Below are 60948 nucleotides of genomic sequence, written 5' to 3'. Positions count from 1 at the left end.
TTAAAATCAAAAAATGAATTATACAGTAATAAATATTGTTAAAAAAAATATTCAATAAACCATAAAATATTAAATAATTTTAATTCTTGAACTACATCTTAAGGTATTGACCTAAACTTAAAGCAAATGACACTGTGGCTATCTTATACAGTCATATATTAAAAATGAAAACTTTAATTACATCAACTTGCATTCTGGCTGAATGACTTTATAATGTTTGATGTTCAACTAAATTCTTTAGCAGTGTAACTGGTATTGTATTACAGCGTTACTGTTCTTGAAAATAGTTTCAAATTGTTTGTTCTAACTTAAGAAGTTTTTTATTATAAATTGTTTTCATATTTATGTAATTTGAATTGAAAATGTGGTAGAATCTAGTAGAAAAGTATAAACGCTACTACAAATAGCATAAAGCATCTGATTTAATCTAAATTCAACTTAAAAATTAAAACAAGCGTGTGTTTTTAAACATCCCGAACAAATTCCAAAACAGGCACGATTTGATGTTTAGATTTATTTATGGAACTCGGGTAGCCCTGCTGTTAAGTACTTTAGTTTAAAACTCTAAAAAAGTTATAACTACTGCTTTAAATTTATCTGATATATAACAAAAAAAATAAAAGTTTTTGTGTTTTTTAAGTTCTAATAAACAAAACAAGTGATCAAGTTTTTTTTTATAAGATCATATTTCAAATAGATAAGCCATTTTTGAATATCGAGCATCAACAATTCGCCGTTCGGGTTTCTATAAACTAACAAAAACAAGTTGCGAAAAAGGGGTTTTTCCAGACAAACATGCTTAAACTTGTAGTATAACTTAGCATCATCTTAAGATTTGTTACTAATAGTAATAAAAGCTTAAAAAGTACTTGAAAAAGTACTTATGAATTTATTTGTTGAAGAACACTTTCAGTTTCAAGATTGAAATATGTGTTTCTATAGTTTTTTTGAGAAAGCTGTTTCTTTATAGCTTTTCATTTAAGATTGTTTTTAATACAGTACAAATCAATTCTCTAATAAATATATATAAATATATAACATATAGTAAATTCATAGTTTTAAATACTTGTATTTATTTTAACTTTCTAATTGTTTTAATGATAAAAGCAAGTTATTTAAATAAAAGATAGTTCTCCTTATGACATACAGTAAGCACAGTACTTTAATTTTAGTTTAGATTAGTTTTATATTATACATATATTTTTTTGTACATGTTTCAACCATGGGCTTTAATCTTGCAAAGTCCAACTCAGAAAGTTTTCAAAGCCCATTAGGTCTCCTATGCCATCAGGCCTTTAAAACTTTACAATATAAACTATCGTGATCATAGAGTTGTATCATATTTATAACACTTTAACGTTCATAATATTGTTCAGTAATTAAATATTAAAAATATATTTACATGAAAATGAATCAAGTTATATTTGCATGGTCCCTACTTCTACAATTTATTAAAAAGTAGTTCGAAATTAAAAAACTAGATAACTTGTTAAATTCAGAATTAACTCTAAAAAAAGATCTGTCAGTTTTTATTTAGCAGTTATAAATTCTACCGGCAAATATGAAATGTTTAGTTTTGTAAAAAAATTACGACCACTTATATAAATAATTTTTATCAATTATCTTACAAAACAAAAAAAAAAATTATAAAATATTGAATTTTAGTAACTTTTTACAAATAAAGATAATGTTTTTTTGAAGTAGAATAAAAATTAATACTGAAAGCATAAAAATGTTTAAAAGTTTATTAAGCTGTAAATTATCACTATAACATTTAACTTTTATTTATATGACACAGTTAAATTAAAAACACATTATGGCTGAATCAATAAAGGAAATAGCAGAAGCTAAAAGTTTCACTTCACTGCAGGAAAAAGTTGAAAAATTGCAGGAAGAATTCACTGTAAGTTTCACTTACAAATTACTGTTGTGTTGTTTTAATCTGGATAAGCTTTTTTTTGTTCACACTAATGTCTATGTCATTTATTAATATTAGGAACAGAAACTATATTTTAACAACTTGTACAGTTGTTAGAAACAGCTCTAAAATACCTAAACTTAAAAATAGGTAGAGAATAGTTGATAGGTAGCAATAAACAAATTGTAAACTTTACTTTATGAAACTGTAGATTTAACTCTTTAACAATAGTTGTCTTGTTTATAAAATATATATCAATATTAACACCATTTTAAAGTTTGAAGCCATTATTGAAAATATGCTATCATTTTTAATAATTAAAATTAATTGCATATATAGAAAAAAATATCTTCAAAGACTAAAAAAAAAACAATAAATATTTGAAAACTGAATACATAACCAAATTGAATGTTAAAAAAATCCATATGTGGAAACTATAATTTTTTAAAGCTACAATTTTTTCCAAGTTGTCAGATTAAATAAAAAATATATGTAAAATCTATAAACTTAAAAAAAAAACTGCCCTAAACTTTTAAAGATTGATACTCTACAGTAAAGTTATAGTGATCATAATTTTATATACTATATAATATTATATACTCAATACTTCCTATTAATGAACAAAACATAACCAATTTAAAAAAAACTCAATGGTGATAAATATGCAAAAAAAAAAAGTTTAAGAAAGACTGGAAGTTTAAGAAAATTGGTAATTTTAAAATGTGAAAATTTTTCTTTAAATATAATAAAAATCAGATCTATTTTAAAATATTTTTTTTCCCATACTAAAAAAACCTAAATTCATAACAAGATGTTTTATTTACATAATTATATAAAAAAGTGCTGGGAAAAATATATTAACAGCCAACAAAGCAAATTTAAACATGCTGTTTAAAAATAAGTTTAAGCTGTAAATTTAAGGCCATAACAAAAAGGTTCACAGATTAGTTTTTAAGTAAATAGATAAAAAATTGAAGTTAAAAAACCGATTAAAGAAATTAATAAAAAAATATATATAAATACAAAAAGATGATCAAGGGGTATTCAGAACTTTAACTATTTACAAAGTTATTTATTTATCTGTCATTAGTAGAAAAAAAAACATAATATTAGTGAAGAAAAAGCACAAGTTTTCATTCTAAAAAGTTTAAGATATATATGTCTTACATAAGTTTTTGTTAACAGACAAAACATGAAAAAAAAAGTATTTCTTATCAGTAATTTCTCTTCTTAGAAACTCATCTTCATATAATAAATAATATTTATTCACCTGTTTACAACCAATCACATGTGAGACAAACTGAAAAAATAAATATAACCAAGGAGTAAAATTGAATTGTAAAAAGTTAAAAAAACATCAAAGTAAATCAGAAGCAAAATTGTTATAAAACAAATGATGGTAAATTTATCAATAAAAGTAAAATAATATAATTTAACAAAAATAGATATTTGGTATAACTTTATAAATTTTTTTGAAATGTTGGAAATGGGGAGAAAAAAATTAAGTAAAAAGTTTATTAATAAATTACATTAGTTAAAAGAAGGCAAGTTATAAAGTTTATAAAACAGTAGTGTTTATTAAAAAATACATAAATTTAAGAAAAGCACAAGTAAACCTAATAAAGATAAGGTTTTTGACATTAAGGACTACATGTAAAAAAAAAGTATAATAAAATACATCATAAGAAAACTATTTAGAAAAGTTTAACTTATTACACAAATGGCAAATAAAAAAAATATTTTACAGACCAGCACATGTGAGGCCAACATGGGTAAACTGATGGAACTCATTGAAATCTCAGCCAAGGTGCAAGGCCAACTGTTCAACTGCTTGAAGGTAAGTGATGAAGTTGATATATATTATTTTGTATTATGTTTATAGTATAAACAAAAAACAACATGTAAATTTATAAGATTAGTGGCATGTGTTTATATCATAAATACTTCACCAAGAAAGTATAGACCATTACAAACCATATAAAACAAAAACAACAAAATATAAAATTACAAAAATATGTATACACGTGTGATATAAAACTGTTTAAAGGTGGCCAATATGGTGGTACTGATACTTTAAGTATATGTAATAAAAAAATAGTAATATAGATAATTTTAAATGAATAAGGTATTATGTTGAAGGTCACTTCAGTAGAGGGAGGTCAGTATGGTGGTATCGACACACTGAAGTCCAGGTTGCTGCCATGGCTGGGCAACAATTTTCTCACAACTGCTGGCAGTGTTACTGAAGACACCAGTCTGTCATTGATGAAGGTTGTTTGTTACAGATATAAAATAGTTATATAAATATTGAAATTTTTTGTTTTTGTTTGAACATTTGGTTTAAGCTTTGTACACTTGATTACAAATATTTGATTAAGATATGGGTTAGGTTAAACTTTGTTTTGTCAACCTGAGTTTTAAAAGGTTTTTCCAAAAACTTCACGACTAAAAGCTAAAATTTTTGTTTTTTTTTTCTCAGGACATATTAAAAAAAAACTCTAATGAAAGAAATCTAAAAAAATTGGGAAAAAGTATAAATTTGGTAGTGTATATATAGATGGACTTAAAAACTATTACTTATAATTGTTAAATTTAAAAGCATTAGTTAATATTTTTTAAACTTTTACATTCTTAGTTTTGTTGTTTTAAGTTGCTATATCTATATCTACGATGTAAACACTTGTAAACAGTTAGTATGTGAAGAAAAACTATTAAGAAATTATATTAAACATAAGTTTATAAATTTAATAGTATTTCAATCAGTTTTATTTAAATACCATTTGATTTTTGTTTTAAGTAGCTATTAGGTAAAAAGTTATAAAAAAAATGTCTGCACTTGGAAATTTTAGCACATTACCAACTAAATGTTCCTTAATAAAACAATCTTGTAGAAAACTTAACGTTAAGAGGAATCCCTGGACAAATACAAGCATACCAATACTCATATAGGTATACGTAAGGAGTATTCCTTAAGCACAAAAGGTCTCGACAAAACTAATTTCGGAGACAAAGCTAATATTAAATTTATTTATTTACACAAAGGCAACGACGTTTCACTCCAAAGGGATCTTCAGACCTGCAAAATAAAAAAAAAACGGTGGATAACTGAATATAATAGTGCAAAAAAATTAATATAATAAAATTCATAAATATAAAAAGTCATTATGTCAATATAACATTATTATAAAACTGAATATTATAAAATTAATATTCAGTTATCCAAAATTCAGTTATTCAGTTAAATAAAAGTTTTTATTTTTGTTAATTTAATTATCTTTCGTTCACTTTTATAATAATAATATGTTGACATAATGATTTCTTAAATGTATAAATTTTACTGTGTTAATTTTTTTGCACTATTTTATTGAGTTATCCATCGATTTATTTTTATTTTGCAGGCCTGAAGATCCCTTTGGGGTGAAACGTCGTTGCCTTTGTTTAAATCAGGGTTTCCCAAACTTTTTTGCAAATGGCCCCCTTTAAAGAGTTTGAAAAAGCAATGGCCCCCTTCAACATATAGGTTACTCATAAGCTACGATAAACTACACATAAGACCTTTTTTTTTGCTCTACATCTACAACTCAAGAATATCTAGTATAAGTTTCTAAACTACCATAAAATACACATATAACCTATTTTATTTTGCTCTTCATCTGCAACTCAAGCATATGTATTGTAAGTTTCAAGTTATGGCCTCATGGCCCCCCTTCTTCCCCCTTTGCTGCTCATGGCCCCCTAGGGGGCCTCTTGGCCCACTTTGGGAAACCCTGGTTTAAATCAATAAATTTAATATTAGCTAATACTCAAGTATACTAATTTAATTTAATAGTTTATTAAACTTACTTGTAATTGGTTGCTTCCTTTAAAGAGACTTAAAAACATATGTCAGTAAATGCTATAATTTTTTTATTAAAAAAAAATATATAAAAAAAGGAATCATTGGACAAAGACAAAGCGATAGAGGAAATGAAACTTAAACATGAAGAAGACGTTTCAAAATTAGAAGTTGAGTTGAACGCAACAACTGGTGAATTGAAAGAAACTCAGGATAAGTATGTGTTATTGTTTATAATGTTATGTGTAGTAATTTTCTACATTAGTTATTCTTTACATTATTTCAAAACTTGAATTTGAATTGAACGCTACAACTGGAGAGTTGAAAGGAACACAAGACAAGTTTGTAAATCATATAAATAGTTGTTTACATTAACAAATACTCAGTATAAGTTTTTGAAAACTATTTAGTTGTTTTATATTAATTTCTGTAAATTAAAATTCTGGAACTTGAACAAAATGCTAACATTGAAGAACTAAAGGAACCGCAGAACAATTTTGTATCATTTATATGTTTAATAGTAATAAAAAATTCAGTATCAGATAGTAAAAGCTAATAGTTTTTATTGTATATAACCAACAAACTAAGAAATTATAGAGTTTTTAATATTTTTTAAAAATCATTTAAAGTTTGTAAACATGTGTAATAAGTTATTATTGTTAAGTTTAAAAAAAAAAGTTGAGTTTATAAACAAAACGTATTCAACTAAAATAAATTTAAAACCAAATGGTGTTAACTAAAGTTTTAACTGTTTAATTATTTAAACTTCTATTGTTTGTTTAAAAAAGGCTTAAATTTTTTAAAACCACTAAAATTGTAATTTGCATTAAAAATTTACTTCAGTTGCAAGCTACTTTCGTATGCAGTAAAAAGCATTTTTTGATAAAACATAAAAATATAAACAAAGTTCTTGAACACATATAAGTAAAAAAGTATCATCAAAAATTTAACCATTAACATTCTTGTATCTTCTTATACCGAAAAGTAGTGTTTAATTATTAATTTTATCTAAATGACTAGTATTTAAAAGTTGAAGTAACATAAACTGTCGTAAAAGTACAGTATGTTCAGTGAGAAGTTTTTTATGCATATGCCTTAAATTCTAAAAATTAAAAAGTCATCATTTCTATTAGATATAAACTCTAAAAACAAATCTTTAAACGTTAGAAAATGTTTGTTCTAAAACAGGTACGTTAAAGCTATTAAGTATAACGTATTATAGTTAAATGAATTTTATTAAACATTTGTTAATTGGAATAGATGATCAAATAAATACTTTATAAGAAAAATTTTCAAAAGTCTACTTTAAGTAGAAAATTTGAACATGTATTTAGAAACATTTTCCTTAAAAACTTGATGAATAGCAAAAAGATTGAAAAAATGTTCATCTTGTTAAATTTCTATGGAATTACGCCATAGGAAATGGTTGTTTGTTTACAGAAGAAAAGACGCATTTATTCCCTTGTTGTCATTAAAAATAAAAGCATTTGAAATTCCAAACATAAAAGAACCACAGGAGAAATAAAAATAATGATAACAACCTTAACCTTCCGGTATGAATCAAAAAATATTAAAACAACAAAAAGTCACAAAAATAAAGTTTCGTGCGTTCTTAATACACTCCCTCTTGTTTAGCATCGCTTTGTGACGTCATTATTGTCGCAATTTCGGCGTTGTTAGCCCAATAATGACGTCACAAAAGCGCCTCAATTGAGCCTCTCTTCATCGTCAATTGTGAGCAAACAATACAAACGCGGTAAAACGAGCCAATAAGGATCGAGTATTTTGTGATAACAGCCAATGAAACGAAAGTGTTGTTTTCACCTTTTAGTGATTTTTACTTTTTATTTGTTTGATTTTTCGCTTTTTTTGATAGGTTTAATTCGGTGTTCATTTCGATTTTATTTCAGATTGAACATCAGTCAGGCAGAGTAGGTCATTTTTTAATTTAATTAAATTCATTTTTTCCTGGGTTTTATCAGGTTTTTAATATTTCTAATTATAGATTGAATACAAGTCAGAAAGAGTTAGATATTGTATTTTTATTTGATTTTTATTAATTGTTGAATAAATTCTAATATCAGATTAAATAAAACTCAAGCAGAACTATATCTTGTTAATTAATTTTGTTATTTTATAATCATGATAACATTTTAATTTCAGATTAAATACAAGTCAAGCAGAATTGGATCTTGTTAAGTCAGATAAAAAAATGGATGACGAAATTATCATATTAAGAGCCGAGTTAGTTTTATTTAATTTTAATTATAATTTTTCTAAATGTAGTATTTTTTTATGTTTTTATGTTATTTATAATGCAATATGAATTAAAATAATATTTATTATTTCTCCTTAATTATTTTAGTAACAAAATATAATATTATAGTTTTAAAGATGAAAGCTGAGTTAGTTTATAATTTTTACAATATTAAAATAACGACTTTAATTTATACCGTTGTAATTTATTAGGCACTAAATTGTATTAATTTTTAGTAGCATAAAATTTAAATCAATATTTTTGTTGTTACGTAATTGCTTTATAAATAAACTATGGTATTATATACATTAAGAAGAATTTATTATATAGAACTGAGTTAGTTTTTTTATGCATAGATTAATAAAACTTAATATTTTAAGTTACAGAAATATTTGCTTCAGTATGGTGAAATAACTACTTTGTTAATATAATTATATTCTATAGATAAGATAAAAGTCAAAATAGAGTTACTATAAAATGAGTTATAACTACAATTCTGTATAGCTGTTTTAAAGCTTTTTTACAGCATAACTTGTTTAAATTTGTTAATTAGGTAATTTTCTTATAGCTGTAAGCTTGGCCAAAACTAGCTGAAATAATTGTGAAGTGTAAAAAACCTGTTTCATTTGATTTATTCAAGTTATTGAGGGATTAATTAATATAAATTATTTTTAATTTCGAACAAAAGCACGCCAAGGATCACTTGAGTTACGACAACATTTTAAGGTCAAGAAATCCAACCATTTTCTAGAAGTAGTCTTAACATTTTAAAACAAACACTGAAAAGTTTTTACTCGAGCAATATAAACTATTTATAAGTCTTACAAATAGAAAAACTAGCTAGTTTTCAGTTACAAGTGGATTTTACTTCACTAAAGTGCTACTTAACAAGTACTTTAAACTTTTGTTTAAAATATTTTGGTTTTGCTATTGACAAAATTTTAAAAGTACTTTTACATACACCCAAAGTATAATCTAGAAAAGTAACATATTATTGATAGTTTTGATAATTTATGATAAGATTTTTATTAATTTACTAATGTTTTTAAGAGTTTTGATAAAAATAATCTCTTGTTTACTAATTTTAACTAATAAAAGTTAAATATTTTTGTTTTATTAGTATACACTTACGTGCAAATATGTTTATGTAAATATTTAAAATAAATATTTATTGAGACTTGTTACAGCTTGTCTTTTTTAGTACTTATTATTGACAGATTTATCTTACGATTTTCTTCCTGTAAATAAATATTGAAAAGTGTTTGTTTTATTTGAACTAGTAATAAATTTTAATGTAAAAACTTTGAAAAAAAAAGTTTATCTTTTGTTTTACATTAACTATATTTTCTTATAATTAACTTGTAAATAATTCCAAATAAAAAAATACAGTTAAACATATGCTTTATTCAATTAGTATTATTTTGTCAATGCTGTAATACTAATAATTTTTGTTATACTTATTTTATGTTTTACCTTCAAAATATTCTTTTAATTTCTTCGTTTCAAGTATTTTACAATAAAAGTGAGTATAATTAACAAAGTTATAAAAAAAAAAATTAGTTAAAAAGTAGTATATTTATTACGTCATATTATAACACCTAATCGCCAACAGAAAGTTTAATTGACCAAAAAATTCTCCACGTTATTTTAAGTGTTTATTAATAAATTTAATACATCTGAATTTAACAACTAAATAAAAAATTCTATATTAAAACGGATAAACTACTAATTATGACGTCACTTTAGTTTTAGGATAGCCAGAGACGACGCGGCAAGATACAAGAGACAGTTGACACTCTTCTAATATTATTATTATTTGCTTATTAACTAATTGTTCATGAAACGATAATAACTGTTTATGACATCATAATAAATAATCATTACGTCTCAACAGTCTGAGAATAGCCAGAGACGAAGCAGCAAGGTACAAGAGGCAATTGACACTCATCGGTGATTATGAGAGGGAAATAGAAAGATTGAGGACTGAAGTTGACATCCTTACTACTGAGAAAGTTATCGAACAAGACAGGTATTTATTGAAAATTAATCTGTATATATATCATTTTTTTTATTTAACGTTCAAAAAATTTAAAGTATAGTAAGCAACCCAATTTTTTGCAACAATTGTTTAAAATGCTTGTGTGCTATAAGTAAGTAGAGTCTAAAAAACGTGAACTTTGCAAGTAATTCTGTTTCTTGTCATATAATTTTTTTTTCCTTATTTTTAGTACACAAAAACTAATATTAACTTATTAGTATAAAATTTAAGCTTCACTTATAAAACTACATTTTAAACTTGTTTTTTTTTTTTGCAAAATTTGAATTTTTAAAGTTTAATATATATCCAAACAGTTTAGACACAATCCTTCGTATAAGATCAAGAAGCCCCTCACCTATCTTGAGAAGAAGTCTCTCAAGGACCCTCAACAGAAGTCTCGCTGAGAGGAGCCTCAGAAGGAGTTTGAGTCCTGTCAGATTGAGCAGAACATTGAATAGATCACTGTGAGTTTGCAGTGATATATATAATTAATATTACACATTACATATGTATTTGCACGGTTATTTATCTGTTGAATTTCGACAACCTAAAAGTGTTTAGAAACTACAATTTTTAGATCTTCTAAAACAGTTTGTTAATTTGCCGTTAAATAATTAATACTAAACAGATAGTTGTTAATTTCATGTGACATGTTTAAAATTAATATTTAAGTACAATAATGTATTTATTGAGTATATATAATTTAAATAAGCCTCGTCATGTACATTAAACATACAACAGACCACTGCAAGTCTAATAATAGCAATAATAAAAAAGTCTTACTTTCTAAAGTTATATGATAAAAACTAGACTTAAGTTTTGCCTCCCAGCTTATATGATATGATTGTTGTGAATCTAGAACTTCTAAGGTTTGAACAAATTTTAAGTAGTAATTTTCGGATAAGAAAAAAATAGTATATACAATTCAATAAGCAGCCTTGAATAAATAAAAACTACTTTTTGAAATAAAGCTTTAAAGAATACTAGCACAAAATATTTCTATCAAAAACTTGTCGTTTTTTTTTTAAATTATAAGAAAATTAGTCTGTAAAGCTATAATATAAGTAGGATTATTTTATTATTAAATAGTTATAAGAATTTAAATTATTATCCTTATAAAACTATTCTGTTATTTGATATTGTGTGTTTGTGGTTCAAGTCATAATATATAACTTTTATTAACAAATAAATTGAATACAATGTTCAAAAAAAAAGAAAAAAAAAGTTGTAGAAAAGTATTGAATTTAACCACATGAAGAATATAAATTACGTGTTAAATCAATAACTACTAGAAACTTGTTTATTATAAAACTAGTTTTACTCGAGTAACAGGTATACATTCTAGTAAGGTTTATTGTTTTGTTTAGTTTTTTCAGGAAAACAAGTTTCGCCAGATAAAAGCCTTCAAAAAGCTTGTAAGAAACATTAGCTTAGTTATTTCTACAATAGGAAAACTTGCATGTAATTTAAAAAATATATGTTTACAAAAAACCAAAGGCATATAAATTTTTAACATGGATGAATAAGCTTCAGTTCCAGTTTGTACAGAAAATATTATTAAAACTTTAACAGGTAGCACTATGATAAGCTTATATCTGTCAATATTAAGTATAAGCTTGTGATAAATGTAGTCTATCAACCACACTAAATTTGTATTGTACTAATGATAAATCTTTAAAGATATTAAACTTGTAAAAACAAACAAATTGTTAATAATATGCTTGGCAAACTTGACAGAAGTAATGTTAAATAAACACAAGCAACACATTGAAGTTGTTTTTACAAGATCAGATATCACAAATAACACCAAGCTATAGTATAATAGGCAAGCATTTTGATACAACTCACTACTTATTATTGTGAGAGTATTTTGATAACTTTGTGCGTGAATTGCTTTTCCTTGACAACAAGCGTCCTTAGCTACCATGTGAATGTGTTGTTACGCTTGAACAAGTTTTATCAAGATGTATTGGGTTTGTGATTTATGAGCGATAATGCTTTAGAGAACTTGAAACCAATACTTATTTAGTTTTCGTTTGATATAAGCTAAGTCAAAATAACATTTTACTTTATAGATTTGGTACTTTAAATATACCTAAAAAATCTTTAAAGTTATAAGTTAAAATTAAAAACAAAAAATGTTCTGTCTTAAAATGTGCATATTGAATAAGCAGAATAATTAAAAAAAAATTGACAAAATATTTACAAACTTCTTTAGAAAAACTTTAAATGTGTCGTCAAGCGTACAATATGTGCACAATGATATTATTACTTGAGATTTAAAATATGTAGGAATTTATCACTTTTTGCTTTTAGGCTCGGTACTTTTTTCTCAAAAAGTTGTATTTTCAAACTATTTTAACTTTAAATGAAGTATGAGTAGTGCTAATGTTTTAAAAGTTTACCAAAAAAAAAACTTCATATAACATTATTGTTTGTACTTAGTCAGTTACTTGTTTAATAAAAAAGAACGCAAAATTAAAGTATATTCAAACCTATGAAATCAATCAACTTATACTTTAGCTATAAAATTGTTTCAAGTTTTTAATTCAAAGGCTTGTACTACTGTCATTATACCTTATACAAATACCGCGTAAGATTTTATTGTATTATGAGAGATTTAAGCGTCTGTAGTTACATTGTAACTATGTGTTGTCTCTAACAAAGTCAATAATCGTATTAAACCACTAAAATACTGATACTTAATAGTATGAATAAATGCTCAAGAATATTTTAAGAACTTTTTAGCATTGATGATTTTAGTTAGTAAAAAAATTTTTGTTAAAATACTTGTGTTTAATTTTAATTATAAACAACTGATAAACAAACCGGGCTATGTTTGGAAATAAGTTAAAAATGTACAAACACTAGTAATAAACTTTAATTAAAGAAAGTAATATTGGTCTAGTATTTTTAAGCTATAAATTTGTAGATAAATTAATAATATCAATAATATTGATACTTTTTACAGATCACCAACCAGAGCTGAACTGACGAATAGCATCCGTCACTCGCGACTAGTTGCAAGATTCAATGACTTGTATGCAGTTGATAGACTTGACATGCAAGTTAGTATGTTCGTTTTTTTACTAACGTAATAATCAATTTATTTAACGATTTGTATGCAGTTAATATGCTAGATATACAAGTTAATTATATTTGTATAACTTATATGTTTTTAATATTTACAATTAGTATCCATTAAGGTTGTCTCATTTTAAAAACAATGTTTTATTTTGAGATTATTTTCAGAATAATAAACGACAATACTTCAATTGAGTATACATAAAAGTAATATACGATTTAAATATATATATATTAAGTTTTACAGTATATGAAAAACCACATAAGTTAAGAACTTGTTTACCAATACTTACAAAAGCTTTCTTATTCAAACAAAACATTATTGTTGTTCAAATATCACAAATTGTTTATTTTCTTCAAACATCACAAGTTTTTATTTTCTTCAAGTATAACAATTTTTTATTTTTTTCAAAGTCAAGCTTGAAAAGAGACGCTCATAAAGTTTAATGTTTATTTAACATTCCATAAGGTTTTAAAGTAAAGCTATTTAAAAAACACTAGTTGTAAATAGTTCAATACTTTAAACTGGAATAAATCACACAGTTTTATTTGCTTAAGTGATAGTAATAATAGTACAAAATAAGATACGGAACTTTAAACTTAAAAAGTTTGTTTTTACTGAATAATAACACGATTTATAAAGTAGCTTAACATTTCATGATAAAAATTAAAATCGTTAGTTTGGTTGCTTTTTTTTGGCTGAACAATGAAAGGCTTTATGTTTCAGTTTCAAAAAAACAAGTTAAAACATGTGAAGTAATTATGATAAGAATTTTGAAACTAGTTTCTACTTAATCTAATCAATAGCGTTATTATCCGCCTAAAATTTAATTATTTAAACAATATTTTATTTTAAAAGTTCAAAATAGGTTTTTTATTAAGTTTAAAATCAAGTTATATACTTTAGTAAAATTATTTTACATTTTTAAGGTTTATTTGCTAAAACTTGTATGTATAGTTTCCATTTTAAGGTTAAAAACTTATTTGTTGACTCAAAATATTTGAAAAAATTTTGAAATTTAAAAAACATTTAGTCAACAAACAATTTTTATTAGGTATTTACATTAGTACTTTACAAAATCGTACTAAAAAAGTCAACTAAAAGTTAAATATTTTATTTCTTAAAACTTAGAAACACTCATTTTAAAATGTTTATATTTTCAAAGTGAGTTTTAATTTTTAAAATAAAAATGTTACACTAATGTTTTGTAATTGTTCAATATTTTTGGCTTGTAGACTTGCAAGTTAAATACAGTTTTATTTCTAAAGTTTCAAGTATTACAAGCTGTCTCATAAGTTAAACCTATTTTTTGTATTAGAATCATAATAGGCTACTATGCATAAATGTTATATACATATAATATGGTAATGTCCAAAAATAAAAAAAATAATTTGGTTATGAGTTACAAAAATTATTCGGTTTTATATATAAGAGATTAAAATTTAGAAAGTAGATAATATCATGTTATTATACCTTGTTAACGATAGTAATTTTCGCTTTATAACTTTATTAATAAAGAAGCGTATTGTTCATTTAGGAAATGTTTTATACAATATTTTTAGGCATGAGTATTAAAGAAAATTTCAAGTTTGAGAATTAGACTATCTATATTCAAAAAAATCAGTTATAACTTTAGACAAAAATTTTTCCAATACAACCATAAGACGATAAAAAAACGGTAACAAATTAGTTGCAAAAAGAATAACTTTAAAATTGGTAATTTCTTAAAGAAAAAGAGGAAGTTTTTTTCCTAATAAACTAGTTAGTTTTGCAACAAGCAGTTTTTTTTTACTATGTAAGATCAATAGTATATTATTAAACTATAAGATATACAAATAATGGCATTTATAGCACATTAGTAATCTAACTAGGTAATTTTGATGTATTAACTTCGCAGACACATTGATTGCGAGGAAACTAAGAGAGATAACTAGATGATAAAAATATAATTAAGCCACGTATATATTTTATTTACCCTATGTTATTCCCACAGGACAGACTTAGACGCTACATTCCATGCGAGGACTCTATCAAAAGAGTGATATTTGCTTCAGTTGTGGATTCATTCCATCACGCTAAAATGGCTTACAGGTGAAGAAATATTTACAGTTAAATAACTTAAATCATTTATAAGCGATTTAAAACCTTTAACAAAAGAAAAACGCATACGCTATAATAAGCTACAAGTGAATTACTAAAATTGTAAAAAATGAATTTGACAGGGCATTAGATTCAGTAATTATATATTTATAGTAATTAAATTTATGCAAACACTCTATAATAAGCTAAATGTCAATTAAATCTACAACAGGTACTAAAGACTTTATTAACACGCAAAAATGACCAAATGTTATTAGTACAAAGTAAAAAAAGGTTAAAATAGTTAATTTACTTGTATTTTAAAACAGGTCGTTCAGATTGAGGGCCAGGAAATTCCTGAGTCCGATTCACACCGGGCCAGAAGCTTTGGAGGATGCTGTGACAGATTACATTGTCAGAAACCTGGACCTTTATGACGTAGAGAAGAGTGTTGATGTTTGTTTTTGTTTAGTTTGTTTTGAATTTAATTTATTATTGTTTTTTAATTGAATTTAAGGTAAAGTATTAATTTTATGAATCGATTTAAGATAAAATATATATTTATATAACAATTTCTTTCATTATAAACCGTTTATAAAGGTGTATTATTTATCTACAAACTCATACCATTGTGTATATGTCTATAAGCATTTGTCTGCGTGTTTGTTTTATATGTAGTTTACTTCAATAAAATATTAAACAAAACATCATTAAATCAACTTACTTTTTTTCTTATGACTATAACGATTATTTCTGAAAGGCTTACCTTACCAATATTAAATACGTCATTACAACAACTTAATGACTTTATCACAGGACGTCATCCGATCAATGAACGTGAACCCACGCATCAGTTTCCCGCCAGAATGCAATTTCGCACTACTAAGTCCATTCATCCGTGAAGTGTGCAAAGTGGCTTATGAAATGCAGGCTGTAGATCCAACACTTGATGTCGCTCTTGCTAACGAGTCGGAATTGATGAGTGAGAAAAAGTTAGTGTTTGTTATTTATTAGAAAAAAAAAATTGTAATACAAAAATGTCAAAGTCATCCAATCTTAAATTTAAATTGTCGCTTAAAAGGTTTGCTTTCATAATGTTAAGAGGTTTGGATCAACATAAATTAATTAAAATTTATTTGATTATAATTTTTTAATACTCCATATTGATACTTTGTTTTTGTTTATGATACAACTGCAATTTCCCAACAAAAAAACTTGAATTTTTTTAAATTGCTTCGTACCCTCTATGACGTCATAATTCGTCGCCCCTGGTGCCTTACTTGCTCGGATAAGATTATAAATCTTGTCAATACATTATTAGGTCCCACAGTAGCTAGACTGTACAACTTTATGTATCTTTAATAATTTTTTTGATATCTATATTGCGTCGTTAGTAACCGTATCTGGATAAAAATAAAACAAACCAGCATAAAATACATTTACTAGGTGCATGAGTAGTTGTGATAGGAAATAAAAGTAAATCTAATAGATAATATAATTGCTGGTGATTAGTTAATTACGATCTTACAACAATGAACTCAAGGCTTGATTAGCATGCTATCATATTGGTATAAAAACGTATTTGGCAAACAAATAATATAATTATTATTTACTGACGTCCATATGATAGCGAATTTACTGCTCGACTAGTTTATTATAATATCTGATAAATAAACAAACAAATACTAAATATTTACAGATATCGCAGAAGTTACGATAGTGAATTTACAGCTCCACTAGTTTGCTACCACATCTGGCCAGCACTCATGGAAGATCACCAAGTTCTTATTAAGGGAGAAGCTTGCACTAGAAGAGGACTTGTGAGTTTGTTAATTATATTAGTTTTATATAATTGGTATGTTGTGGTAGTTAATTGTACATTAATTGGTAAGTTGGTGTAAAATATCTAATAAAAATAAAATCAATCACTTTGATGTATAAACTGAACAACTAATTTTCACAAAAATATAATTCGATGGAGAACACTCAAAAGATTATAAACTAAAGTTTACATAAAAAACAACTAAATTACTAAGATTTTTTTTTCACGATGTACCAATAAAAAAAAAAGTTATATACTTAATGTAAGAAATTGTTTTAAATAGTACTGACTTGAAGTTTTTAGTTGCAAATTAGATAACAGTGATTTAATTATTTTACAATCAACAGTTTGTTAGAAGAGCGCGTTAAAGTAAGATTTAATTTATATTTAATAGTTATATTGTAGAAATATTACTAGTTTGATAACATTGATTATATGCATGTAAAATTATTAAATCTATAGTAATTTAGTTGATAACCATTTTAAGTTGAATTCTTTTTATATATAGTCTTTCAAAGTTTTATCTTGTTTATTTTTTATTCACTCGAAGTTCAAATTAAATTTATTATTCATAAATGGAAATATGTATAATAATTATTTAATCTTTAAACTTAAACTAGCTATACCAGAGAAAAGTAAAGTTTTTTTTAAAATCTATATAATACTAGTGTTTGAATTATTGACATAATACAAGTTTTATACACGTAAATTTTAGGCAAGCCAGAAAAACAAGTTTCACAATAATTAAATTACCAAATTATCTTATTGATTAATAGTAGTAGCAAAACCTGTAATACACTATGTAACTTTTCACACGAATATAAAGCTTAATTAGTCGCTTAATATAGCAAATATACATTTAAATTCGTCATGAGTTCTAGATAAACATTTTCATACTTTTAATAGTTTAATAATTTAATATTATCATATTTATGCTGATATTTGTATTGTATATTAGCTATATAGCTTATAAATGCTTATGATTAGTGATGTTTTCAAAATTTTCTAAGAAATTTTCAATATTCAGACCTATACCGCTTTTTATGTTATAAACTTATAATTAAATAGTTTAATTGCTATCAAATATGATTACATAGATTTTTAGTAGTAGATAATCAAATATAATTAAAATTAATCAAAGACATCATCAACAAGAAGATCATTATCTCCATCTAGGCTGGCTTCAACTTCTAGGAGTAGTTTGGTTGGTTAAGCGTGATTGCTTGCTTTAGTTTATCATATACACAGCTTTTAAATAAACATTTAACTTGATGAACTAGTATAAAATGCTTAATTTATTTTTTTTCATCTATTAAACTGATTTCTTTTTTAATTTTTATGGCATGTTAAATTATAATTTAAAAACTGCATGTTTAATTAAATACGAATGAAAAATATTAAATGGTCAACATTTTTTTTAAATATTTTACCCAGAATTTCAAAGCTTAACGTACAAGTTTAATGTTGAATTTTTGATAAAATTAAGGTTTAAAATTTTCTAAAAATATCAGATACACTTATTTGATGTAATTTTAAAGTTATAATTATTAATTTTTAAATACTTAAGATTTAGTTTCTAAGCACAAATCATAAAATTTTAAATTGAATTTTTAATTATAATTGTTATTTTTAGTTACTCAATAAATAGTTTAAGTTAAATTTAACAAACTTATTATACTATATTATATGTCTTTATTTTTTAAATTCAGCGCTCTAGAAGCAGAAGCGTGTCGCCCAGAAGGCGCAGATGTTAAAAAAAGGTTTGTTTTATTATTAATATTTTTTTGATTATTGTAATTAAAGTAAGTTATGTGAAAGTTACCTTTTGGTTTATAGAATTAACTATAAATTTACTAATATTGAAAAGAAGTTAAATCGCTTGTAACTTACATTCTTTTTAAAAATAACTGTTTATAAAACTTATAAAAAGTTTAAAAGATTTAAAAATGTTTTTTTACAAATGTTTCTACTTTTGATTATTAAATATGTAAAATTTTATCTTAAACACTTGTATGTACTTTTACAATCCTAAAAAATTCACAAAAACAACTTTGAAAGTAAAGTTATCATAAGTTATCTATTAAGGTAATTAACTATTATAGTGCATTTTCTATACAAAATAAATTGTCATAACATATATATTTTTACAGAAATCAACATTCAAAGATCAAAATGAAATGTTATGAAAATTTCGTTCCTCAAAACTAGTTTTATTCTTCTATTGAACTTGTGTTTTAAAATTATGTTTATCTTTTATTTTGTAAATCTTTTTCAAACTAAAATACTGTGTTTTTTATAATAATTTATTTTGTACATACCAACTTTTGCATTAATCTTGTAGTTTTCATATTACTAACCATTGTGAATTATTTACACTCCTTTATATGAATCACTGTATCTACTTAATTTCTCTTTATAATGTTTTTTGTACATATTTTTCTCTATTTTTATTATTTTTAATCGATTTTTATTAACTAGCAGTCACTGTGCTTATTTCTTGTACAAATTCCTTGTTTTTATTAATAAAAAGCTTTTTTATTAACTGTATTCTTGTTTTTAAGTTTTAACTTAATCAAACATTTAAAGAAAATACTAAGTTGAAAATATTTTTATTAAGTATAAAAATTGCATACAATAATAACTTAACCAGTTAAGGCAAAGTATAAATTAAGTTTAACATATATACATACTAAATTGTTAATAACTGATTTGTTCATTTAAGCTACTATAAACAATTTATTTGTAATCACTAAAATTTTTGACCTATAGAGATTAGTATAGTTTACTTAAGCTAGCCTAATTAACTTAATTGTTATTACGAAATTTGAATGAAAATTCTATATAAAAACATCAAACTCAGTTAAGTGTAAAATTAAGTTTTTCCTATAATTCAATACATAATAAAAACCTTAGAAAATTAAAAAAAAAAATTATATACATTTAATTTATTTTACAGATTTTAAAACACAAAGCTTATGGTGCTACATATAGTTTGGTTGTGTGATTTTAGTGTTTACATATATTGTACCTAAACTAAAAACAGATATTAATCTTTTTAATTCTATATCTTATTCATAAGCCATTTATTTTTATAAGTATGCTAAGGTAGTTAAATTTTTCATCACCAAAAACATCTAATTTAATTGATAACTTTGTAACAAAAGCCGTCTTATCAAACTTTTAATTTGCCTAAAACAATATTAGCCGATTTTTACTTAATAAAATAATTTTATCTATCTATCTAATACTATTTAGACTTAAAATGTGTTTCAAAAAAAAATTAAATGTCAAGTATCGATTTAAACGGTATTTTTTAGCCTAAAAATATGCTTAAACATTAGTAAAGGTTTCATTAACACTAAAACATCTAATGTATATTTTTACAAAAACTACCGATATTCAGCTTTATTTGCCCTTTTTGAAAAATATTAAAGACTTCTTCAATCAAACCTAACAAAAACACTTAAATCGAACAAAACAGTATACAAATAATTTCCCATTGTATATATGATCTGTTACTTTTTCTTCTTTTATTTAGGAACAGAAATTTTCTAATACAAAGTGTTTTCTATACATTGTTAGTACTTACCTTCAGATTATCTAAGTATGAAAAAACCGCAAAAGAGTAAATTAAATCTGTTGAAAACCTTTTTACTTATTATAAAGTATTATATATAAAAAAACGTTTTTATAATCCTAATGTTTGGAGTACTTTCAGTTTCTTATTCAGCAAACAAGTTGAATATAATCATTTTTGTGTTCATTCTGTTTATATTCAACTTGTTTGTTGGAGAAAAATCAGAAAGTAATCCAAAAGACTTAGCTAGTATAAAATAAAAACTTTGTCGATTTTTATTGAAATATGTTAGTTTTTATAAATATTATCAAGATGAAGAAATATAAATCATAAATAATAACTGACATACCTAAGGACTATATGATGATTTTAAATATTATAATATTGTTACTGTTATAACATAGAAATAATATTTTTTGATAACAATGAATTGTTTTCAGACCTAATGTAATATACTTCACTATACTTTAATAATATCAAAGCATGGTTTAGTTTTTAATTAAACTGTTTAATTATACAAAGAATATTAACTACATTATAAATAGCTAATCGTTACTAAGTATTTAATTACTTGATATTAATCAATTTTAACATTTATCAAAGCGTGTGTTGAAAAAAATAGTCAAAGACTAAGTTTAAATTTATTAAGTTCCACTAAATTAGTTTAACAAAACGCTTTCACAAAGTTTAAACTGTTATACAATTTTAATAGCTATATAATCTCAGTTTACTTATTTAAGAAAAACAAACAATAAGAAACTGACGTCTTTTAATAGCAACCTTTTAATCAAGCTACCTTTTAATTAAATTTATTTAAATTAACATTAAAGATGACCTTTTTTCAAAGATCTTTTTATACATTATTATTTAAGTCGATTATATATGTACTTAATGAGTTTATGACATTTACCAATTTGTTTTTAAAAATAGTTTGGTTCACAAAGTATTTCTAAAATTGACTGAAATATTTAAAATAAAAAAAATTGTATAATTAATACAAAGATTATTAAAATAATCTAGCAACACACGATTTCGTCTTAAACTAATAAGAAAAAGAAATAAAAAATTACTGACTTATTAGTATTGCTTAGTTAATATTAGTTATCACAAGACCGCCTTTTAGTTTAATTTACACATATGCTTAAAAGTATTACTAAAAAACATATTGTACACTTTTACATGTCTAAGAAAAGCATTAGATAATATAAAATATAAACAATCTTTAAGCACATACGATTCGGAATTAAAAAACTAAAACTTAAAAGCTAAACTACTTTCTAAGTACGTTTATAACTAAATACTTGTAGTTTTTTTCTTTGCTGAATTAAGTTTTGAATTTTGTGTAAAGGAAAAGCGATTTTAAATTTTATACATAAAAAATAGAAACAGTACAAATAAGATATTTATTTTTTATATGTAAAGCAGGTAAATAAATCTTTTTTTTTTATAATTTGTTTATAAAATTTTCATTTTTTGGCTAAATAGAACAGTGTTAGTTTAAAAACTAATTTACTGGTCACAGAGTTTTTGTATTTTTTTTAGTAAATTTTCAAATAAATAGAGAATTGTTCAGACAGTATTTTCTATATTTTATTTTAACCATACTTTGTAGAAACAAAAACAGTTAAACTGCAATAATAGTAGTTGTTTATTAAAATAATCGTTAGTAATTTAGTGCTCTTTTAAATTTTTACTCAGAGATATACTTTGCAAAGTTTAAAGTTTGAGAAGTACTAACTTAGAGCACATAAGATATCTCAATATTTTATATACATACCTAGTAAATGAAATTAAAATAATTTTCAAACATATTTTATCGAAAACTACATTTAAAAAATAACTATTTACGTTTTCCTTTTATATATAATAAGCTGAAAAACAAATCTATAATATAAAACTTTAAAAAATTACATTATATTAAAACGTTTAAAAATATTATTTTTATTAATTTTAAAAGTTACTTAAAATTTTATTGATATACGATTAAGTTAGACTTATAGTTATGGTAAAAAATAATGTAAATATGTGAAAACTTTTAAACAACAAACACTATAACAAAAGGGAAAATAAACTTTATAGATATAATAAAACGTTAAAATGTTGAAGAATCAGAATTTGGAATGCAGCTACATGCATTTTCAATTAAATAGATTCTCACAAACTATTCCAAACTTTCCCACTAAAGCAAATGTTATTAGTAGTGAAACTTTGAACTACACGTTGCAGTATATCAGGTATTTACAGGATGTTCAATTAGCTTACAACTATGTGTGCGATCATTTTAAAGTAAAGAAACATACTGAATTTGCTCCTAAGAAGATTGTAAGAGATAAAATAAATGTAAGTTTTGCTTAAAACCTTTTAATAAGCTAAAGTTTAATTGAAAAATAAAATTACTAGATAAGTTAAAATACCTACAAAAAACACAAATCAATAAAAAATAAATAAATTTTTAAACTAACTTAAGCTATGAAGAGTTCACTGTTAGTAGATTTTATACACTCTAATCTTAAGAGTATTGAAGAAAATAAAGTGTTTTTAAATTACATTTACAAATAAAATAAATATAAGTTTTCGGGGAGTTTTATTAGCTTTAGTTTAATCGATTTTATTTCTTATCAAAAGTTCGTTTAAGTCTTATTAGCTAACTATAAAATTTTTTATTGCATTTCCATTTTGGCCATAAAATTATCACTGTTGTCGATATCGTTTTAAATATTTTAAGTATTACAGCTTAACTAGTTTTTCATTGAAATTAAGTGCCATAATTATAATTCTTTTTCGCTCATTGAACAAAAATTTGTTCAAAAACTAGCACTGAATAAATTTTAAGCATATAAAATGAAAATAGTATAGTTTTGCTTTCTAGTGGCAATCTAGTTTTCCAGTGAAAAATTTGAAAGTTGTAAAGAATAAGAGAAATACTCCAAAAGGAAATCATTCATTTATAGAAAAACCACAACAAGAAAAATTAACAACAAAAAACAAATACGTGCGAGATATGTTTACTTTAGAATAATGTTTTAATCTAAAGTATAATTTTTTGTAAAATTGACGTTCATTACGTTAATTTAACTTGTTTTAATTTGCTATTAGTTAACTTTTTTTTTATTTGTTGACTTTTTTATTTTGAATATGTTTTTATATAGAGTAAATATCACTTGGGAGATTTCAAAATAGCAATAAATACACCCCTTCCAAATGATGAAGAACTAAATAATGGAGAACTACTTACTACGACAAATGAAAACAATAAAAAAGTAAGATTATAATCATTTTTAAATAGTCATATAATTCAGTTACTTGAACTATGACATATTATATGTATTCTTTATTTCTTAATTTATTATTCTTTATTTATTTGGTCCTCCAAATGATGGAGGACCAGATAATGAAGAACTACTTATTACGAAAAATAAACACAACAAAAAAGTAAGACTGTATTTATTTTTAAATAGTACAATAATTAAAGTTATTTTAACTACAACACATTAAATGTATTCGTAAAGATTTACTTATTTTGGTTATTAATTGAACATGATCATAAATTATAATTTAAAAACCTCAAGACTACTAAAATAAAGACCATCTTTTTTTAGAGTGAGTACCACAAAGAAGACTTAAGTATCGATATTAACTCACCCCTACCAGAAGAAGATAGAATAGCAGAAACTCCAAAAGAAAAATTTTCACCGATTGCTAATCCTGACAGAGTATTTATACCAGTTACTTTAGAAGATGTGTTAGTGAACTCACCTATAGTCAGATGTATTTCACAAAATGCTGAAAAAATACAAAACAGAGCGGTAAATTTAAGAAGACAATTTGTAAGAAGACTTACCAAAAGAACCCTAGTTAAATTACCTCAACAGATGTTAGCCATAACATATCCGAAACAAATGTTAGCAATAACTTATTCTGACGTATTGGCAATAACTTATCCTAAAATATTAGCAATAACTTACCCAGTTCGAAAACATTCTTCACCAATGGTAAATGTAGATAGACTATATTTGCCAATTACATCAGAAGATAAACATTTCACCAATCGTTAAAAGTATTTCGCAAAATGCTGCAAAAAGGCGAAAGAAAGCGGTAAACCTAAAAAGAAGTATTAAACAAAGAACTAGTGTGAAAATACCCAGACAAATATTAGCCATAGCTTATCCTAATAAATTGGCCATAACATACCCGACTGTAAAATTTTCCTTGCCAATTTTAGATGTAGATAGGCTTTATTTACCAATAGCAACAGAAGATTTGTTAAACACTTTACCATGTGTTGCAAGTGTACGTTCTACAAATACTAAAAAAAGAAGAAAAAGAGCTATTAAACAAACTAAAAGATTAAGACACAAATCATTAAGACAAAAGCATGTGAAAAGACATTATATAGCAGTAAATGGAAGAAGTCTTTCTGTAAAAACACGCTTAAGAACATACTCACGAAGCAATCTAGCTATAAAATGTCCAGAAAAAAAGCTTTTTATAACTTATCCAGAAAACAAGTTAGCTATTACCTTTCCAGAAAATAAGTTACCAATTACCTATCCAGAAAATAAGTTATCAATTACCTATCCAGAAAATAAGTTATCAATTACCTATCCAGAAAATAAGTTAGCTATTACCTATCCAGAAAATAAATTAGCAATTACCTATCCAGAAAATAAGTTAGCTATTACCTATCCAGAAAATAAGTTATCAATTACCTATCCAGAAAATAAATTAGCAATTACATATCCACGAAACAAGCTAGCTATTACATATCCACGAAACAAACTAGCTATAAAATTTCCAGAAAATCATTTATCTATAACATACCAAGAAAATAAATTAGCAATAACATATCCAACTCAAAACATTTCATTACTAAATCCTGATAGATTTTTTTTACCAATGGCATTTAAAGATGTACTAATATCTTCAACAAATGTAATAGATAATCATGTTGCACCAATTGCTAAAAAAAGACGAAAGAAACTAAAATTCTGTAAAAGAGCAGCCGTAAAAAGAAATAAGAACTCTAAATATAAACCAGTAAGACGAAATAATAAAAAAGCACTTTCAGTAACAAGTAATAATGGTCAGTTATCGGTGAAAAGTCCACTTAAATACCCATGTTTATTAAACAGACAAGGAAATCATACTTTATCAATCTTAAAAGGAAAAACAATACTTTTAAACAACAATAAAAACGCAGGTCTACATGTAGCACAAAATAATCTGTCAAACTTTACAATTATTGGAAGCAAGTTATGTGTAAAACAAAGCATACCAACTGTAACTTTGCCAAGCAACCAAAGTAAACGTGGTTCACCATACGAAATATTGCAAAACAATGTTAGAAGAATAGATTTACCTAGTGCGGAAAATAATTTAACAAGTCATACTAACAGGTCTCAGCTATCCTCTAAGACAAATTTTGTTTTGTCAAACATAATTAAAAAATTAAATTGGCGAATATGCAATAAGAGAATGATTTCAGCATCTACTAAAAACACAGTGTCTTTACCAGGTAGTATTGTAAATGCAACATTGTCTAGTAATGAGTTTTCATTAACTCTAACATGTTCCAAAGAAGCACATACAATAACAAGTTTTTTGAAGAAACTTCTTGTAAGAAGTCCTGAAGCGAAGTTAGTAATTACTGAGAAATTTTTACCTCGAAAAGGGAAAGAGTTTAAAATATTATTGCAAAGCCCTGATATAAAACTGATATTGGCTAAAGCTGTTAAAGGTCTCAAGTTTATCGGATCTACCTGTAAAATTTTTAAAACGAACAATAAGCAAACACTTACTTTACATACCAGCAAAAGCAGGCTAAACAGTAAAGAGAAAAGTTTTGCTAAAAGGCCTAAACTAATATCATTTAAAGCAAATTTATTTTATCTAAGTAAAATTTTAAATAAAACAAAACTGTACAAGTCAAAATCAGTTTGCACTATTTCAAAAACTAAGTTACCGAAAACGCGGATTAAAAACTCTAAACCTTTTTTGTTAAATAAGCTACATATCAAAAGTTGTCTTGATTCTTTCGTTAACCAGCTGACTTTAACAAAAGAGCAAAACAGAAGTCCTATTCAAACACCGCTTCTGGATATTCCGAATTCGCTAGAAAAATATGTACCCCAAGTTTCAAAGAAAAAACAATCTTTCAAATCAAACAAAACATTGTCAAAAACTCAAACTAACATTTTGCAAAAAGAGCTGAAAGCCAAGATTGATATTGACAAGGTGTTAGATCTAACCAAACAGGGCTTGAGCAATATATTAAATATAAAGCAATTTATTGAAACTTCTGTATCAAACAAGGAAAACTTAGCGTCACAAAAACTTGATAAAAAAGCCAGCTTACAAAGTAATATAACGTCACAAAATAAAATAATTCAAAACGAAGTAAAAGCCTTTGAAGATGACTTTTTCTTGCCTGACATATTTGATAAGAAATTAGAACAGAAAAACAAAAAGTGTTCTAGCACGTATAGAACATTTTTATACAAAAATAAGAATTGTAATAAACCCAGTACAAAGAACTTTAATCTGCGCTTAACTTTGAGCACTAATAACAGAATATCAAAAAAACATTCGAAGTGTCAAACTAAAACGGGTCTAATAAGTCATAAAAGAATTTTGAAAAAATATATTGTCAATCTAAAGGATAATGAAGTCCTCCGCCCAAAAGACTATGATCCGGTAGAAGAAGAATATGTTACAAACATTTTTGGAGAAATGCTTCAAACTTCGTTCGATTGTAATTTGGAAGTACACAGAGTGGAAAGTGACGAAATGATGCCGTCAACAAAAATTTGTCGAAAAGTAAAACTTAACAGTTTCATGAAAGTCAGCTGCAAAATTAGTTCAAAAAACGAACATAAAAAACCTAAACTTGAAAAGTTTTCAGAAACTAACAAAGGACCTGAAAATGATAAAGATAAATGTACTCTTTTGTGAAACAAATGAATCTATTACTTGTTAATTTTTATTAATTTAGTATATCTATTATGTTTACTTTTTTAATAAAGTATATTTTAAATTTCTAGGTAAAATTAAAAAAAAAATTAACTCCAGTTCATTGGCTTAAAGTTGTTTGAAAAGTCAAAAATGATTACCTTATACTAAAAGTTAAACACATTTATAAACTGTAAGTACTAGGTTAGAACAAACTAACAACTTTTTAATCATTAATTAGCTTTTAAGTGTGCGACAGTAGTTTCATTTTTAATATAAAGTATTTTTGTTTAATATAATGTTTGAATTTTATTAACTTGGCATAAATAAATACTGTTGTCAAAAAAAACTCTTGTTTACAGTTTATTTGAAATAAAACTCAATTTAACTTGTATAAAGTAGTACAATTATATGTATTTTTTCGCTTTCATCAATGACTAGTTTTAATTTAAATAGTCTTTTTTAGTTATTCCGTTCGAGCTATTCTTAAAAATTAAATCTTTTTGTGAATCTTATGACTTTAATAAAACCCTTAGAAACTAAGTTAATAGTCTAATATCTTTCTGAGACTTTTTTAAAGTGTTCACTGTCTAAAGTAAAAGAGTTAAAAACAAAATACTTCGGAGAAATAGAATATTATTACCATAGCAAAGTTCTTAGTAGATATTTATTGATGTTTCTAAAACTTGAAATTAAATTGTTTATAGTTTTTAGCTATCAACTAATAAATTACCTTTAATTGGTTTTTAAAAACTATAACCATTTTTGTCAATTTATTGGATAGATGTGCGACCAATGTTAAACAACTAGAATTCCAAGGCAAACTGTTTTTAATTTCAAAATTTAGTAACATCTTACAATCAAAAAATAAATTAAAAACCTTTTAAAAGTATTTATACATATATTTGAAGTTAAAACTTTAAGTTTCACTTAAAATGATATTGATTTTTTAATAACTATTTAGGAAAATAAAAAAGTTTAAAAATAACCACCTAAAAATAAGACTTTTGGTTTTAACAGGTCATGATTTAAAATTGTATATAACTAAATTTATTAGAACAATATAAATTCCTTTATAAATGATTAAAGGTGTTGTTATTTGTCTTTTTATTTGTGTTTAAGTGCATTCAAACAGTTTTATAGTTAAATAACATATACAGAGTTTGTAAAAATATAACGAAATAATTTGATTAACTACTTTCAGAATAGTTAACTTATAAATATGTAAAACTTTAAAATACTATATTATTACAAGCAGGAAATATTTTTGAATAATTCCTTATTTTCAAAGTAGTGAAACTTTAAAAAAAAACATATAATGTCTTTGAACAAATATATAATTTTAAAAAATAAAGAATCTTTTTATCAAATATATAACTGTTTGTTTTAGATAAAAAATAATACTGTATAAGTATTTATTTTAGAATTTATCAGTGCCAAATTTATTTAGTAAATTAAAGCTAGAAGTTTTAAAACCTTTTAGAATGATAAAATTTAAAATTAAAAGATAACTTATAGAGCTTAGAAGCAATTTTATTTGTAAAAGTGTAATTTAAGGCTAAATTTGATTTGAAAAAAGTATAACTTGACTAATAGTCTAAATGATAATAAAAGCTTATTCTAATTTTAATTAATTCGCTATAATCCGAAATCGAAAATAAAGTAAACAGTCTAAAAGTTTGTAAATAACCATTTAGTAATGTTTACTAATTTTTGGTTGTCATGACATTTAACAAGATTGGTTTTTTGTTCGTATAACTGATTTTTTAATCCTATAAAAATAATTAAGCTAAAAACAACATTTTTAATTTAGTGTAAAGTTTGTTGTTATTTTCTTTAGTTAAGCAAACTTAACATGCATCGTATTGAAGGTTTACACCAAAATTTTGGTTTTGCACGTCTAGGTGAAATAAAAATTGACAGTTTTCAAACAATGTATAAGTTCTAATCTGTTGTTTAGTAAATATAAAATTAGTTTAACTACTTAATTAAAGTTTAATTAAAGGTGGGTTAAAATTGACACATAAACTGTTTTGATAGGTTACTTTTTTGTTTGTCAAAACAAAATTTATTTTTCTTTTGTTTTTGCATGATAACATTTCCAAATCCGTTAGCTTTAATACATTTTTGTCTTTATAGCTATAAGTTATAAAAGTTTAAATGGTATAAACAGTTATATTTTATGTTAAGTTAGAGCAAAAAACTAACAAAATACTATTAAAAGTGTTTTTATTAAAACAAAAAACTTTAATTTGTAACAAAATAAAATTCTGTAATAAACCGAATTTTTTAATTGTTTGATGTATAGAATTTTTTTTCAATATCTTATTCTTCTTTTATATAAAAATTTATAACCCAAACAATAAATTGTTTTGTAATACTTTTAAAATAAAGTTTTACTAATTTAGCTTCAAAGATATTTTCTGTTTTTGTGTATACATGTTTTACTAAAACAAATATTTTTCATTGCACAATATCGTAATTACACTAAAAGCTGTAAACAGTATAAACTAAAACATCAAACTTTATATAAATATTTTCAACTTTCAACCATATTATTAACGTTAGATTTTCTTTAAAATAAAAAATTTAAAAACAAAAAGTTTAACTAAATATATAGAGAGAATCATTAGATTGATTTACAATCGTTGAAAAAACTTGAAAATAAGTAAATGTTAAAGTCTAAAAACACTTGAAAAAATTAAAAACTACCGTTAATAATTTTTTTTAACTATATTTAAAACATAAAGTTCTCCTAACAGGTAATTCACTTAGGTCAAACTTCAATAAAATTATTTTAAAAATCTAACTGTCTTTATATTGGTCCATATTTCAAAAAGTTTTATAATTTGAGAACTTATCACTACATAGTAAATTTAAAATTTCAAAAAGGGAAAACTTATTAAGTATACTTTAGATAGCAAAATGTCAAAATTGTTTTTTTAATCCTAACAACAAACATAAACTAAAAGATTTACGGTATTAGTATTTAAATTAAACTTTTTAAAAGTAAACCAAAAAAGCTCAATTAAAAAATATTTAATTTTTTCATTTACTAAGGAAAATTAAAAAAAGATAAACTACAAAACTACCTATAAAAAAATTAAATAATAAACTATAATAAGAAAACTAGGTTTTAAGTTCAAAAAAGTACTATGCATCAAAAGCTTTTAAAAAATATTTTACAAAAAAAATCGGTTAATCTTGAGCATTAAATTGAGAATTGATCAGATAAAAAAGACATAAAATATAAAGTTACTCACTTACCTAGTAAATTGTACAGATACCAAATTAACTTGTTCGCGTGTTCTAGAACAAAAGCACTTTGTGGCAACCTGCATATAAATCTCTTAATCTTTTATTTAGATCTTATCAAAGTCAAACTTCAAAGTCCGTATTTTTCTGTCACCAATTTTGAAGTAATTTAGAAAAAAATAAAGTTAAACAGCTTACGGTTACCAATTTACTGAGCAAGTATGTAAGTCGGACAATAAGTAGTTACTGACGTTTGTTTTAACGAAGCATTAGGTAAAATTGGTTAACTAAAATCACTAAATCTCCATTTGAGATTTTATCAAACTGTACTTTAAAGTCTTACTCGTCGTAAAAATCAAACTTTAAATGGTATTTAACATATTTTACAAAAAAGGAACAAAATATATTGCTTTTAGTTTTTCTAAATTAAATGCAAACTTTCTTTCACTAGTTAGTTTCAAAAAACAAAAAATTCATCAAGTCGTTACAAAAAATTAAAGTAAAGCTACTTTATAAAAAACTATAAATATAAATAATAATAGTCTTAACAGAAGATAAATAGTTTGTTTAATAACATTATTATCTTTTTAGTCGTGACCTTGTTGAACATAATAGAAATAACTAAGTTTGTTTTGAAACAAAGTGCTTTTGTTTAGCTTTTCAGGTAGCTTTAGATTACTGTCGATTGCTAATAATACTAACTTCGTGCGTTTTTTACATTAGTTATTTTTGACAAAAAAATACTTTAAAACTTAAGTAAAGTAGTAATTCAAAAGTTTACAGTTGTACTTAATGCGCTGTATAAAATTATTAAATTTTTTGATAATAATGGATTGGTCTCTGTATTAGAATGAAATTCTGTAATTCGTTTTAATAGCTATAAATTTAAATTTGAATAAACTTTACACTTATGAATATAGACTTTAGCTAACAACAATGTCAGTATCTACTAAAAAGTTTCGCTTCTAAACCTTAATTATAAAAAAAAAGTTTAATGTAGGTTTGTTTTTTTACAGTGTACATATAGTTTTTTTTTAAATTTTATAAGCTTTAAAAATATCTATTATCTAATCAAAACTTGCAACCTTTAACTTTTTCTTTAAGGTTGTTTTTTGAAGGAGTAATATTTTCTGAAAGCAACAAACTTTAAAGTTGTCAAAAAAAAAGCAAAATAAGAAACTTTTTTTCATACTAATTGCTTCCATAAAAACGATTTGAGGCGACTAGCTTTTAACTTATCTTAGTATATTAATATTAACAAAAAAAAACTATTTACGTTATTTTGTATTATTGCTTTGTTAACCTTTAAAAAGTTTCTTTAATAATTAAAACGGGTTAATATATAGTACCACACCGTATAGTTCTAAGTGACTTAATTATTTAATGTTTTGTTTTGTTATAAAAATGTTAATATGTTTTATTTTTTCCTAAAAAAAAATAACTCTCTAAGTATTACAATATTTTATAGTTCTAGTTTAGTAAAAATAGCTTACCGGTTTAAAAACTGAAACAAATAAAATTACCACATAAACATTACTATTATATTGTTAGGTTTAGTATATTTTTAACACTATACCAGACGTAAAGTTAAGGTGACCAGATGTTTAAACTTCAAATATAATAAACGAATAAACTATACCACAATAAGGATATGATTATGTCTGTAAATAGATTTAAGCATAGAAGTTGTAGTGTTGCTGATTACTATATACAGATATTAAAATTAAGATAAATGTTAACCTCTCAACTTAGCAGACATAAGGTAGTTATTAAACTTTATGTCACTTTTATAACTTTATACGATTTAAAACAAAAATTATCATTTATATTAAAAAAACTGATACTTATTTTAAAAATTAGATTAAAGAATATTAATTGAATTACTTAGTCATAAACATAAGTATAGCAGTAAGTAAAAAACGTTTTGAATTTTCTTCTAAAAAATATGTTATAAAATTTTAAAAAGTAGAGTTATGTCGATCTGTCACAAATGTCTACATATTGTAAATCGTTTAATATTTTTTATAGACATAATCAACTTACTTTTCTGAAGCATGTAATATTGTCACGGAAATATCTAAGTTTAATAAAAGACAATTGTGTACTTTTCAAGTTTAAAAATTATCTTATTTGTCAGATTAAATGTGTTTAAAGCAGTGAGCTAATTTCAAAAAAAAAATCATAAATTTTAAATGTATTTGTCATTTAACTCACAAACTGTATTGTCTCACGTAATGTGTAAAATTTTTATTTCAAAAAGTGATACTGAAGTTCATATAAATATATATTTTTAATTGTTAGTACCTTACTTTTAGCTTTTTTTTTGTTACCTTTGTCTGATTATCTATATTTATATCTATGTTAACTTACTCTATTTCTAAATTAAAATGACTAATAAAGCATCAAAATTTATTTAATTTTACAAGTTTATTTACCACTATAAGCAAAATAAAACTTCTAAATTATAAAAAAAGTTTTTCTTAATTTTTTATCTTCCTAGTTTATCCTACATTTTAATAAATAACTTTGCTATGAATAATTAAAAAAAAAGATCAAAAAACATATTTTTACTCTTGAGTTTAATTTTGTATTGTTTATCAATTCAAACTGATGTGTTATACAGCTCAAGTACTTTAAATATCATTAAAATTTTTATCATAATTTTTCTTAAGAGTAACGAGTTTTAAACCTTTTTTCTATGTATGCTTTTTAAACGTTTTAAAACGTAAAAAAATGTCATTTGTATTTTGAGTTGATAACTAAATTAGTACTCAAGTTTATTTTTGTAGTGCTAACTTCAAGTAACGAAGTAAATTTGGTCTATATATCCTAACTTCAAATAACAGATGAGTTTTTCTTTTAAATAACTTATAATTTTAGTTTATATTGTTAGCTGACTTTCCAAGTTTTACAAGTCACATAATTTAACTTTACTTTTTGTTCTTTTATTTACAAAAATGTAAATACACTGAACATATTATTTTGCCGTATAGCAACAGTAAACAGTTCCACACCTTTTTTAAATTAATTTAAAAAACTTTATTGCAAATAATTCAAATCATATATCAGTATTGTCTTCATAAAATAGTTATAAACAAATTAAAAATCAATTATTTTTCCAAAAACTATAATTAGTAATTTAATTTGATAATATTTTAAGCTGTTCAAAAATGTTTCAGTTTTAAAGTATTTTAAGGCAGTTCATAGAAAAAATAATCTATAAATAAAATGTATTATATATAATATTTAAAATTTATATCATTAAGTGTTTTGTTTTTGTCCAAGCCTATTCTGTAAATACAAAAATTTTGATCAATTGACAAATAAAGTAATTTATCAGTCTTATTATGAAGCTCATTTTAAAAATGTTTGTCATCATACTTTAATTAAAAGGTATAACCATACCTATTAGGTATTTAAATTTTTCAACATCGCAAAAACTTAAAAAGTTTAAGTAGTTAGTTTAAGCTTATAAATCTGTAAAATGATTAATATCTAAAAACAGCTACAAAGCTGCTTATTCATTATGTTTAAAATAATTTTCATACGCGTATTTTAATTATACTTTAAACTTTAAATTTTGTTATGCTTATAAATGCTTTTACATAATTTTTAACCTAAGTTTTATAGAAAACATTTTAAGATGTTTCAGCTATATTTTGATTATAAAATAATTTTAATCCACTAAATTTATTAAAAAAACTAAAAATAGAATTAAGTAAAACAAAGTAAAAATACTAAGATACACTAAAAGTAACAAAACTATTTGAACACATATTTATATTAAACTAATGAGTCTAACCTTGTTACAATTGTTAGCCTTGAAGGTTACATTCAACAAGCTTTTTGTTTTTTAGCATGTATTTGGTACTTTAGTAATAAACTTACAAACGAATAAACTTGAACAAACTAAAAGCTTCAAGTTAATTACTTTACATAATCAAAAATTTAAAACTATTTTACTATAAACGATTTTTTTTCAATAATTTTTATACTTCATGCTATGTAAATAGAATGCTTATTTTTTAGTTGAATAGGTTTACTTAATGTAAAGTTCTATATTAATTTTTTTTCATATAAAAATTATTTTGATTTAGTCACATATTAAACTTTTTACTAAAAAAAGTTTAAAACTTGTTTTAGAAATCTTAGGTAATTTTATTGAATACGCTTTTATTGTGGTACTTTGTAATTAATATTTCTTTAGATAGAAATTTCTTTTAATAACATGTATATTTTAATTCTTTTGTACGTTCTCATTAAACAAAGAAGATACTTTGTAGTGTTTTTTTTGCACTTACTAGTAAAGATATTTTAAGATAATGTCTAAGTTTTAACAGGATTAGTTACCAAAAATAGCATTTTTTTGAAAACTTGAAACACAACAGCTTAAAAAAAAAAGATAAACCGACATATTTAATATATTCAGCATTTTGTAAATTGGTATTTAATATTCAATTGTTATGTAGGGTTAGAGCAATTTTAAAAACTATAACACAGTATTTTTCAATAATTCTAATGTTTTTATTAAAAAATTAAATACAAAACTCAGACATTTGAATGAATATAAATGACACCTAAAACTATGATGTTGGTTATAAACTTAACTTTTTGTAGTTTTTTAAAACTTAAATAAAATCAGTCAGTACTTAAAAAAACTTCAAGGAGTGTTCATGAGCATCTAATACAAATACACTTTATTGATTGACTACCCAAAATAACTTTTGTATAGTTTACAATAATAAAATTATTCTAAATTTATTTTAGTGTGTATGTCTGTTTAATCTAAAAAATCATTATTAATTAATTTAATTATATAAAAAAATACCGTCGCCAGACCTTTTAAACATATAAATTTATGAGCAAAATCATTAATTTGCTTTAATAATGTTTATAGATATTTCTTTAATTTTCGTTTTTCGATTCTGAAATTATAACTAAACTATGTAAGAAAAGTTTGAATAACCGGTTTAACCTTATCTATAAATGCTTATATTTTTTAGTTTTAGTTTCAAAATAGTTAAATTTGTTTTTTTATCAACTATTTAGTCTTTTTTTAAAGTACAAATCTTGCATGGGCGTTCAAAAAGACATAATAATTTCAATAAACTTTTTTTTTTCAGATTTAAAGTTAAGATAACGTTTTTGTTGCAATAAAAAAAATATCAAAAATTTTGATGACAATTATTTACTTCGATTTGGTCAACTGCCGACAACTACAAAAATAGTGGTCTTAAGTTACATAAATGTATCATATAAATTTCTTTGTTTTTGAAAAACAAAATTTTCTTATAATAAAACATAATTTGGAAGTGTAAGACAAAAATAAACTTCAAAGATCAGGTATGTATTTGTTAGGGTGCTGTAACTTCAGGGTACAAAAAACATTTTTACAACCATCATGATTACAAACGTGAGTAATAATTTGTTTTTAAATTAAAGCTTTCGCGAAATTGTCAATCTTTTTGCTTAGATACAATGAAAAAATTATTTTTTGACCCTCAGTTTAGCGCTTAATTCGTTATTCTTGTTGACAACTATGCAAGTTTAACTTGTATCATAGTAACAGTTTGTAAAATATTCTTATTACAACAGTTCAATTTTTAGGGAAATCTAGATTGGTTATGTGTGACATTAAAACAATGTATAAAATATAATTCTGTATCTAGTAAACAAAAAAGTAACTGTAACATTTAAATTAAAGTTTAATTAGGGTTGGTGTTGAAATTAAACTTGTGATTACATGTTTTGATAGCTTTTTTTCGTTTCTTAAAAGTCACTATAACATTTGCATGGCTTTGAAATAACAGGCGAATAATAGTTTGAAACATATCAAAATTAAAAAAAATAACTTGTTCCATATTAAGATGTAATATAATTTTTGATAAGTTTTCTCAGTATATTAAAAAACTTTAATAAACATTAAACAAACTTAATTTCATTACACAACGCAAAAACTGGTTTAATAAGTTTTTAAATTTAAAACTTTTTTACTTTTTTATGTCCAAAAAACAAAATTTTTGAAAATTTTTAATTTTAAGTTAAGTTATGTTAGCTCTTATAGCATAAAATTTAAATTATCTTTTTGTTTTCGACGTAAATATTTGCGATTAAAAGTTAGTTATCCGTTTTATACTAGTTTATTACTGAACTGCTTTAGGAAACTTAGTACAACACAGTTTAGAACAAAAAAGAACAATACAGTAGTAGTATATACAATTTTTGCTGAAAATAGATTAAGTTTAACTATTGTTATATATTGTAGCTTATTGATTTTGTAAAATGTTAAGTAAAGGGTTTTTATAAATAATTGTAAGTTTTCCGCGCCCTATAACAAAAACACCACGTTGTAAGTATTAAATTTTTTTACATTCGTGCAGATATTTACAACTTACAATGCTTAAAATTTAGCATTAAATCAAACAGTAAGTACAAAAGAATAATATAACGGATAAAGTTACCACCTTATCCAGTAAATAAGTACATAAGCAAATTTTGTCGCGTGCCTTTGAACAAAGGCTTTCTGTTGCAGTTTACAAATAAATCGCTTAATCTCTTAATTAGATTTTATCACGGTTAAACTTCAAAGGTTTAAATTGTTTGTTACGACCTTTGGCAGCAATAAGTACAAAAAGTAGAAACAATAAAACGTAAGGTTGATAATTTACATACCAAATTTTGTGCAGAAAGCACTTGAACAAAAGCATTGTGTTCGTTTGATAACTAAAACCGCTTAATCTTCGTTTTAAGATCTTATCAGAGTTATACTTCAGTTTTGTAACATTTCGTCACGTTTTTTTGCAGTACTTGAAAAAATCAAAGTAAAAACGTAAAGTTATCGGTTCGCATGATAAAATATTTAAATTTAGTTTAAATTTTATAACTAACTTACATTTTAACAAAGGTGTTTTGTAGATGCCGGTAACTAAACCGGTTAGTATTATTTTAAACTATTTATCAAATTGTATTTCAAAGTTTTATTTGTCACAGCTTTTAATAAAAACAAATGTCATTTTGTACACTTTAAATAAGTTTAAATATTTTCATTTCTAAAGATAAATGAGATCAATTAGTGACGACTGTCAAGGAGCAGTTTTGAAAAAATATCAAAAACTCAAGAGTATAAGCTTGCCTTAAAATATAGCACGTTTAAAAAAATATTTCTGAATATCAAACAAAACATTACAAAACGTATAAAAAGTTGATTTAGTCTATTTCTATTAATTTACCTATATATAAAACTATATCTTTATTACAATCTTTCACAATACTAAACAGCACTAAAACTGCTATTTCACTCAGTCACGAACAACAGATAAAACTTAATTTTCATATATCCTGTATTTACAACATTTTATCCGGCTTAAAAACATATTTTTTAAATTAAAGTAATTTATTCAGTTTGTAATTTAGTCTAGTTCCGTTTTAAGCTATTAAAAATTGAATCTTAAACTTTTTATTTTACTATTGTTCTTAAAATGAATTAGGTCAAACGTTTTGCCTTAAGTTTTAGTCTAATATAAACTCAACCTTTCAGACCCGATATAAAGTCTTACTTTTTAAGGAATTAAATACAAAAATAACTTTAGCTAGCAAATTTATAAACCAGAATTTGTTTAAATGCCACCAAAATAGAATGAAAAAAAAGACAGTATGTCATATATACATTTTACTTTATGTAGAAATTGGGTTCTATAAATAAACATTGTGAAACGAGCTACTTTACAATATTTTTAAGCTAACATATTCGCTTGTAATTCTTTAGATGTGATTTTGTAGGTTATAAGTTAAATATAAATTAATAACTTGTATTAGTTGAAATAAAGATAGTCTTTTAAGTTATAATTTGTAGTATAGTTTCAGTAAGCTTACTTTTTTTAACAGTTTGGAAAAGCATTATTTAAGTTTTTAAAACTAACAAAAAACAAATAATAATAAAAAATAAAAATATCAAATTTTTCTTTTGTTACAGCTGTTATTACAGCAAATAAATATGGGTTTTCAAGACAATAATTAAACGGGATACTTTTGTTTATAGTTTTTTGAAATGCTGTAATAAAGAAACAACCTAACTAAAAATTTTTTGATTCCAGGTTAATTGAGTATCACTTTTACCCAAACTTTTAATTTTGGTAACTGTTATTTGAACACTAAAAAAGAATTAAATTAGTTGTCATAGTTCGTAGTTAAGCTGGTTGTTTAAGTTGCACATGTTTTAATGTATTGTTATCTAAAAAACTTATAAATCTTATTAATTGAATCAAATAAACTTTTTTTCTTAACATACAAATACAGAAATGAGAAAATTAATCTAACGGATTCTAAAACAACTTTAAGAACGAAAAACTCAAAACTTATGTGTAATAGTATTTTTTTTTCTGTACGGGTAATTTTTTTCTTTTAGTTTGCTTATAAAAACTTTTTAAATGTTTTTTTCTTCTAAGTTTACTACTAAAAATTTTTGTAAAAGAAAATATTTAGTTCTAAATTGTAAAAAGATAGCATTGAGTTTCTAAATGTATTAAACAACTATTAAATATTTCTTTAAATTCCCAGTTTAGAAAAATACAAGTTTATTAATAGGTTTTTATTAACACAAAACACATTTGAAAAGTAGTTTTGTTGAACTATTGACTGCTGTTAGGACTTAAAATTTTAGTTAATGAAAAGTCATATTTAAGAATTTTTCTACACTTTTATCAAATCGAATTAAAACATTGTGCAAAACATGTTTTAAAGGTAAACCAATAAGTGTTAAATAGAATAATTGTTAAAAATTGCACAGATACTATAAAACTATGTGTATAAGTTTAATTGTTATTACAACGATGCAATTTCACACTAAATTAACCTTTAAATTAGTTTAACCAAAAAATTTTTAACTTACTTATTTTGCCAAAAACATCAAAAGCACTAACATTTAATCATCAAAATTTTTCGGTTTTATTATTTCACAAAGTTATATATAGAAATTTCTGTCATAGTTTATATAATATTCTTAGGTGATTAAAATAGACAATTACTTTAAAAATGTTTTTTTTTCTTTTGCAGACGTATATCTTATAACGAATGTTATATAAAAAATATAATTTTTAAACCATAAAAGTAAGCTAATTAGTTACACTTGAACCAAAATATATAATTTTTTCAAATACAGAATTTTTTTCAAAATTTTAACCAAAACAGTTGCGAAAACGAATGACAAAGTTTGTAAACTACTGTTAAATTTTAACTTTCAAAATGTATTATAGAATATTATTTGAGTTTTTAAGATATTTCTTTAAGCTGTTTTTTCTCAATATAACTTTTATTTGTACTCAGACTCTCTTATTATGAAGCTTTTTGGGCTTTTCTAAAATGTTTGCAGTATCATAGTTCAAGAATTTCATTATTTTTTTTCTTTAATATTATCTGATCGAATAAACTGAATACTTTTATTTTAAATTTTTGGATTTTAACTTGCATGTAAAAAACAACAAGCATTTATTAAACTAAAGTAAAGTATAAACCGATCAAAAAATACCAAGGCTTACGTACAAAGTTGTACTTTGTCAAATTTTTTACGTCTGAGTTTTTACTATTTTGAGTAAAACTTATAACACTATTGTCTACAAACTTATGGTTTTGTAATCTGTTAAAGTAGTTTATTTTTGTTTTTAATCTCATTAAAATAAGAGCTTGTTTTATCAAGTCTGTATTAAGACAATAAAACATTTTATAATATAAACACTATAGGGTTTTTTAAATTTAAAAGTTGTTGAGTAAACTTGAGACAAATGAACAAAATATTATTGCCTTTTTAGGCGTATATCTAGATTTATCATCATTCAAGTTAATTTCATTATACTTTTAGTCTAAATCGAAGTTGCTAATTTCGTTTTGTAAATCTTATAAAATTCGAATGAATGCTTTTTGTATAACTTAGTTTCAACAAAAGTAAAAAAAAAAGTAATAATGAAACAATTATTGATCAAAATTAATAACTCTTTCTTTAAAGCCCTATGGTAATCTAATTAAGTAATGCTTTCAAAAGAAATTAAAAAAAACTACACAACTTAAGTTTAGAGTTTTTATTTTTAAATCTATCTACAGCTATTGGTAAAGGAAGACCCTTTATAACACAACATTTACTTGATTTTAAGTTAAATTAATTTTAACAGTCGTTTTATATCAGCTGTGTTTTAAAGTGTTGATACTTACAATAAAAATAATATGTTATACATTTCTTTAAGTAATGCTTAACATAAATTATAATACAATAACGTAAATCATTACATAAGGTTTAGTACGTGTATAAACGAATAAAAACTAATAGCTAATAAACTGTTTTTTATTCTAGTATAGTTTTTATCTTTAATTTATATTCATTCTAGAGTAACAATTTTGTTTCCATTAGATTTCAAGGTCATTTAAGATTGTTATCTCGACAAGCTTAAACTTAAGTGAAATAGAAATAGTTTAAATAGTAAAAACACTAAAACAATATAGAGACTTAATTTTTAGTTTTGTAAATAACGACAGGGGTCAAAACAATTAAGCTAGGGTAAAAATTTAAACTGTTTTTGTTCACAATAATATTTTGATGACTTGTTTTTAGTTATTTAAATTATTTTAAGCTAGGAAACGTTGTAAATATATTTTGCAAAATTATTGAAATCGAACTTTAAGAGCTTTATACAATTATTTAGTTTTATTTTATAATGCAAGATTATGTTTCACTACAATTTCTACTTTCATCATAAGTAAACATTTATTAATTTGATCGTTATGTTAAGTTTAAATGACTTTAACAATAAAACTAAGCTATAGATGATTTAAGCTTTTACAGCTATTAACAAAAAAACTTAATGTAAAAATAAATTGAAAAAATAGAGACTGTAAAAAAATAAATAATCTTTTACAGAGTTTCTATTTTTCATTTTAACTGAAGAATAACATATTTTTTTAGTATGTTTATGTTTATCGACTTATAAAAATGTTAATTAGATTAATACTTAATTAAAAAAACATACGTACTATACAATATTCACATATACAACTCTACTAAATTTTGAATAGAATCTAAGAAAAGGTATCAACAGCTATTTGCACTCTACTTAGTAAGTGAGTAGTAAGTGAAAACTTAAAGCATGTCAACTTCACACAAATATTAGGATCATTTATATTCTATGTTAAAGTTTAGGTTATAGAATATATCTATAAGAATTAAAAGTAAACACATAAGTTATAAATTACCTAATTTAAGTGAAAAGAAAGTGAAACTTTTATACTAGTGTAATAGCGTGCTATCAAACAAAAGAATTTTGTAAATCTGCTTAAGAATTACAAAGTATTTCGTTTAATCTGATTTTTAGATCTTATCAAAAGTTTACTTCTAAACATTTTGTAACTGTTACAAAAATTTCATATAGATGTCCATGTGTTTTTCCAAAGAATTTAGAATATAATAAAATTCTTTTGTGACAATTTTAAAGGATTACGTTCAGTTGAAAATTTAGTAAAAAAAAAGACAACAAAAAAAAAAATATTTAAAACCACTTTATTTATTTTTTATTTTATTTTACGATATTTGTAAGCTTTGTCCCAATTTTTGCATTTATAGTATTTTCACTTTCTTATTACTTAAATTTGGTAATTTATAACTTATATGTTTACTTTAAATTCTGATAGAAATATTCTATAACCTAAACTTTAACATAGAATATAAATGATCCTAATATTTGTGTGAAGTTGACATGCTTTAAGTTTTTACTAACTATTCACTTACTAAGTAGAGTGCAATATATACTGTTTTGTGTTTACTTTTTATTAAGCTGGTTACAATTAGAAGCTTGTTTTGTTCAAGTTCACTACAAGCTTGGATTTGTATCTAATCATTAATAAGAATAAAAAAATTAAGATCTTTAGTATAATTAGCTTAAGAAAAAGTGTTTTTAAAGTGCCCATTTAAAAAAAGTCATAAAAAATAACATTACATAAGTTTAAAACTTGGCATTATTTTGCTATTTTAGCTGTAATAAAAATGCGTGAAATTGATTAATGATAATTTGGACTCATTTAAATGTAACAGATGTTTTTTTTTTTGTTTTTATCTGTAATTTTTTCTTTTGTAGTATCTTTTGTTCAGATGATTTAACAGATGGCACAAATAAATCTTAACTTTTTATTTTTTGCTTTAAAAATATTTATAGATAACTTTAAGACCCTAGGCTAAAGTACTAAAGTAGTGACAACTGAAAATCATTTTATTATAAAAACACATAAGTTAGATTATTTGTCAAGTCGGTTTTCAGTATTGTCATTTAATTAAACATATTCATTAACAACCTAACAAATTTCAAATTTTTTAATAAATTTTTTTAGTAAAATAACTTTAGAGCAATTAAGAAATAAATACAATAGCGTACCCTTATTATATGTTTGAATAAATATATGTGTTTTTCTACATTTTTTTTTCGATCTTAAAGGTAACTACAATAAAACCGTATGAATTATTAAATCCTTAACTTATAGCAATAATGTATACAAACTTTGCTGAGCAGATTCAACTCATCAAAATAGTATTCTTAACAAAATAAATTTAAAACTTAACCCAAGTTTAATTGTTTTGACTCTATTTTTATTTGCAAAATACAAGGTTAAGTCTTTATATTGTTTTAGTGTTTTTACTGCAAACTATTTGAGTTTTACTTGAACTAAAGCTTGCCTAGATAACAATCTTAAATGACCTTGTACCTTAATAGTAACAAAACTTGTTATACTAGAATGATATTGAAATTTCTAGCTCGTTAGCTTCTCAATTTTATACAATTTATTGAACGTATTAAACCTACATGTAGTTAATATTAACTTTCTTTATAACTTAGATTAAGTATTACCAAAACGACCATTAACAATAATGTACTTATAATCTCAATCAAAACTTTAAAGTTCAGCTGATATAAAACTTGTTCATTGATGGTTGTATATTACACGTACACCCTTAATCATAAGTTAAATAGTTTGTACTTTTAAAATTAAAGCATTGAAAACATAACATTTATCATTTTTTTAGAGTAAAAGTACTTTTTTGCTTAATCATTAATAAAGTTAAAACTTAAACTTTACTTTAAGAATTCTAAAATTCTAATATTTGAAAAAAGTTTTAAATTTATTTTAGTTAATTTAAGACCTCAAGTATAAAACATTTATGGAAGTATGTAAATAGTTTAATGTAAGTAAAATAAGTAAAAAACTACTATCTTAAAGTAAAATTTTTTCGGTGACCAAATAACTTTTTGGCACGTTTTTAAACAAAAGCCTTTTGTTGCATTATGTAATTATTTACTAAAAAAATCGCTTAGTAGATAAAACTAAATAATTTAAGTATTGGGTTACAAATCTATCTAGTAAACGATAAAGAACTTTTTTTTTTAATAAATTTCAAATGGTATTGTTTTAAGATGTACTTTAAGAAATTACCAGCTTAATCATTTAATCTGATTTTATAGATCTTATCAAACTTATACTTCAAAGCTTTATTTTTGTTTCCACAAAAAACCGAAAAGTAACATAAGTTTATTGTTTTATGCTGTGCATTTAGAATAAACAAATTATTCTAAATTATTTCCAATTTGCAGTTTAGCTTTCTTTTAATTTTGTGTCATGTCTGTTCTATTACAAAGTTGTAAAACTTATTTTTGGGAACGTGAGTAATTTATTAATATTTTTTTAATTGTGTTATCTGTGAAGTTTCTGTCTTAAAACTGCTTGTTTGTATAAAAGCAAAATTATAGGGATCTATTTTTTTCATTTTTGTAATTTATCTGTGCGACAATTTTAAGAAATGTAGAACAACCTAAGGCCATAACTAAAGTAGTAATAAATGATATGTTTTACTATTAAATTTGTTATATAAAGAAAATACTTGTAGCTAAACAACTAAACAGTTACCAGTATTTTCATTTTGTTTAGTTAGCCATTGATTTATTAAGTTGTTTAAAGAAAGAAAAATGTTGATATTTTTTTGGTTTTTCAAAGCCTCTAAATTTTCGCTAGGTTTATTAAGGAAATCTTTATATAGCTGTTCTATATAAATATGCATAGTATGTAATATGAATATGTATAGTAATATTACATATAATGCGTGATATGATTTTATATCATATATCTAAAGCTTATGTATTTAAGAATAATACAGCTCGTTTTATAAATTAAAAAAGAATATTTTATGACAAAGTTTTTATGTAGAAACTTCTGTATGAGAATTATATCTTTTTCATTTTTTTAAAGCATGTTTTAACATAAAACTTCTATAACACTGTGTATTATTTTTGATGACTTATGTCAATTTTTTATTAACTTTAAATATACTGAGAAAATACGTGTTTTAAAATTATCAACAACTCAAATAAAAAAATTAAATAAAAAGGTTAGCTTATACAATTTTTAAACGTTATATGAAAGACTTTTTTAAGATTTTAAAGTTAGAAAATTTAATTTACATTACACATAAAAGTTTAATATCATTAGTATAATTTTGTTAGTTTGGGACTTAATAAAAAAAAAACTTTTATTTATTTAAAAAATTTTGACAAGTATTCATTGATTTATGTAAATATTTCAAACAGTTAGCAACTTCGATTTCAACTTAAAATACAATGAAATGAATTTGAGTAATGCGAATTGTCAATGTATTCTAACGTGTAAAAAGGCAGTAATATATTGTTAATTGAACGATAAAAAAGGATTCAAAAAGTTTGATCTAAGCACCTGATGTACGAAAAAACCTTTCGGTTATCGAGTCGTACACCACACGTAATAATTTATTTAGTTGTCTCAAGCTAACTTGTCAACTTTTAAGTTGAATAATACCTTACAGTTTTTGTATTATAACAAATTTTGTTGTTTTTATACAGACTTGATAAAACAAGTTCATATTTTAAAAGAATAAAAGAACCATAAATTTGTAGAAAAAAGTGCTATAAGCTCGTAACTAAAATACTAAAAACTCAGACTTAAAAACTAAAAAAATAAAGTTTTGTAAGTAAGCCTTGTTTTATAAAGAATATTTTTAAGTGCTGTATATTTTACATGCCGATCTAGTTAAGTTTCTTTATATTTTTGCTCAGTAAATGTAAGCGAATACTTTAAATCTTTATATATTTGTATTCTACATACAAATTTAAACCATATGAATTTTAGCAAAAAAAAATTGTATAGACCAGTCAATATTAAAAAAAATCAATGAAATTCTTGAACTACAATACTGCCAAAGTTCGTATACAAAAACTATCCCAAAAAACTCTATAATGTAAAAACAATGTTGTTATAAAACCTATAAAAAAATTCAAAAAAAATGTGAAAACTTAAAACTATAATTAGTTTGCACAATTTGTATAATTTGTCAAAGGTGGTCGCAATTATTTTTGAAAAAATCATATACTGATGGTTTTAGCATAACTAATTAGTTAATTTTGTATGGTTTGATCTTAATATTTTTACACACCATTTTTGTTAAACATCCGCAAAAATAAACGATTTTAAAGGGTTTATGTATTTTTAAACACCTAAGATAATACAAAAATATATAAATTTAAATACTTTAAAATATAATTTTGTGTAATGATAAAACCAAAAACTTTATTAATATTTTTCGTAGAAAAATATAAGTTTAAATATTTATAGTTAAGTGAATTTCATGCTAAGTTTAGCGTGAACTGTATGGTTAAAGCAAAAACATATGTTTCTACCAACTTAAAATCCAGTTATACTTTCTGTATAATTTTAACATTTATTTGTTTAAAATTTATTCGCTTACCTTTTAAAACTCTTTTGCACGAGTTTTTAATCGATTATAACAAATTTTGGAAAACATTAAAAATAAATACTTAACCGTTAAGCAAAAATAACTTTGTTTTGACAAGCTTTTTTATATTTCAGTTTATAGATTAAGGTACTCATTTGATAGTTTTTTAGCTTTGTTCTAATAAAAATCTTATAAATACTTGTCTCTTTAATTTTTAAGTAAGTAAAATTGTTTAAATTTTCTAAAAGTATGCCATCAATACAATATAAACTTAACTGAATAGTTTTAAGACTATCTCTAATTTAAAACATTATTTTATAATATTTTAATTACTGTTGTAATATACTTTGTAAGAGTAAACTGAATAAAAAAATGTGAGAAAAAACTTGAAATGGATTGTAATAGCGTTTGAAAATGTTAATTAAACATACGTAAATATTTTTATGACGGTTTAACAAAATTCTAGTATGTTCAATGAGTTCTTTCATTGAAAAAAGAGCTTAAAATTGTTTATTAGTACTAGAGTCAAAAGAATTGTACAATTAGAAACACTTTGAGCTTATCAAAAAAACATATAAAATAAAATGCTATATGTACACAATGCTAGTCATTAAAAATAAAAAAATGCTTGTTTTCATAATAAACTTTTTTTAAAAAAACTTTATATTAATAAAACAAAATTATAAACAAAGTAAAAAAACATCAACATTTTATTTGACTGTCAAAACAAAACTGTTTTTAAAAGGTCAACAAAATTATTGTAATTAGTGAATGATAAACGTATAAATTTATCCGGAAACTTAAATTAAAAATGAAATCTAAAAAACATAAAAAGTTTGAAAAATTCAACTATCTAAATTCTCAAATTTTATTAAAGTATTGTGTATACGAGGTCACGACTAAAAAAATTAAATCAGCTATATTTATTCTGATAAAACTTTAATTACAAATCGCATTGTTTTTTTTTGTATTTCAGATTTCTTAAATAATGTTTAACATAAAGTAAAACCCTGCATAGTTTGTAGGTAAGTTGATAACTTAGCAGACTTTTACTTTAATTTAGTAAAAAAAAAAGAATTATTAGCAAAACTAATATTGTGATACAAGCACGAACGATGTAAGCGTTCATTCTCAAACATATCTCTACTTAGCTTTAACATTAGTTGTTTTATGATTTAAATTTAACTATAGTGTAAAAATCAGGCTTAATAAAACGGTAAAACCTCATAATAAACTACCTTATAATAATTTTTTAATTTTTTCTTTAGTTTGATTATAAAACTACTTGTTTATCACAAGTATACAACTAAAGTAGTATAAAACTAAAACGGAAAATTAGTAGACTCCTTTATTTAATAATTTTACCAAAAAATTTATACTAAATTAATTTAATAAAGTTTTAAGTACTTTTATTAAACCAAAAAGTTTATATTACAAAACAAAGTATATTCTAGGTATGTTTAAACCAGTACAAAAAGAATTGATGGTTTTTTGTCTGTCTTTTAAATGAATTAGTTTCATTGAATTTTTAGTACCAAGTTTAAACAAGTTTGTATACATTATGTTTTATCCAATTAAAACTAAACATTACATTTATAAATTTAAAAATGCAAGATTTTAAAATAGACATTAACAAATAAAAATATGACATAACTCAGCTCAATTCATAAGTTTTTAATTTCAAAAGCTGTTAACTGGCTTAAGTAAATCTATTTAACATTTCTGAAACAAAACTGAAGTAAGGTAATAAAAAGCAAATATTTTAGCTTAAAAACTAAAACGAGCTCATTACACAATGTTTATTTATAAAAGCCTAAATTGTTCATACAAAGCAGTGTGTATATATTTTGCATATATGACATATTGTCTAAATTTTCCATCACTTGCGTAGCATTTAAACAAGTTTTCGGTTTATAAATCTTCTTGCATAAGTTCTTTCTAGTGTTTAATCCCCTAAAAAATAGACTTACAATTTGAGTCTAGAAAGCAAATGATGTGCTTGACAAAAGCGATAAAGTTTTTCATTAAAGTTAAAAATATTTTTACTTATTTTTGTGCAAATAAGCTTATAATTTTTATTATAAATGCAATAAATACAGGTAAAACTTGTATGCTTTAAATTGTTAGTCTTTTTAAAACTAGTTATGTAATCTTCATAATATCAGCAAAACTTATCCTGAAAAGTAAACATTTTTAAACTTATCAAATTTTACAAAATGACAAAAGTAAAACTAAAAATTTTTTGTGACGAAAAATTCAAGTACAAATGACTTTGAAGTATAAGTTGATAAGATTTTTCAAAGCAAATAATGCGACTTACCTAGATCATTTACATAAAGCTTTTGATAAAACTAAAGTTAGTAAAAACTTAAATTCTTTTTTTTTTAACCTTTAACGTTTCTTTATTATGTTATTCGGCTAAAAAAAACGTGACAAAATAAATTTTGATAAGATCTTAAAAGAGATTAAGCGATTTTAGTTAGCTAAATATACAGCTAGCTTTTGTTTAACCCTGATTTATAAAATTATCTAGTTAATAAACTGTGTAAATTGGTGACCTAACGTACTTTTTATTCTACATTTTGTACTTACTGCTAAAGTTTACAACAAAAAACTTTGAAATTGATAAGATCTTAATAAGAGATTAAATGAATTATTTAGTATTTTTAGCAGATTTACATAATTTTTTTATTCAAAGTCACGCTTGGTACAACTACCTTATTAAATAACTTAGTAACTTTATCCACTATATCATTCTTTTCTTCTTGTTGAGGAATTAAATACATGAGATTAAGTGACTTATACTTAAAATATTTGCACGACTGTAAAATTTTCTTAAAACAGAATAAATTAACCATTTAAGACCTCGCATTATGAGTAAATATTTCTAATCTTTAAATACAAAATTTTTGATTTTAAAATCAAATGAAATATTAATAAAATATAGATATTGAGAAAAACTATTTCAAAATATATTAACGATTGATTAAAATAAGCAAAGTGGGTAAAACAAGTTTTTGAAGAGAGTTTTCTCAAAGTCTTCACCATTTGAAGACATTAAAGTAATGTATGCTATGGTTACAAATGTCTTATAAAACATTCAATATCAAGTTAAAGCTTTCTAAAAATAATAATTTTGTCAAGTTTCAAAATTGAAAACTATAGAAATGAAATTGCTATATAGTTTACCTTTGTTTAAAATTAGATACAAAAAAAAAGAAACTTTTTTATAAACCAAAACCACACCCATCAATACATGTTTTATTCAAAATCAATTTTAATACTAACCCTGATTAAACTTAAATTTAATTGTTAAAACCATATTTTTATTTAATAAACACAGGCTTAAGTTTTATACGTTTTGATAATGTCACACAAAAACAATCGAGCTTTCATTCAAACTTAGACTTTAAAATATTTTTAAGTGTTTAGTTTAAAACAAAATAAAGTTGTCTAGTTATCAACAAAATAATGAATTAAACGCTAAAATGAAGGTCAAACATTTATGCTTCTATCATAATTAAGTAAAAATATTGAAACTTTCGGAGAAGCTTTAATTTAAAACTAAGTTCTTACTCATGTTTTTTGTATTTTTTAATTAACAACAACCAAACAAATGCAAACCTGTTTTTTGAAATTGCATTTTGATTTATAACTTTTGTTTTTTTTAATAGCTTTGTAATTTTATAAACTAATTAGTAGATTTTCTGATACATTCATGTAGTTTAAAACCATAGTTTTTCTATTTTTAAGCAGTTCATCAAATAAAGGTACAACTGTTTATAAAAGAAAATTATGTATATAAAGTTTTAAACTAATTGTGAAAAAAGTTTTGTCAAATAAATAATTAAAGTTATTTTTATATAAAATAAAATCTAAAATAAAACTTTTAGTTAAATAAACTTTTTTAATTAAAAAAACGGAGTTTTTGTTGAATAGATAAAATAACTTAAAAAATAGGTTAAAAATAGCTTAGAAAAAAAAGTAAAAACACTTATTAGCACAATCAATTGCAAGTTTTATAAAATAAATACAGTTTTTGTATTAATTTATTTTAAACTTATAAACAAGTAGTTTTGTAGCTGTTTTTAGGTATTAACTATTTTGTAAACTTTTAAGTGTACAAATACTTTTACGTTTCTAGTTTTTGCAACTTTGTGAAATTAAATACTTAATAGATATGGTTACACCTTAAAATTAAAATATAATGACAAGTATTTTTAGTGTGAATTTAATAATTAATTAAAATTTACCTGATTTGTAATTGTCAAAACTTTGTATTTACCGAAAGGGTGTGGATAAAAATATAACACTTATTGATACAAATGTTCAAAATAATATACAATATATGAAATTTATAGATTTATATTTCTGTGAATTACCTTAAAATACTTTGAAACTAAAACATCTTTAAACGGCTTAAAATAATATCAAAATATAGTACTAATTGTAGTTGCTGGAAAAGGAATTGGTTTCTAAATGTCTTTATAATTTTTTTAATAACAATACTGATATATGATCTGAATTAAAAAAAAACTTTAATCATATAAATAAGATGTAAAACTGTTTTCTATTGATATACGTTAGATTGGTTACTTTTTTGTAAACTAAAAAACAAAAGATGAGGTTTATTTTTGTGATCTAAAAGGCTAAAATGCAAGCTAATAGTATAAACTGAAGTTAAAATAAAGCTCTTATAAACATAAAGTGTTCTGTTAGTTTAAAGTGCGTCAAATTATTTCTATATAAACTATACACTGTAGCTATAACCACATCAAAAGATAAACATGAGTACAAAATTAATGTTGAAAATCATAAAAATGTCTAATTTAAAATAATTTAAAGTTCTTAAGTGCTATTCTTAAAATTTAAATAAATAAATAAATAAATAGAAAATGGTGGCTCAAAAAATTAAAATAAAATTATTATTTAAAATATAAAAAATTCATAAAAAATAAGCTTGAACTGTCTAAATAAGGCAGAATAAAACGAAAGAGTTAAAATGTTTTGTTCTAATGTTTTAAAAAATTCATAGTTAAATATTTTATTAAATTTAAGACATTTAGAAAGTTTGAAAACTTTATCAATTTTATTATAATATTAAAATTCGAATATTTTTTAGTGACTATAAATTTTAAAAGTTTAACATAGTAAAGTGTTTAATTATAAAAATTATTTTTATCAAAGAAAAATACTACTTTCAATATTTAAAACATAATACATTGCGCCAGACAATACAATTTATAATTTCAATGAAAATGACGTTTATTATTTATTGTTTAAAAAAGACTTATTACTATTAATTAGTTTAATCTTACAAATAAGATACTTTCTAAATTTTTATAATTATAAGAAGACAATAACCTTTTATTAAAACTCTTCGTGACAAAATTATACACTTTAGAAATCTAAATTGAGTAAGTCTTTAAAAAGGATATTAAACGGTTTGTTTTATCGAATTTTGTGAAAGGTCTACATAGTTCTAGTGTTTACAAAATTTTACCATGTATAAATTCAACATAAACAAATTCGTTTTCAATATATTTTTTTAGTTAAAAGCAGGTTCTATTTTCTAACAACTTAGTTATAAAAAAAGTACAAACTTTATACAGTTACATTATTAATATACGCTGAAAGATTCACATCTATTTAAACTAAATTCCTGTGCAGCAAGACTTTTTCGCTAGGGATGTTAATTTTATACAAACTTATTATCCTAATAAGGACGAAACCGGTCGTAGGATTGTCTCGGATGCTGTTGTTGTTGATCTTGCGGTAAAGTTCATTGTTTATTATCGATGGCATAAAACATCTCAACATTGTTGATGATGGCCGAAATAAATATTGCTTAAAAACTAAATAAGTTTGTATAAAATTAACATCCCTAGCGACAAAGTTAAAGGTCACAATTTCTTTAATTGTTTCAAAAGGGTGAAAATGAAAAAATAGGCTTAGTATACACTAGAATGAAAAACTTACATGACTTCTATTATTAATCTCTAAAGTCAAAAAACAAAATTTTTTGTATAAACTTACAATAATATAGCTTATTTACTTAGAAGATTAATACAAGTTTAAACTTATGTCTATTAAAACTATCAAACTACCAATCCGGTTAGAATAGAGAAGAATTTAACAAAATTTAAAGTTTATTGTTTTTATTCTTGAAATACTGCTTTATAACTCTAGACGAAAATTTATTTTGATGATTTTTTAGATTTAAAATAACCATATTTAAAAAAAGTACCTAAGATTAGTTCGATAATTAATTAACAGTTATCTAATACTACCTGGAAAACAAAACAAAAACAGCTTATTTAAAAATTAACTTAAAGATTTCGAATTTTTTCTAAGAAGTCACGACTAAACAGATAATGATATTATTATTAGACTAGTTATATTTGTTAATAACTTAATATTAAGGTTTAATCTTTAAAACAAACGGCTTTATTTAACATTTTTATTGACACTAATGTTTATTAAAACGACGAAAAGGCTCAAAGTATTCTGCTCAAAGATTTTGTGTACAAATATAATTTGGGTTATCGAGTCGTAATTATATTACGATTATATTATTATATTGTCGTAATTATATTACATTAATATTTTGTCAGTTTTTAAAGCTAGTATCACTTTACTTAAACATTTTTATATCTATTAGTTATTATATTTGTAAAACATTAACTGAATAGGCCTAAAATGTTTGTCTTAATTTAATTGAAATATTACATACTTGTTTACAAACTTTAGGACTTAAAGTTCTAACAAACTTGGGCTTTACAAACTCATACAAAAATTGGCTAATTTTATAAAACATTCTCCTTCTTCTATTATATATCTCCTCCAAAAAATTAAAATAATAATGATTACACAAAACGTTATAAAAACTGTTTATACTCAAAAGCATTTATTAAAAAACGTCTAAAACCTATACGCACTATGTGCATTCTACATTGTACTTATATACTTATGTAATAAATAATTTATCTTAAAGTTTCCTGAGCTATTTTAATTAAACTAAAAAACTGTTATTAAAAGATAAGTGATTTAAACATCGTTTTCTGTTTTTTCATTTCAGATATGTCTAAAGCGTGTTCAGACCAACCGAAACCCAATTGAATGTAAATTATATAAAAAAACACTTTGCACAAAACAAATTATAACCCCAACCCTAATTGGTTTGTATTCATTTCTGACCGCATTGTTATTCATAAAACATCAGATTTCTAAATTGTTAAAATATTTTCATTAAAAACAGACTGCATTTTACTCGTGCTAAAGGTTAAAGAAATAATAATCTTACATGACCTAATGACTTGATAAAAAAATTATTAATCAGAAACATATGCACTGAAATTTTACCAACAAAATAATTTAAATACACCAAAGCTTATTTGAAAAAGTAATTCTTAGTTAACCTTTAAACCAGAAGACTAAGTTAATCGTAAAAATTCCAAAATACACAAATAACTACCAAGCTTAGAGTTAGGTAACTTAACTTTGTCCAAGTTAAGTTTTTATTGTTAAAATGTTTAAATATTAAAATACTTATTGACCTATAAGTACTATTTTAAAAGTAAATATGAAATTAACAAAACCGAAATAAGTGTTATAGAACGAAAAGTATCTTCAGTAAGTTTATACAACAAGCTTAAAACGATATGAAACAAACGGACTATTTTCTGTTGTCTAAAATTTGAAATTAAATTTAATAATGTTACAACAAGCAAGTTTGAGACTGTCTCAAAACTAATCAGATTTGTTACTAAAATCTTATTTCTTCTGAAATCCGGAAACATAAGTCACAACAAAATTAATTTTTCTCAGCTTTTTAAAATAAATCTGATTACTTTGATGTATTTAAACAACGGAATTATGACTAGTTTTAAAGTTTTGCAGTTGGTGATATTTCATCATACTTAAAACAATAGACAAGTTTTAAGAACGGAAATGCTTAAACTATTTCTAGTTTTTACCTTTTTAAAGGTTTTTTCTAAATATTTTCTATCATTTTAACTTACGCATTTTTTTCTAGTACAATTTTTCACGTAAGATTCAAATAACTATGATTAGTTGTTACAAATTTATAAAATTTGAAATAAAACAATTAGTTTTGATTATATTTTATTAGAGTCAGAATAATGTTAACCACAATTAAAACTACAAAATATTTAGATATTTTAGCAATTTACTGTATTTAAACAGTATTTAATTTAACTCAATTGTAACCTTGAATGTGCAAGTAATTATTAATGGCAAATTACCTACTTGATAACAAAACAAATTACTTTCTACAACCTTGCGTGTAATCAATACATAAAAAAAAAAGATAAACTAGAAGAAAATAGTTTATTTGGAAAGTAGAATTACAAATTAAATTCTGCTGACTTCATTGAAAGATTTTCAAGTTCTTTGATTAATTTCTAAAAACAAAGCAATACTTTGTTATTAAATAACTTTAAACAAAAAGCTATTTTAAATTTTCATAAACCACTAAAAGCGAAAGGTTGCTGTTTTTCAACTTAATAAAGTTACTTATATGTACATAGAGCTCATTCTAAATAACTAGCCACATAGTAATACTGATATTTTAAACACCGGTTGTATGTAAATCAGTTTTTGGTCTGATACTTTAACTTTATGGGTGGTACTTTTTAGTTTATCGGTTAATAATTTATGTAACAATCGGGTTTGGCATTAAATCAAATATATCAATAACTTACATTTAAAAGTTTAACACTAAAACAATCTTAGCGTCTGTGAAACACAAAAATAAAAAGTTGTAATTTTCTCGGAAAAGTACAATAATAAGCAAATTTCTTAATAAATTAAGTATACATATACAATCAGTTTTACTTTAAAGTTACCAAATAGTTTAGATAAATTAATAAAGATGTTAATAAAGATGCTTCAAAAATTTAAAGTTAGGCATTATCAACAAAGTTATAATAGTTATTTAGCTGAGAAATACTTTTAAACGAGTTATTGACAATAAAAAATATAGAATTGATTTATTAGCGAGTAAGTGAAGCTTACAAAAAAAATACTTTAGTTTTTGTTAGTGTTTATATAAACATCCAAAAATAGTTGGGTAGATAAATAACTGATAACTCAACAAATTTAAGATTAACTTTGCCATCTGTAAAATAAATTATAAATGGTTACAATAGAAGAAGAGCAGATAAAAATTAAGAAATAGAAAGACAACACCTGTTACATTAAACTTAGTCATGTTGATAAATTGTTTCACACTTTTACATTTTAGTTAGACAAAAGAAAAGTGTCAAATGAAAACCAACTGGCTGTCACATACATGCACAGAGTAACACAAACATGGTGACAATAACAAAAACAGACTTGATTGATTATATACTATTTAATGAAATTTTTATTTGATTGTTTTATCATTAGCCTGCGGTAACAAAACATCTAAAACTATTGCCTATATCTAACGAACTGCCTATACGTTATACAAGTTATAAATATAAAATGAATTAAGAATAACTTTGCCATCTGCTAAATTAGTTTGAAGTTTAGTTGGAAAAAAACAAAATATAATTATATATAGAACACCTGTGATGTTAGATTAAATCGAAACAATAAGTAATTGTTTTTTATCGTTGCGGTATGATTAGCTGAAAATTTTCTATTGTAAACAAACTAGCGACAAATTATGACTTGGTAATTTATATTGTTTTAGTGTTTAACCAGTAAAATAACAATTGTTTTAAAATTCATTTTGACTCTATTTTACTATAAAACTAACTTTGTAGTTGTTTATGTTTAGTTAAAAGTTTGTTCATTTAAGATTATAACGAAAGCTTAAAACTATTGTAAAGTAATTAACTCTATAAAACTTTTGATTAAATTGTTTTAAAAGTTAAACACTTATAATAGCATCATTTAAGTTAAAACATTTGTAGCTATCTTTTCAATTTCGAGTATTTACAAAGATTAAAAATAAGCTTATTGTAGACAATGTAAAAAACTAATAAGATTTGTCATTGTCAGTTTTCTACTTGAACTTTTGAACTTTTAACAACTTTTTCAATAAATCAGACTACTTTTGTTTAGAATAAGTGGCGTTTAACTTAATCTTTTACGTAGAACATATAAGGTTATTACTAATTTTCAAGTTTTAAGAAATGATAATCTTAAATAAAAGTTATTTCCCACAGTCTAATTTTATTACTTAATTTAAATGCTTGCTCTTACTTTCTAAAAAGCTTAGAAGTTTGTGTATATCGCATATTTTTTTATTTTTAAGTTGAATATTATATTTGTTTACTAGATGACAAGTTAAACTAATTGTACTAAAAACGCCTTAATAAGTAAGTAAGTTAGCTATAATGCTTAGCTTTTAAGTACACTAATTTAAAATAAACTTTTTATAGCAAATGTTTTCAAATAATTTTGTACAAACCACAATAAACGTACAAAGCATTAAAATATTTTGTTTATAGCATTTTATTTTACTATCAATAAAAACTTACAACGACAGCAAATTTTAAAACAAAAGTTGTCTGGTTCTAATTATAAAAAAGTTACCTTGTATTTAAAAATACTCACAAAATAGTTCGTTATACAATAAATATTTTTTCTAAAGCGTCATCAGCCGTACACAAAACAAACTTACTGTCTGATTTTAATAGCTTTTTGGGTGGTATTTTGGAAAAATTCACGGTTTTAAAATCTGTTTACAAGGGTATTACTGGTATAAGATATATGGTATTTAATTAAAACCTAAAATATTTGAACTCAAGTTTTTTAGTCTAAAATTAAAACGAACAGTCAAATATAGATTTAGTGCCATAATTTAAAGATTTACACTTATAATTTTAAACTTTTACGTATTAATTTCTAAAGTTTTTAATTCATATTAAGAGTTTTAATAAGTTTTAATTTTGGTAACTATTGTTTAGTTTATACAGGAAAACATAAGTATAAGAAATGTAAATATGTTGAAAAAAATTAGAGCTATAGAAAGAAGAAAGTTTTTAAAATTATTACATAAACAAATATTCAAAGACTTCATGTTTTTCAAGTTGATAAAAAAAAGTTTTGATAAGTAATTTTTATAAGTTATTAAGTATCGTCAATTTATGCAATTAATTAAATTTAGTGTGGATAATAGTCGAATTTTTAAAGTATTAGGATGACAAAAAAATTGGTCTAAGGAATTAATGTATGCAAGAACTATTCAGTAAGTGAGTGTAAAACCACATACTTTTATAATCTATTACTAGTTAAATTTTTTTTAATGATTAAAGTTTTGAGAAGAAAAAAAAAAAGAAAAAAGAACAAACGATAAAAAAAAGATAAAAAAAAAACTATATGCATAAAAAAGCTTTCGGAACACACTATTAAAAGTATACAAGCTCTAATATAAAAATTCAGAAGTTTAAATTAGGTTCTAAAACCAAGTTTACACAAACTTTTTTGTATTTTATGTGGCTATATAATATAGATATACTTTATATGGTTACATATATATTTTATATAGTTTTCAACTATCTCACATAAAACTATTTAATAAATTTCGAAAAAGTTTTAGCTTAAAAGTTTTCAAATGTACGGTATATATCTAAAATAGTCACTATAAATTTTATTTTACAAACAATGTAAAAACATCTGTGATTTCTCTGTGAGTCAGACTTTTACTAATCAATTTAACGCCCCTGTCTTGAAAGAAGATATAACAAAAGGAAGAATGTTGAATGTGAAGAAAGTTTACATCACATTGTAGCCCTTAAGTTGCGTGTTTATAACCTAAAATAAATCAATCTATTTAAAGAAAGTCATAATTTCTGGTAAACAATTTAACGTGGCTTAAAAGGAAAAATAAGATAAAACAAAAGAAATAAAGTTAAATGTAAAGAAAATTCTTTAAGTTGTAGCTTCTGGTTAAAAACATTAAAAAAATATACAAACACAAAAACATCTGTTACTTTGAAATTAGAAGCATTTTTTTTTCTCAATAATAAAACATAACTAATAAAATATACGCAACTCGTTTACAAAAACTACTTTAGGTCTTATTTTGTTTCTAAACACACCTTTTCAATTCATATTAACTATATATTTATTAAAATATTTGTTATAAATTTTCTAAACTAAAACTTTTATTATTGACCTTACCTTCAGTTTATTATTAATTTGTTTTACTTCAAACACTTAAGATAATCTTAATTTTATTATGCAAAGGTAGTGTTTAAAACAGTTTTGTAAAAATAAATTTAACATAACTCTGTAAAGCATCAATTTCATAGTGTTGTTTTATTTCTTGTCCATAAAAACGAGGTATTTTCTACGAGTTTTTTTAAAAGTTTTACTTTAGAGAGCAACTGAACTTAGTTTTTAACAAAGCATTATTAGTTTAAATTTATTTTGTTCCAAACCAATTAGTCTTTCTAGAATAAATGTTTTGTAGAGTTAATGTTTTAACATTTTCATTAAAACTACTTCAAGTAATAATGATTTTTTTAACTAGATGATATTTTCAAAGACTAACAATAAATTTAGACAAAAATTAAAGTACAAAATAATAAATTATAAAGATCAATAACAAACTAACTCTAAAAAACAAGTTTAAATGTAACCTAAACAAAATTTTTGCAAAGAAGAGGTTTTTTAAAGTTTTAATTTAAAATTTTATACAAAACACAGTATAATTTAACCTGTTTTATACACAATGCCTTACCTTAAGTCGAAGAAAAAAAATAAAGCAAAGTTAATATGTCAAAATTAATAATAAACTGATATTTATAGTAAACATAGTTGTTATTGACAAAAACACTTAAGCTAATTATAGTAGACTTTATACTCTTATTATATTTCGTAAATATATTTATAACCGTTGTATGTTTAGACTATACTAAAAAAGTTTAAAGAGTATTACCTTGAACCCTAAATCAAATTAAAATTTTAAATCTTTCGGCCGCTTTATTGATAAAAATATAATAGGTAAGTTTAAAATTATGACAGTATGTTTTTATTTGCAACAATTTGACTATATGCTAAAGTTAAGCTAACTAAGATAGAAATCCTATCAAACCTAAAAACTCAACAAAGTTTTATTCTTCAAACAGTTATAAATAAACTATTATAAAAGAAAAGCTTTGGTTTTTTACAACTGGTATAAAAAATGTTTATAAATAAAGTTAATAATTCAAAATATATGTATTTAAAGTTTTTAGAACAAAACATTTCTTACGTTTAGAATTCTTTTATTTTTTAAACAGTTTATAAACAATGCTTAAAAATAATGTAACATAAACCAGCTTTATAGTTAAACATCTTTTGATCAACAATTTTTTTATTTGATAATTTTACTTATTTATAAAGTATCGTAAACAATTTGGCGATTCTGTTTGTTGTGAATTCAATAATTGAATCTGTTGCTATGCAAACTTCCAAAACGAAATGAAAAAAAAACTTGTTTACATCGGAAAACTATTTTAACACCAAAAAATTAGGTGATAGTTTATTGGGCTTTTAAACCCATACAATAAAGTAATCTCATTTTATCTTGTATTATAGTATTTTTTAATAAAGTAGTAAAGTTAACAGTATAAAAAAGATAACATTTTTTTTGATGATAAACTTAATTGATTAAAATTAAGAAAAGTTGCCAGTAATTGTGTCAAATCTGAAAATAGTTTGGAAATAACAATGAGAGTTAAAACAGGCTATTTCAAAATAATTAAATTGTCAGGTTTTCGCTTGAAGTTTAAAATTAGACATAAAAAATTATATTAGATGTGTTTTATAAAAATGTTGTAGTTTAGATTTTAATTTTGTGGTATCAGTGATTTACAGAATAATTTGTTAAAATTTCAATGATTTAATACTACCTAAATGAAAAGTTTTACCTAAGTCTGCTAAAATATTAACCTTATTTTAATTTTCTTAGTTTAATGAGAATTATACAGTTTCCAAAAGTAGCTGTTTATCATAAGTTAATGGAACATTCTTTTTTCTACATACTAAGTAATTAAATTACAATACGTTTATATTAATTTATATACGCATTTAACACCAGTCTTTTACTTTTTGTATTAAGGATTTTATACTGTATTATTGTTAATAAATATTTAGTTCAACAAGCTAACTGACACCAGTGTGTTATTTAATTATTGTATATGAGAATTATGTTAAAGCGTACATGTTTCTTTGCTGAGATAACAAATTATTATTAAATTATCTAGATATTTGTAGCCAAAATTTTGGTGTTAATTATTAATAATATGTCTTAGCACTTTGTGGTGAACTTTCACATGTAATTTTAATTAAACATTTTGGTTGTCATTAGTAGCTATTACTAGTATTATTGTTTATTTAGTATTAC

At 23.4% G+C, this 60948-nt stretch overlaps 1 protein-coding gene across 4 annotated transcripts; it reads left to right on the top strand.

Moving 5' to 3' along the window:
• The first annotated feature begins 1796 nt into the window (after positions 1-1796).
• On the top strand, positions 1797-19568 carry LOC145831250 (mitochondria-eating protein-like). 4 transcript variants are annotated; one of them, XR_014369664.1, is made up of 15 exons: positions 1797-1903; positions 3666-3755; positions 4058-4189; positions 5852-5970; positions 7917-7997; positions 9905-10039; positions 10363-10512; positions 13020-13116; positions 15127-15224; positions 15542-15668; positions 16029-16204; positions 16912-17032; positions 17382-17403; positions 18744-18794; positions 19185-19568. XR_014369664.1 is itself a non-coding variant. In XM_082938418.1 (15 exons), the coding sequence occupies exons 1-14, from the start codon at positions 1817-1819 to the stop codon at positions 18786-18788; spliced, it is 1521 nt and encodes a 506-aa protein (XP_082794544.1). In that variant the 5' UTR covers positions 1797-1816; the 3' UTR covers positions 18789-18794; positions 19185-19568. The 4 variants fall into 4 exon arrangements, 2 of the variants coding, with proteins under 2 accessions (XP_082794544.1, XP_082794545.1); XR_014369665.1 differs by lacking the exon at positions 19185-19568 and adding an exon at positions 18176-18238; XM_082938418.1 differs by lacking the exon at positions 17382-17403 and adding an exon at positions 18176-18238.
• Positions 19569-60948: the final 41380 nt, after the last annotated feature.

This window comes from Thalia democratica, chromosome 3, assembly GCF_965202585.1.
Source record: "Thalia democratica chromosome 3, ktThaDemo2.hap1.1, whole genome shotgun sequence".
Lineage (NCBI taxonomy): Eukaryota > Metazoa > Chordata > Thaliacea > Salpida > Salpidae > Thalia > Thalia democratica.
This window is presented reverse-complemented; position numbering and strand designations above follow the sequence as displayed.

Bases quoted from the DNA above. Each gene is read 5' to 3' on its own strand.
- LOC145831250 (XM_082938418.1), top strand. From the start codon at position 1,817: ATGGCTGAATCAATAAAGGAAATAGCAGAAGCTAAAAGTTTCACTTCA. The intron at 10,040-10,362 runs GTATTTATTGAA...ATATCCAAACAG, and splicing joins AAAGTTATCGAACAAGACAG to TTTAGACACAATCCTTCGTA. The intron at 15,669-16,028 runs GTTTGTTTTTGT...ACTTTATCACAG, and splicing joins ACGTAGAGAAGAGTGTTGAT to GACGTCATCCGATCAATGAA.